The 71,565-nt window shown below is 44.0% G+C and overlaps 2 protein-coding genes across 2 annotated transcripts; one reads left to right on the top strand and one right to left on the bottom strand.

Moving 5' to 3' along the window:
• Positions 1-22,342: 22,342 nt before the first annotated feature.
• On the bottom strand, positions 22,343-32,580 carry Clrn2 (clarin 2). The gene is made up of 3 exons (XM_059275773.1): positions 32,328-32,580; positions 25,790-25,969; positions 22,343-22,716 (listed from the first exon to the last, which is right to left on the bottom strand). Exons 1-3 carry the CDS (start codon positions 32,578-32,580, stop codon positions 22,451-22,453), a joined length of 699 nt encoding a protein of 232 aa, XP_059131756.1. The 3' UTR covers positions 22,343-22,450.
• A 3,785-nt stretch (positions 32,581-36,365) lies between these two features.
• Positions 36,366-53,495, top strand: Qdpr (quinoid dihydropteridine reductase). Its single transcript, XM_059275844.1, has 7 exons — positions 36,366-36,558; positions 38,991-39,083; positions 42,732-42,828; positions 43,697-43,837; positions 48,016-48,124; positions 49,787-49,870; positions 53,048-53,495. The coding sequence occupies exons 1-7, from the start codon at positions 36,463-36,465 to the stop codon at positions 53,151-53,153; spliced, it is 726 nt and encodes a 241-aa protein (XP_059131827.1). The 5' UTR covers positions 36,366-36,462; the 3' UTR covers positions 53,154-53,495.
• The last annotated feature ends 18,070 nt before the right edge of the window (positions 53,496-71,565 follow it).

Raw genomic sequence — 71,565 nt, 5'->3', positions numbered from 1 at the left:
CTCTGAAGTCATTCTGAGTAAGCAGGAGGAACTCACTAAGGTTAATAATGCTTGCTTACTTAACTATCCTAAAAAAGAGATGACTATATTACAAAGAACTTAAGAACTTGGGAGACGGTTTCTTAAAAGAGATTGTTAAAAAACTTATAGGGACACATAAGGAAAAGATAAAGGACATGAAAGGTCAGATATCTCTCTGGTGCCAGGATATAAATGGTTAGATATTTTATCAATTAAAACTCCTAGTTCCCTTAGATGTAAAAGTACACATAGAAACTGCCAGGAAGAATAGAAACTCGGTCCAAGCAGTTAAAGACTTAGATAATCAACGCCATTTTGAGAACTTATAAAGAATATAATTACAACTGTTGTCCACATAAAAGTGATATATAGATTATTTAGAAATTGACTTACACCTGAAAATAATATCCTAAGCATACAGCTGATCATAAAAGTATCACATTGTTAAGGACTAATCATAAGGCTTGAATCTCTCTCTCTCTCTCTCTCTCTCTCTCTCTCTCTCTCTCTCTCTCTCTCTCTCTCTCGGCTAGGGCACAGTATGAATAAGATGTGCCTGGCTAGATATAATCATTTGTCTTGCAATATAAAGTTTAATGGTTGAGGTAAAGGTCAATGATGTCAAGGGAGTGGGGAAGAGGAAAAGAAACTAAAAGAGGTAAATGTTAACGAATCTTGAAAAACAATTAAAGAGAAATGTATTGCAACTGCTTATGCTTGAATGCGTTAGAACTTGTATAAATAAAAATGGCTTGAGATATTTGACGCCATCTGTTTGAAAGATAACCAGTGGTCAGACTCTTCATTTCTGCTGACTTCACACCTCCATCCTGCAGCTCAGAACCCGGCTGGAGCTGGACTCTGGCACAAAGGGAAGGCACAGATGCCCTTGTTCACACTGTTGTGGGCCCAAGTGAGAAGGAGTCAGTGCTTCTTACCAAAAACAGCTTGCAATTGTCTGTTTCAAGTTCAGATTTAGTTTCCCAGAAAAGTGATTTCTTGAATCTCCTACTGGGTAAGATCCTATTTGGTTATGATTTTTAACATCTTACTCTTTTTTTTTTTCTTTTACAGGGCTTATTGCCACAACAATCAAGTTGTTCGGGTGGCTGTCCTGATCCTCCGTGGGTTATGAGAACAGGCACTCTATATTCTCTATGGTTGTCTTCCCAGGGCCTCAATAGCTATTGATAGACTGTGTTCGGCAAATATTGTTGACTGCATCGGAAGGCAGAGTCACAACACAGTTACTTTACCTGTCTGACTGGGTTTTTATTTGTAACTCAAGGAGTTATCAGAACCATCCTTCTATAAAGTAGAACATGTATTTCTGTTACTCAATGTCCTGCCAGGAATAACAAGCCACAGGCATAGGGGTAAACCAGGCCAGGCATGGCGGGCACACCTTTAATCCCAGCACTTGGGAGGCAGAGGCAAGAGGGTCTCTGTGAATTTGAGGCCAGTTTGGTCTACATAGCAAGTTCCAGGACAGCCAGGACTATATAAAGAAACCTTTTCTCAAAAACAGAAAAGTATTTACCAGACGAGACTAAACATACATAGATATCATAGATATATGTATATATGTGTATGTAATATAACGCATAATAAGGAATATAAGAATATACGTTTCAGGACAGACAGAGACATGGTGGATAAATTCTGAGAGAGAGAGAGAGAGAGAGAGAGAGAGAGAGAGAGAGAGAGAGAGAGAGAGAGAATGTCTAGGAAGTAGATTTTTTTTGTTTTTGTTTATAGCAGTTAAAGGTAGTTACTTGGTTTTCTCCTCTCTGCCATTTGTGAGGAGTCTGTATCTACGTACACAAGTGAAAGTCTCACTATCTTTTAAAAAAAATTGTATTTCTATATATGGATTTGTGTGTGTGTGTGTGTGTGTGTGTGTGTGTGTGTGTGTGTGTGTGTGTGTGAATTATATGTGTCATGTGCATGCAGCTGCCTGAGGAGGCTGGAGGCTATTGGATCTCCCGGAAGGAGAGTTACAGGCAGTTGTGAACTGCCTGATTTGGGTGCCAGGAACTGTATCTGTATCCTCTGCAAGAGCAGTTAGCACCCTTAATCACTGAACTCCCTCGCAAACCCATCACCTCACTGTCTTATAAAGAAATAACTGTTACAACACCAGCTGTCCTTTCTTGAGATTGGCCACTGGGGTTAGGTGCCATGGTTCCTTAGGAATTAGGCTTTGCATATTTTTATAATATCACAAGTCACTGGGGGTGAGGCTCAAAGTCGTCAGGGTCTGGTCGCTAATAAGATGCAATTTGTTTTTTTTTTTTATGTGTCTGTACTCCTCTCCTCAACCCTGACTAGCTGCTTCGGAGCTGAGAAGGGGTGTTGGGAGCTCCAGTTGGATTGCTCATCTGTCATAGGATTTTAGAACAATACAGAATAAAAACCTGAGTTGTATTTCAGAGAGGAAAGGATGTGGTTATTGTCAGAGAATCCACTGGCTGAGCAGGGGCTTATGTGAACACAGAGAAGGGTCATCAAGGCTATCACCTGAGGCTGAATTTAGAGAAGATGGGCTACTATAAGCAAATCTAGTAAACCACATATGACAGGTCTTACATATGTCTTACAACTAAGGGTTCGCCGGGCAGTGGTGGCGCATGCCTTTAATCCCAGCACTCGGGAGGCAGAGCCAGGTGGATCTCTGTGAGTTTGAGGCCAGCCTGGGCTACAAAGTGAGTTCCAGGAAAGGCGCAAAGCTACACAGAGAAACCCTGTCTCAAAAAAAAAAAAACAAAACAAACAAACAAACAAACAAAAAAAAACAACTAAGGGTTCTATGACAAAGCCATGAAAGTACGGATATAAAGAATTTCAGAGTCTTTTCCTATATTATATATATATGCTAAGGAATGGTCTCCCAGCAGGGAGAAAAACCATCCCTTACCCTTATGGACTCCTGAGGGTTGGCTTCCTTTTTCTCTTGCCTTCAGGTCCCACCAAAGTGTGACCTTGACATGACTCCTTCAGCTGCAAAAGGGAAATAAAGCTTTGCACAAGGAGTCAAGGAACTCCTTACTGTGGTGGGTGATTGTGGCCTAAGCCACATCCAGGAGGCTTTCGGGTTTCACAGGAGGCTGATTCAGTTGACAATCAGCCAACCATTACACGTTATGAAGAGAGACAGGTCAAGGGAGGCAAGGAGAGTGTTTCTTGCCTGGGCCACCAAGATATTATGCAGGGAAGGACAAGTTAGAAGTGCAGGGATAGGCTATTGACTGGGCCAGAGCCAATCTAAAATAGACTTAATAAAGAGTATGTGCTGTGGGAGAGACAGGTACACAGTGGAAGAATTATCCAGGGAGGAGGGGCAAGAATGGGAATTACACCTATGGTGATTTGAATAAGAAGGGTCCCCATAGGCTCATATATTTGAATGCTTAGTCACCAGGGAGAGGAACTGTTTGATAGGATTAGAATGATTAAGAGGTGTGGCCTTGTTGGAGGAAGTGTGTCACTAGGGGTGGGCTTTGAGGTTTCAAAAGACCATGTCAGGCCCATTCTCTGTCTCTGTCTCTGTCTCTCTGTCTCTCTCTGTCTCCCTCCCTCCCTCCCTCCCTCTCCCTCTGCCCGTAGATCAGGATGTAGCTCTCAGCTACCACTCCAGCATCGTGCCTATTTGATTGTTGCCATGATGATAATGGACTAACCCTCTGAAACTGCAAACAAGCTCCAATTAAACTTTGCTTTTTCTCCTAAGAGTTGCCTTGGTCATGGTGTCTCTTCACAGCAATAGAACACTGACTAAGACAATGCTTGAGAGGGAATGGACATTCTTTCATGACAGTTACAGGAAGATGAGAAGTTACTTGGTCCTGTCTTATGTGTCATTGGGTGAGCCACATGTCTGGATAAGAAATAAATCTGTTATGTAGTAAAGTCTTACAATACCAATTTTCTGTTTGTTTGTCTGCTTGTTTTGTTTTTTGTTTTTGAGAGCGGCCATCTGGCTTAAGGCACCAGGAGTCATTAGGATTTAGTTTTTAACATTTTAATGTTTGTAAAAACATTGCAAAATCATGAGGATCAGGTTCCAGGTAGTCAACGTCTTGTTTGCTAAATTGCTGCCTTTATTTTTGGAATTTTTTTTTATCTCTACACTGAACACTTAGATTCATAAATTCATAGTCTTAGTTTCCCTGAGTTACAAAGAAATTCGGAACTGGGCCTGATGAAGAAATTTGGGTTTATTCACAATTTAGCAGAACCTGAAAGAGAGAAGGACTCTCAATTTCTGTCTGTCCTCCTTGTGGCAGTGTGACAATCTTGTGGATGAGGTGGGCAATCTGGACATGCTAACTTACACGGACGGTCAGCACTGTGTAAGGGCCCTTCCTGCTGAATAGTCCTCCTGCCTTGCCTTCGGTTCCAGGACCCTGAGGAAAGTTTTACTCCCTGGGGTCCACTTTTATAGGAGGCCCGCTTTAGTCTGAGATACTGAGCACAAGAGGTTGGTTTTGTAGATAGTAAAGGACTAAAGGCAGCACCAAAAACAGATGGTTGTTTCCAAGTTACTCAACTTGTACAAGTTAAAGCAGAAGGGATTTTCTTGTCACAGGACTCAAAATGGCCTGGGTAAGGATCCAGCTATCATTAGGGATTCGGCTATCATCCCTTCTTGCTTTAATTTCTTATAAGGTAAAGTAAACAACCTGGTTTCTGCCTCTAACTTGGGATTTTAGTGTAACTGATCCTATATTGTTGGACTGTAGGGTCCAGTGCAGGCGCTTAGTCCAAACCAGCGGCCTCTGAGAAGTCTGTTAATGAATGAAGAAGCAGAAGGAAAAAAGGAGGAAGGGAGAAAGGGAGGAAGGAAGGGAGGGAAGGAAGGAGGAAGGAAGGAAAGAGGGAGGGAAAGAGGGAGGGAGGGAGGGAGAGAGGGAGGGAGGAAGGGAGGGAAGGAGGGTGGGGAGGAGGAAGGGAGGGAAGGAGGGAGGAAGGAATCAAGGAAGGAAGGAAGGAGGGTGGGCAGAAGGGAGGGAGGGAAAATATTTAATGTGTGGTATTTGACCACCTGGAAAGAGTCAGAAACTCACATTCTAGTTCTTTCCATCATCCTGTATCTGGGATCTGGGTGAAGTGGATGGAGCTCCTAGTGCCATCTTGGACTGTGAAGTTGAACATACACCCTTGAGAGGGTGGAACAGAGTAGGCATGTATATGGCAGCTGCCTGGATATAACATACAAGTCCTGGATGTGACCTTCACATTTCCTGGTGTCAAAGTGTAAATCCTACAACATTTCAGCTGCTGTTAATCTGGCTGGTTGCATGCTGCATGGCTTGTCTGGTCCATGGCTGAAGCATAATCCCTAGAACAGGGACCTGGATCCTGGCCTGTTGAGCTCTAGAATCTGCACTGTTAACACTCAAGTTTTAGAACTTAAAAAACAAAACAAAACAAAACAAACAAAACAACCAAAAACAAAGCCACCTTGAGGCAAAAACTTATATTGACAGTTGAGAATACAATGAACTTTGAACTTGTCACCAGTAGTCAGGATTGCCTTTTATTGTAAGGCTCCGGAAGAAAAAGTATTGACCGTCTTATCTTTTTTATTTAAACTGTTGACCACTCTGAGGGTCTGAATAGGTCTGTGTTAGACATTAGAGTGACCTGACTGTCACCTAGCTCATGGTCATCCTGTGATTGGGATAGCCAGGTGAGTGTAGTGTCTCTTTCAACTCTGTGCAATCAGCGAAGGGCAGATTTCACTACAATCAACACAGGGCTCCCCTGCATCTGTGGGAAAGCATCATAAACAGATAAAGTCACCTAAGCTGTGTTTTTTCTCTAATAAATGCATTGTTTGCAGGTTTTTTTTCCCAAGCCAAACTGTACCCAGCTTTATTAAAAATACTTTCCATAAACAGTCATGGTTTTCCAGGCAGGACATGGGCAGACAATCATTAACAGTATACAAGCAGCAGCGCGCGGGTTTGGTCCATCCAGGGTCGTTCTCGCTGCTTCTTCAGTTTTAATTTAAAAACTTTGTTTGCAGTTTTAATCATGCATTACAATATTAGTTCTTTTCTCCTTGTCCCAACTCTACCCCAAAAGAAACCTGGGAAAACTTTTCAGTAAGATTATAGTGCCTGTGGCCACATCGGGCCTGTAGGCCACAGGTTGGACAAGTCTGTAAGCTAAGCTAGCTGGTGTTGGAACTTGGAACTCGTGTTTGGCTGTTAGGATGACTGATCTGCTCTCCAGCAGAATGGGGACAAGATGATACAAGGGTCACCAGAGGAAGCAGAAGGCACTTCAGTTCCTGGAGAACTAGATTGCCTGGAACACAAGTGCCTGATGTAATGTTCACAGTGACTCTACATTTTTTTCATGTTTACACATGAGGATTAAATGTTTAATCTTACCATCAGCAGAGTGAATCTGGAAATGCAAAAAAAGACTCAAGGGTTATATTAAATGTATTTTTTATGTCCTTTGTGGGGAGAATTACAGGTTTTTAAAAAAATGAGTTTAATTTCAACTATTAATAATAAAATTGAGATTTAAAAAATAATTGACTTTACTCTTCAATCTAATTAATATAGTAGGTCTTTTTAAAAGTTGCACATAAAGGTGAAAAGAAATTTCTAATGTTTTTAGAAACCAGATTCCTAACTATGACCTGAGGCCGGTCCACATTACAGTTATGAAAGCCAGCTTATTTGGATAGCTTTCGGAGGTTCATCAGAAGAGCTTGAAATGTCAGCATTTGTCATGTTTAAATTACTCCAATTGTACCATGGACTATAAATGCTGAGTAAGTTCCCTGCAGCACGTGGATCGGACTTTGACGGTCTAAAATAATGTGTGATAAGCTTTGTGATTCACATTTTGATAAAACCATCATGGAAGTTGTTTTCCGATTAGAAGAAATCTCATGTTCAAAGATTGCTGGCAGCGTGTCTTCTGAGTGAGACCCAAAGGCTTTAATATGTTACGAATCTAATCCGAGCAAGTTAAAACAAGACGTACATTTTACTATCGATTTCCTTTCTTACTTTCCATTTGACCCTCTGGCTTATGAAGAGGTCACTGATGCTATCAAACGTTTAATTTTCACGGGCTTTATTTTCTTGTTCACATGGTATTTGCTGTTATCTCTCTATAAACATTAGTTACACTTTCTCTAAAGATTTGTTCTAATTTCTGAATTGTCTATTTCTTCTCTGTTTTTGTTTCCAACTTTGCTGTTGGATATCCCCAAATGTGGAGTGATCTTTGGCTGTCTGGTCATATTTAAAATTGAGGTATCAAAGATTAAACCAGACATTTTTATTCTCAGGGGAAGAGCTTGACAATAATTGTCACCCTGGGATGATGAGACGGAACCTGGTCATTTCACTAGCACACACCAAAGCGTCAAAATTGACAGGCTTTTCTTTTGACCAGTCCTTTGCCTTAAATGGGCTAGTTTTGATTTGTCTGGGCTTCAGTGGCTTGACTTCAGTTTTTGGAGCAAGTCGGGAGCAAAGTGCTTGGTTTGTATAATCCAGCCTCTAGCTTTTTTCCTAATTCCCTACATTCATCTGGGTATTTCACTTTCCTCCGGCTGTTTCCAGGGCCCTCGGATCTGGGGACTCTCCAATCTACCAACTATAATAGGAGACCCGATCTTCTGAGAGATGGGGGAAATAGATTTGCCTGAGTGAAGGTGAACAAATGTATAAAACTTAATGGGTAGGAAGGTGGCTCAGTGGGTAAGAGCTCTTGCTTGCAAGCATGAAGACCTGAGTTCAAGTCTCCAGCACCTACATAAAAGTGGGGCATGTAACCTCAGCAATAGGGAGAAGAGACAAGCAGATATTAAGAGCTTACTGGTTAGCTTCCAGTTCCGTGAGAAACCCTGTCTCAAGGAAATAAAGGAAGACATCTGCCATCCTGCTCTGGCCTCTGAATGTGTGTACTGATGTACAACCCCCCTACACACATTCATGTGCATGTGCCTCACCAGAGACCTACTTCAATGATTTCTTGTTTCTGATGTTATTTGCTACATTCCTAAGTGATTTGGTGTTGTGATTGGAAGAACTTGTGGCCAGATAGATCATAGGCCCCAGGGCAGAACCTACTACAATTACTCTGCTAAATGGGCACAGTGCTAACCTGACACCAAATGGCATTAGACACACAAATTATGGCATCTCTCAGCTGTCTGGAAGAAGCTTCTTCTTGCAGTAGACTGTGGTTAACACAGAGGCCCACCACTGGTCAAGGTGCAGAGAATAAGAGGCTGGGCAACACTCAGCTGTAAACGGGATATCTATAGTAGACTTCCTCCTCCACCCAAGGCTCAGGGATCATTGCAGAAGAGGGCAATGCAATGTATAAGAGGCAGAGATGGTGGGTGACTATAAAAAACAATGGATACAATAAGGTAGCTGTGCTGGCCTTAAACTTGCTATCTATGGCTGGGCGGTCATGGTGCACACCTTTCATCCCAGCACTCAGGAGGCAGAGGCAGGTGGATCTCTGTGAGTTCGAGGCCAGCCTGGTGTTCAGAGCTAGTTCCAGGACAGCCAAGGCTGTTACACAGTGAAACGCTGTGTCAGAAAACAAACAAGCAAATAAACAACCTTGATATGTATGTAAGAGTGATCTTGAATTACTGATTCTCCTGCCTGTACCTTCTGAATGCTAGGATTGCAGGCAGGTGCCACCAGGGCTAGCTTTATGTGGTGCTGAAGACTGAACTCAAGGTTTTGTGTACACCAGGCAAGCACTCTACCCACTGAACTGTATCCCCAGGCCTACATGTCCTGCCTTCAGCTGAGACAAGGATTTTCTCAGGAAAGTTGGGGAGATAGCCCCATGTTTCCCAAGCTGAGTCTGAAGGACCTTAGGTCATCCAACAAGGAATATGCAATAGGCTTCTAGATGAGTGGGCGGCAGCTCGGGTGAGCCGTCCTGGTGTGATGCCAACATTTGAAGCATGAGCACATTGCTGGAAAGGAGGCAGGGAGATTGGCCAGGAAGAGCACTTATACTCATAGGCTGTGAACACCACCTGCATAACCATGAGGACAGGCGAGGAAAAGAGCCTGGGGAGTAGTCTAGACAGGTAGGCGGTAAAGACATGGATGAGAGATCAGGAGCGTGAGAAAAAGCCACCCAGCAAGAACACCAACTGAAGAATCCTACAGGTTTGCAACATGGAGGTTAATCTTTATCTAGGCAGGAGTGAGTGTCAGGGTTGATGCCATCTCCAGCAGGCCCTGTAGAAATGTAGGGGAGACTAATACCACTTTTCTGTTCAAAACTCAAGGCCTTCTTGCTTAGCAGATTTACAGTAGCTCACACATCCCTGGAGGTATCTGACCTCTCCACATTCAATCTACCATCTCTGGGCATCATCTTTGAATCTCTGCTCAGCCACACTGATGCCTTACAGTTGCTGGGGGAACCAGCGTTCCTGCCGCAGGGTCTTTGCACCTGCTGCTTGCTCAGTCAAGCACGATGCTCTTAGATTCTGCTAAACCCACATCTCTGCCTCCTACAGGTTTTTCTCAACTACTTCCTTTCAGTGTGGCCTCAGCTGACACTTTATTTAAACCACAAATTCCCTGAAAGTGCTATCCTTATTTCCACTTCACTTTTGTTTTTCATGGCACCGTTTGACCATTTTACCTTTTAAAATTTACTCTGAGTCTTCACCGCAGTATGAGAACAGGACGCCTACTTTACAAAGGTTGTAAGAATGAATCAGCACACCAAGAACCCTTTGTACAGAGATTTGTACATCAAAAGGACTCAACCAAACTGGCAAATAACTAGGTTTCCTCCTGCTCTTCAAAGACAGGTTAAAGGCTGGTACAGAGTTTACTGTTTGGTGTACTTTTATTATCTGTGAGAACTTGGTGGATGTAGTTGACACAATGTCTGTGTCTGTGAAGGTGTGAATACAGCACTGTTAACTCATCCTTTCTACAGCAACGGAGAATTATTTTTTAGAATTACCTTCCTCCGCCCAATAATTCGAACACCTTCACCATATCCTTAACTGCAACTATGGTATCTTTGGCAAACTTGTACTATCGAGACTTCTACCAGTATTAAAGTTGGACGGTTGTCTTATAGACAGATATGTACAGAATCACAGACTAGAGTTTGCTGGTGTTTCGTTAACGTTAGGGGTTTGCATCAGCGTAGACATTTCTCTGTCTTGAGCACATGCTCCCCTGACATGTAAGTCACTGTTCTCCACTGTGGGTGGCAGAGACTAAAGATCAAGCCTCCCCACTAGGGAAGCGTTTTCCTTGGCTGCAGTTCAGTAGGCAGCTCACACTGCATTATGCTTTATCCTGGCAGAGTTCCACGGGCATTGCTTATGCAATGGGGATGCTGACAAAGCCAGCGTGTCTCTGAGGTTGTTAATTAATCCGTCTCCACTCCTTGGGAGGTGATTCAGGTATACGTATGGAGTGATCTTTAACAGGCAGAACCACATTTCTCAGAGCGTGCTATAGCTGGAAACATAATTCACCCGAGCGTTTATTAAAGATGCTGACTTCCAGGTTTGACCCTGGGCCCGCTCTCTCAGAACCTCTAACACAGTCTGAAAATATGCTACTCTAAAATACTTTCTCAGGTCAACTGAATGCTCTGTCCTCCATTCCTTAGAATATGGTTCTAACTAGAAAAATCAGTTCCAGACAATTGAGTAGTATACAGCCATGGACAGAAACGGCCACTTGAATCTATGCACAGATTCAACCCAGGGAAAATGGAAGGTGTGGAGGATGTGTATCCTGTAGTGCACACGTGGCAAGGGGTGGGCCTGACTATGCTAGAACACAGAAGCATGTTCCCTGGCCTCTGAGAAGAGAATGGCTCAGAAAATCAGATTTCATTTTTATTAGTTTTCAAGTAAGAAGAATGCAACTCCACATTTCCCTCCTGAGCCCTTGAGATCTGTGTGCTTGGCTGATGTCCTCACTAGAGGGGTCTACTGATCAACATACAGATTCAGGTAATTGTGCCCTTACATTGGAACGTGCAGGTTGAGGGTCCTCCTGGGCTTAGGAATAAGTTCACCACGGCCAGCCGAGGTGTGACTCACGCAGCACTACCCTCCGCACTAGGGCAGTCTTTCCCGGGCATAGAGAGGGCTAGAATGCCTGACTGCAAGGATGTAGGATTGTCTACAGGTCCTGCGAAGATACGATCTCTGATGCCTGAGGACTGGGGTGGCTCAGAGACTCCATTGTATCAAGGTCTCTACTGCTGGTGGTGGTGGTGGTGGCTCACTACCTCAGGGCAGTGGCCTTGCTTTTTCTTTCTCCTTCCTTCTTGCATTCCTCCCTCCCTCCCTCCTTTCCTCTTCTCTCCCCTCCCTTTCCTCCCCCCATGTGTGTGCATGTGCAGTGTATTTTGAGTGCACCGATGTGTGCACATGGGGAGACCAGTGCCTTCCTCTCTCAATTTCTACCTCATTTTTTTTTTTTTGAGGCAGAGTCTCTCCATGATCCTGAATTAGTTTTTCAAAACTGTTAAGCTGGGCTGGGATGTAGCTTAATGGTGGTTCAGCATTTGTCTAACACGAGCAAGGCCTTGTGTTTGGTTCCTAGAAACAAAATCACTCCCAACAATTTTGAACTTTGACCAGATTAACTCTGAACTTTGCTACTGGAATAAGTCCTTGTACACACCTCCATCTTGCTTTTCTTACTCCCCCTAAATGATGTAAGGTATTGACTAGTCATGGGGATTTAAGGAAATAAATAAAAATATGAGCAGTGTTTTAATCTTTGTTTTCTTTCTCATAATTTTGCATTTTATAGGTTTTATATTATTAAAATGACAGTAACTCTCAAGAAAGGCAGACATTTATAGGCAAAATATCGAGTCCTGTCATTTGTCAGAGGTACCCAGCTTGGGTACCTTATGCTTGTTGGATTATCATTTTAGGTCCCCTGTTGCTGCAGAAGATCACTGTGACTTCACTGATAATGGGTGAGTTGTCAGATCTCTACAATCCCTTTTCAGTTCCCATGGTCCTGCAACACCCTGACTATGACCCCCTAATACACATAGAAATAGTGCATAAGATGTGAAAAGGGTATTTCTTACTCAGTTGAGACTGGAAAGTGGAATTTAGCATGTTAGAATTATGATTTAATGTCTATTGTTCAGCCACCTTGCAACCCAGGCGTTGAGGATAATGAATTGATAGTTGGTAGACTGCTTCCCCCTAGTGGTGAAGCTGGTTGTAGTACTTCAGTTTTCACACGTGCTTAACATCAGAATTACTTATGAATTATTCTGACTTAGGGTCATGGATTGATTTTGCTATGACAGTAACAACATTTATAATCGTGATACTATCACACAATGCTAAAACCATTACATAGCTATTTTAACAACTGAATCAATAATATCCAAGGCATTCAAAGTTCGTGTCTTGTCTAATTTCTTTCTGACTCATCATTTCAACTCATGAAACAGATTATTTCTGATTTGCTGTAAAGAAATCTGAAATAAATACATGGGATTATGTGATTTAATGTCCTAGTTAGCTGCGATTGTTAACTTGATGTGGAGTCAGTTATCTGAGAAGAGATTCTGCGTTGTGAAATTTCCTCCCCGAACCTTCTCCTTCCCCATTCAGGCTGGTAGCAGACATTTCTTAGGGGAGGTTCGTTATGCCCAGTACAGCCGACCAAGTTCAAAGAGGTGGCCTGTCACATGTTTGGCCAACTCCAACCTCACTGCAACAATTGTGTCCATCCCTTTCCTACTTTGAAAACAGAATCAGCTAAGCATTTCCACACCAGAAATTTCCCTAGAAACTCTCTCTTGCCCCGGCATGTGATTACTGCTAATGATTTTATTTATAAACCCACCACTGCTCGAGCAAGGCTGTGTCAGGATGGGGTTGGTCCTGTGCCCAACCTTTTGTTAGGATCCAATGAATTATTTGCTTCTGCCTCTAAACAATGTCATATTCATCTGTGTATCCCCAGGGCCCAGCAGTATGATAGGGATAGTGCAATGCTCTCAAGATTTCTACTGAGAGTAAAGCTGAAATAGTCTGGTCTAGGGGAGAACAGAGCAGGTGCAATGGAGCACATACCTGGCAGCATTTTATTAAGACCTTCTCGTTCAAGGAGAGGGGGAAATGGAGGACAGGGTTCAAGGTTTAGCTGAAGCAAGATTGGATCAAGCTGACAATCTTGAAACATGCTAATGAGCACACAGACTACGTTGTTGTAGTCTCTATGCTTTTAAGTACATTTGAAATGTTCCTCAGCAAGAAGTAAAAGCAAACCCACATCTGTTTGAAATACATAGGTTCAAGAAGGAAGTGGTGGAGAGAGAATGAACTGGGCTGTTACTTCTGTAGGGAAAAGCGTGTTTACTTTGCCTTTGTCACATCAACTGTTTGTGGGGAACAATGACTGTGACACCCACCTCTTTTAGGGGAGAAGCCCAGATGAGGGTGCTGACTGTCTTGGTCTGTCAGCCCTTGCAATGGGTCTTAGTTTCCCAGGGATAAAACCCCCATTCAACTACAAGAAGTAACAATTGGATCATAAAGCGGATATGGTTACGCGTCAGCTTTTGGCTCAGATTCTGTAAACTGATTCCTCTTTAACAATGGCCTGAACAAGAGATCACAAGACCTGATGGCATTGTCTGATGTGAGAAGCCTGGAAATTTCCACTACTGGGGATGATGTCATGGGACTTGATACCAATATAGCCATTTTAAAAAATTCAAGCATGAAAACGACATACAAAAAAGAAATAGGTTTGATTCTTTTTTTTTCATGTGAAGAATATAGACTAAAAATAAATACATGGTGGATCTATAGACGGAGAATGCTGTGGTGGCTCTTCTGCAAGGGACGGAAGGTGGAGGTACAGTGCTGCACCGCTGGACGAGCCTTGAAAACGTTAGACTAAATGGAAAATGGTGACCATACAGTCATACACTTATTGGTGTATTTCTTTGCAATGTCCAGAACAGTCAGATCTGTAGAAACACCTAGAAAATGAGTGAGTGGTTGCCAAGGTCTGTGCAACAGACACACACACACACACACACACACACACACACAGAGAGAGAGAGAGAGGAGAGAGAGAGAGAGAGAGAGAGAGAGAGAGAGAGAGAGAGAACTATTAGATCCAGGGTTTGTAGGGGGGTGGTAATGAGAATGTCCTGACACTATGGTGATGCTACATGATTCTGCAAATATACTGAAAACCACTGAGTCAACCACTTTATTTTTTTATGTAGTTTTTAATTATACGTGTGCATGTGATCTATTTGGGGTATGTGTATAGTTGTATAGTTGCCTTCAGAGTCCAGAAGATGGTGTTGGATTTCCTGCAGCTGGAATTACAGGTGGTTGGGAGCCACCCAACATGGGTACTGAACACTGAACTTGAATCCTGTGCATTCACATAATACTAATTATAATGAAAAAAGTAGTAACTACAGTGAAGAAACGTGGCTGTACCACTCAGTGAATGTCAGCACCAATAGGGTTCTGTGGGTCTTCTGCAGGATGGACACAAGTCATTTTGCTGACCTGTGCCAAGAATGTAATCCAAGTCTGAAGGTGAATAGCAGGAAGTCTAAATGGAGGGAAATTCTATTAAGGAAATCTGTGTTATCAAAAAACACCAAGGTCATCAACAACAATGGACCAAGACCTTCCTAGTTGAAAGGAATGAAAGAGCGGCACAGCCTAAATGTAACCTGGGCCCTGAAACTGTAGGGTGAGGGGACGGCTCAGTGGGTACAGTGCTTAACATGTAAGCCTGAGGATCCGAGTTAAGGTCTCCAGAAAACCTGGAGTAAGATCTGTAGATGAGAGAATAGGACTGTGGCAACATTAATTTCTTGAGTTTGATCATTGTACTGTATTTATTTAGCTTTTAAGAAATACAGATTGAAGCCGGGCGGTGGTGGCGCACGCCTTTAATCCCAGCACTCGGGAGGCAGAGCCAGGCGGATCTCTGTGAGTTCGAGGCCAGCCTGGTCTCCAAAGCGAGTTCCAAGAAAGACACAAAGCTACACAGAGAAACCCTGTCTCGAAAAACCAAAAAAAAAAAAAAAAAAATACAGATTGAAGTATTTGTGGGTAAGGGATGTCTGCACTTAATGTTCAAAATATTATATGTGTGTTGGTGCCCAAACATGTAACACAAGAAACATTTTTTTTAAAAAAATCAGTGCAGAACTTCAAATAGCTTGCTCAAGAAGCAGAAGTCAACACAGCTGGCAGACAGTAGGCACATAAGGAGGCACCTCCTAGATGGGTCAGTGTAGGTGGCACCTAAGAGGAACGTCCCCAGCACACACAGGCTTCAATGGGGACAGCACATTTCTCTCTCCAGCAACCCCAGCAAGCCTGCTGTTCCCATGAACATCTGTCTACAGCTCTCTGCCTCTGACCTGTTGAAGTCTCTTAAGGTTGAGAAAATTGTTATGTTATGAAAGGAGGAAAAAATGCTTGACAACCAATGTATATTTTTCCTCAAGAGTTCAAGAGTGAAAGAAAGATTGCTTCTGCTGGACGGTCATTTGTCATTTTGATTATTATTCCCCCTGCCAAAAAAAGCTCTGGGAAAAATAATTACATGCCATGTTTTTATATTAGTTTTATTAAGGTAAGAACTCAGCTATAAATATCATATACTATCTAATCAAAATATAATAGAATGGTGGTGGGTATCTTCTCACAATGTTGAATTTCCAGGGTGGCTGTGTGACATCATCCCTTGTCACATTGATGGTCAGGTTGTGAAACAGCCAACACGAAGTCCAGCCCAATACTATGACGTGGGAGGTAGTGTCCATTATAGCCTGTGTATTTTATGTAGCATCGAATCACCTTAAAGTTTTTAGAGTATGAAGGGAAAGAAGAGATCAACTTATGCAATTTCCTTGTTTTATAAGTGAGAAAACCATGCTTTTCATTATGTAACTCAAAATCTGGCAAGGAGGAACTATTTCTTGTTTTTTTTGTTTTTTTTTTGCCCCCCCCCCCCCCCTCCCCAGGACCTGACATGTGATGATCCTTGATTAGGATGAAGTTTTATCCCTGTCACATTGTGATTGTGCTTGCTGACATTGTGTGTTTAGGATGGTTTAAGATGGAGTCTGACTTAGCCCATGCAGGTCAACATCTAGGAACTCTATTTTGTCTACATTTTTATTTTATTAAACCGAGTAACATAATACAAGTTTATGTTTTAAGACCAAGATGTTTAATCTCCTCTCTTTCTACTCTGCTTAAGTTCCATGTAGGAATCTCTCTCATGGTGTCTCTGTGAGATGCTCTTCAGACTGAACCTGATTCTCTTTGGAATATTTGAAATTCTCAAGAGGTTATAGATGCTTCTGTGATTCTTTTTTTTTTTTTTTTTGAGATGGGGTTTCACTGTGTAGCTATGGCTGTCCTGAAACTCACTTTGTAGACCAGGCTGGCCTTAAACTCACAGACATCTGCCTGCCTCTGCCTCTAGAGTGCTGGGATTAAAGGCATTTGCCACTTCTGCTTTGCTTCCATGATTCTTTCAAAAGCTGTGGAGCATGTCACTAGAACCGTGCAGACTTATAGAAGCCTGCATTTCCCCACACCAGAGTACATCCACCCTGATGCAGGCCAATCACAGTTGTCTTTGAAGCAAAACTGAGTCCACCCTGCTCCCTTTTCCTAAGGTGGCCTGCACATGCCGGATGGCAGTGACTAGTCAAGCACCAGACCACGCGAACTTCCCTGGCGCTCTGTCACAGGCACTCTGCTCACCCCTAGCTGCCCAGAGAATGAGGTTTTTACAAGGCAGGGACTTGGGCCTGTTCGTTCGCTGCGGTATTCGGAATGTCTAGATCGTCTTCAAGCTGGTTGAATGAATAAATGTCCCAAGAGCCTCAAATACTCACCACACAAACTGTTTTCAGAGTGTTCTGTGTTCATGTTGATAAAAAACAGAACAAAACAAACAAACAAAAATTCCCTGGTCAACAGGTCTTTGCATTCAACATAACATTTCCCCTTGTTTTCAACTCAACGTGGCTCCCCATTGCTTTCTTTTGGATTCCTCTCCTGTCAGATTAACTGTCTCATCTAGCCATGTGCCACCTATTCCTCCATAGATGATTTTGAGGTCTGGTCTGGGATGAGGATGGAGGAGTAGAGAGGAGTCCTAAGCATTTAGAGCAGAGAAGGCACCATGAAGTCTTCCTGAGATCCCACTGCTAAAGACACCACATACTATGTTTTCAGGAGACAGAGAAATCAAGCTGAAATTGATTGGAAGTTTCCATCCTCGTAGCCCGCTGTGGTGGTTTGGTTAAGATTGTCCCCCATATGGGCTGGAGAGATGGCTCAGAGGTTAAGAGCACTGACTGCTCTTCCAGAGGTCCTGAGTTCAATTCCCAGCAACCACATGGTGGCTCACAACCATTTGTAATGAGATCTGGCGCCCTCTTCTGTATACATAATAAATAAATAAATCTTTAAAAAAAAAAAAAAAAAAAAGATTGTCCCCCATAGGCTCGGATGTTTGAATATTTAGTTCCCAGCTGGTAATGCTGTTTGGGAGTGTCTAGGAGATGCAGCATAGCTGGAGGAAGTACATCACTGGGGGTGGGCTTTGTGGTTTCCAAGCCTTGTGCTATTTCCAATTTGCTCTCTCTGCTTTGTTTTTATCACAGCAATAGAAAAGTGACTAATAGCCGGGCGGTGGTGGCGCATGTCTTTAATCCCAGCACTTGGCAGGCAGAGCCAGGCGGATCTCTGTGAGTTCGAGGCCAGTCTGGTCTATATAGTGAGATCCAGGACAGGCACCAAAACTACACTGAGAAAACCAGTCTCAAAAAACAAAAAAACAAAACAAAACAGCAACAACAAAACCCCCAAACAAACAAACAAACAAACAAAAAAGAAAAGAAAAGAAAGAAAAGTGACTAATTTTCTTCCGTAGTGCTGGAAGGTGCTTTAGGTTGCTGTGGGTGAGCTGTCATCAACAGTCTTACCCAGCTAAGGACCCCACAAGCAACACTACTGGGAGGCTAGTCAAAATGTGCCCACTGGTACAAAAGCGACAAGTCTGTGTTTACAGGGGTAACCAACCACTCAGTAACTTAATCTGAGGCCCTCTTTACAGGAGTGAATCCTCAGTTGCCCTACTCAAAAGACCATGGCTTGGGATGTTAAAAGCTCTAGTGGGAAAACTCCTAATACTACCTTACTAAATGGACACGCCATGCCCATCAAATGGCTTTCTTTTTTTTGGTTTTTCGAGACAGGGTTTTTCTGTTTAGCTTTGCACCTTTCCTGGAACTCACTTGGTAGCCCAGGCTGGCCTCGAACTCACAGAGATCCGCCTGGCTCTGCCTCCCGAGTGCTGGGATTAAAGGCGTGCGCCACCACCGCCCGGCTCAAATGGCTTTCTAAGTAACCATGTTTATACCCATAGGTTATTGATGCTGCCAACTTTGATCAGAGAAGCTTCTTTATGCAGTTAGCACCAGTAGCTCCAGCATCTCATAATTGGCCATTGAGATGAGAATAAACCCCAGTTCACATTCAGTCATCAACTGAACATCTTGTCACCTGTGCCCCACCTTCCAAGGCTCAGGGAACGTCATATCACAAGGGTGTCCTAGTTTGTTTTCTATTGCTGTGATAAACACCATGACCAAAAGCGACTGAGGGAGGAAAGGGTTTATTTCACCTTACAGTCCATCAGGAAGGGGAGTCAGGGAAGGAACTCAAGGCAGGAACCTGGAGGCAGGAACTGGAACAGAGATCATGGAAGAATGCTGTTTACTGGCTTTCTCATTATGGCTCACTCAGCTGGTTTTTTTTTTTTTTTTTTTTTTAATAGCACAGGATCACCTACCCAGGGATGGCATCATCTATAGTCATCTGGAAAATGTCCCACAGACTAGCCTACAAGCTGATCTGATGAAAGCATTTTCTCTATTGAGGTTGTCTTTTCCCAGATGACCCTGGCTGGTGTCAAGTTGATGAACAAATCAAAACCTAACCAGCACAAAGGGGAATAAAGAATGTAAGAGTAGGAGGAAGAGGGAAGAGTGGTGTGCAATGTAGATGGGTAGGAATGGACGATGCGATCGCTTCACAAGATCTGTATAAGACTGGACCTGCCAACATCCTGTCATGGAAGAGGGAGGGGCTCATGAAGCCCCACCACTCCCTGAGGATTTATATGCTGTTAATGGATGCTGAGGGAGGGGATGATGTATTCTTCAGTAGTATAGTCACTGGTAAGTTGCCCAACCTCTTGCAAATAACCCCTCACCCATTCTTTTATGAGCAACCCTAATGTAACTCACCATATCATCAAAAGAATGAAGAAAGCAGCCCAAAACATTAGGAATATTAGTTGGGAAGAGGAAGTGATCAATGGAAGTGGGAAGGGGTCTACGGGAATGTAACTGGGAGTGAATATAATCAAAATGCATCACATAAATGTGAAAATGTCATAAAGGGGTCCATTATTTATAACTAATATCTACTAATAAAAATAAAATTCATTTGGAAACAAGAACAACCAAATTTTAAACAATAAAACAAAAAAAACAACCACCTCCTTCCAGACTTCCTGAAGTCATCAGGTAAGGTGTGAAGTTTTTCAAGAAGTTAAGTAGTTTCAGAGATAGATAACCTTTGCCCAGCTCAAAGATAGGATACTACAAAGATGGTCATCTTAGCTAGCTGGAATCATTGAAAAAAAAAATGGATGAATATGGTTAATAGTAAAGTGTCTCCAGAAAAATAAAGCCAATAGGATGTGTGTGTGTGTGTGTGTGTGTGTGTGTGTGTGTGTGTGTGCATACACAGTCAACGTTCCATATGTGCAGTTCAGCAACAATGCATTTAACCAGTCATAGATCATGAATAGATTTGAGTCTGCCATGGTTGTGTCTGTACTGAACATGTGCACATATTTTCCCTTCGTCTTCATTCCCTAAGCAACACAGCATGACAAGTGTTTACAAGGTAGTCACATTTATTAGGTGATCTAAGGTTGCCCGGAGATAATCAAGTACATGCAAAGAAAAGTAGATCGTATGCAAACATCGTGCCATTTTATATAGGGGATTTGACTGTTCAAGAAAGGGACTTGAATATCTGAGAGAGGTCTTGATTGATTGATTCTTAGGAGTTGGTTCGTGTGACTGTGGAGAATGCCACGTCCAAGTTCCGCAGAGTTAGCTGGTGAAACTGGATAGGCATGAAGCTAAATGTGAGGGATTCAAGGAAACTGCAGCTGAGTCTTGGTAGCTTGTCCCCTGGGCAGGCAGGGAGGTAGACGTATGGGAACCAAGGAAACTGCACAGATCTTGGTAGCTGTCTCCTGATAGTAAGAACTCAGGTGGTTAAACATACCACTTTATGTTCTTCCTTCTATATCAAAAACTGAGTCACTTGAGCCCTTCCTCAGTTACTATATACGAGCAATAAAGAGGGAGTGTGCATCCTCAAAAAAAAAAAATCTGAACTCATTAGAATATCATTTGCATTTTGGTCTTCCTTGTCAGCCTTTAAGTACCGTGGGAAGAATTACCCTACATAGGGAGCTTTGGTCTCCCATGATTTGGGAGAAAAGGTCACCTTAACCCCATGAATAAGACACCCACTTCCTAAGTATTTATGAACCTTCTTAAAAAATCTCCAGTGCTTGGCCCACTTCTGGCCCCTCCTTTGGGACTGCATACTGCATTCTCTCTTTGGAGTATATGCTTTGCTTTGCTAAATGAATGCCTGATTAAACTGTCTGTATCTCTTTTTTAAATTCTTTCCTTGGAGAAGACAAGAACTGAGAAGAAACTTTCACCAGGTAACACCAGTGGCTGGGTGGAAACTCGGGCATCCAGTCCAAAGGCAGAGTTCTCTCTTTCTTAGGGGAGGTCAATTTTTTCCATTAAGACATTCGACTGGTTGGATAAGGCTCTCAAATTTATAAAAGGTCAGATGCAAACATTAACTTTGTCAAAATAGTGTCTTCAAAGAAGCATTTATTTGACTGACCAACAGCCTATGTAAGCTGACACAGTGGATTAACTTTCATGAACTGCTTAGGAAATGTCTCTCAAAACAGGTCGAAGAAGGCCACATTCTCATCTCTCTCAACATTCTCATGCGTGGCCTCCCTGGGACTTCATGCCTTGTGTGTTCCCTCAGTACTGACTCAACTTGGGATTCTTTATCAACCTTGCATCCCTCACTACTGGAAAAAACCTACTCATCTTTCACAGTTCAGATCAAATGTTAGCTCAGCGAAACTTTAATACCACACTTCATCCAGGAGACTTCATTCCTTCCTGTTCCCCTGTGCTGGGGCTACTTTTACATTCTTACATTGCGTCACTTGTATATCAAACTGCAGATCAGCAACGTGGCTTTAAAAGTATAGGGGAAATTTCCCGAATGTGGTATTTGTTGGAAGGAACTACCAATCCTAGGAGCAACAAAGGGAAGACATTAGAATTGGGAAAACTTAGAAGCTCAGAGGTGGAGTTCCATTAAGCTTAATGACCTCTAGAAAAGGGCACTGTTGGCCTGGTCCTGATTTACCTGAGCTTGCTGGATGGGCTGCATGGGCAAGAGACCCAGACTTACTAGGTTTCATCCCTCATCTTACCAAGTTGCACAACTTGTCTGTACCTTGATTTTTCCATCTGTCAAATGGAGCTAGAATGGCTCTGGCCACTTGGGAGGATCTAGACAGTTAATAGGTGGAAAAGTCTTGGAATGGTGCTCTGGGCTGGGGCTATTGCTCAGTTGCAGAGTGTCTGCCTCGTGTATGCAAAGCCTGGACTTGATTGGCACCACCAGGAGGAAAAAAAGAAATAAAGGAAAAGTCAAGCAACCAAGCAAATAAGCCAGTGTTCAGCATATAGCGGCCACTCAGTAACCCACAGTCATTCCCATTCCTAGTGTTATTGTTGTTAGTTGATTTCTGTGTCACGTGGATACGTTCTTACTTCTCGAGGATAGGGGCATGATCATAGTTTCTTTGCACACCTCCAATACTATAGAGAACAAGCTCTACTGAGTCTTACTGGAGTTTATGTGACCTTGTTTGCAGAGATCCCCAACAGCACCATTGGAACCTCACAACCAAGCCTGTGAAGTGGTTATTACCCCCTTTTGACAGATGAGGGAACTGAGAATTAGTCAATAAGTGAATTGTCCAGTGTCAGACATAGCTGATCGGTTCAGCTCCAAGGTCATTAAAAAGAAACACCCTGGTCATTGAGAGTTTTTCCTTTCTGGTCCAGCCAACTCTTTAATCCCCCACAGCCTTCCTTTCACTACCAAGAACACTTGGATTGAGAAGGCTGGAAAAAGCAGAAACCCCCATTGATGTCGCAGACTGATTAAGGGAAAGGTGTGGGCAGGAGCCGGATATCAGTATAAAATGTCCTCGGGGGTAACGGTGGCCTCTTCCATTTTAGTCTTGATTTCTGGGAGGGGAATTTGACTGATTGCCACCACAACCAAGTTTGCCGCGTGGGCCGATGCACTTGCCACACATATCCAGAATGACTCTTCATACTGTTCTTCCACCACGACAAACTGAAAGAGCCTCTCCTGGAAGTTGGCAATTCTTTCCGTCAGGTCGTGAAATTTCACTGCAGCCATGAAGCTGCCGATGGCTAGTGCCACGACTCCACCTGAAACCCAAAATAGCGCCTTTACTTACTGCTCCTCTTGGTAATCGTAAGGTCTCTACTGAGGTGGCACTTCTGTGCTATGTGAAACAAAATCTTTTGGGTGTGAAGAATGACTACAGCAACACAAATCTGAATTTGTGTTTAAAAGCTTTGGACAACCTACAGAGTATCAAAGGCAAGAGGGACAGTTGTCTAGAAAGAGAACAAATTAATAACAGATGGACTAGAATCTGGATGCCTCTAACTCCTTTTTCCAGTAGTATCCCCATTAGAGGACCACTTTCTAGACCCCTTATGCCTTCTGTATAGATAGTGAGCACTGTGTACAAAGAGGTAAGATCCTATTCTGTAGGGTGAGGTTTCACCTTCCGGCTGCACTGTTCTACAGAAGGTGGAAACGCTGGAATTCCAAACCTCACTTAACTCCCTAGCAATTGAGCAAAACTTAGAAGTTGTTTGGTGGGTCCCCTCCCCCATTTTAATTGAAATTGACAATCAAAAAGACACAATAAACTGAGTCTGGTAGTGTAAATATGTAATTCAAGGGCTTGAGAGGCTAAGGCAGGAGGATTGCAAGTTTGAAGACAATTGACCTACAAAAAGAGAATCAGGAGGAGTGGGGGTGGGGGAAGGGTGGGCAAGGTGATGCTCACTTTTAATGGCAGTACTTGGGAGGCAGAGGCAGGTGGATCTCTGTGAGACTGAGAGTAGCCTGGTCTACATAGAGGGTTCCAGGCTAGCCAGGACTGTGTGGTGAGACCCTGTCTTAAAAGAGAGAGAGAGAAAAAAAAGGGAAAAATAACAAAACAAAAACCCATTCTTAACTGTGTGTGGAGACTCATAATTGTATCACATGGGAGACTGAAACGGGAGGGTCACCATGAATTGGAGTTCAGGCTGGGATACAGATTAAGACCTTGTCTTTAAAAAACAATTTATAAAAGGGTATATTTTCTATGTTTTTAAAAGGTTGTTACAAAGTCACTAAAGAAATTTTGGAGTCCAGAGACAACTACAAGCACGGAAAATAAAATTTAGTTTCACCCTAAAGACCAGGCATACTTTGTACACATTAGTATGTTTCTTATATTTCATTCTTTTGAATACAATCAAAGGTACTCTTAATTTGAGTTAAATTTTTTTTTTCCTTTCACCCAAGGGTGTTCCTGGGTTGTTAACTATTCTGTAAGGGCATGACTTTAAAAACATGTATACTATTTTATTCTGGAGCCATGCCTACATTTTAAAGGATGGCCTTGCTTCTGGGACTCTAGATGTTAGGAACTGTGTTCTCTTCCATCTCCTCTCCATAAGCCCCATCTATGGAATTCTTCACAGCCAAAGGCTATTCACATTTTTATTCATTTTGACAATATGTTTCTTCTGATTGCCTATTTGTTAGGATCTCATCAGTAGAATTAGAACAGTGGTTCTCAACCTTCCTAATGCTGGTGACCCCCAACCACAAAATTATTTCACTACTACTTCATAACTAATTTTGTTACTGTTATGAAACATAATGTAAATATCTGCTCCATGATCCCCAAAGGGGTGAAGACCCACAGGTTGAGAACCACTTAATTAGAGAGTCCTAGGACTCTAGATATGTAGACTCTACTCTCTAGACATGTACAGAAATAAGTATTTATTCAATGAGTAGGACTGAATACTTTTTATGGTTAAGAGTCTGCCGAGATAAGACACGGTGCAGTCCTGGTGACTGTACAGGATAGCTAGCCTTTATATACAAAGGCAAATACATAGCAACTGATGGACTGTAATATATGTTGCAAAACCAGTACTTGTGTTTACACTTTATGATCCTCTTATACATGGCTAAGGAGGTAAGAGATTATTGCCACAGTGGAACCTTGACCGTCCCATATGGGTTTTCTGAGACAGTCTTTTTTTTTTTGTTCATAGGATTTTGTTGTTGTCACTATAGACGATGTATTAAGTACATAATTAAAGGTAACTCTTACTTTCCACGTGTCCACTTATTAGCTAATCTATGTGAATACAACACTGTTTCTTTCAGCAAAGAAAACATTCCTTTTTCCACCAAGGTTTTGGACCCAGTGAGGGGCATGTGAAAGAGCAGAGAGTTAAATATTTTAATTTCTTCATACTTTTCATCCGACTACTTACGCTACAGGACTTGATGGCTCTAGAGACCATTAAGGGTGGACCCTTTCCCTTATGGTCAGTTTTTCTCCCTCCTTCCTGTCTTTGGACCCTACCTTCTGTTTTTCTTGTAATATTGGAAAGGGAAGACTCTCTTTAGGATTCAAATGACCATATGGGTGGAGGTACCTGATTGAGACCCATTAAGGGAAAGCTACTTCTTCCTGGTCACAGGATATAATTAAAATTCTATCTCTGGCTCTGGGTGGAGACCTACCACTCCAAACTACCCTAAACATTGCTTTCTAGTGTCCCTTCTGTTTAAGAGTTACTGGAGCTCAGCCTGTCAATCACCCAACTAGGAGTCTACTCTTCTGTGGTGGACTTTAGGGCTTTGGGACTTTCCTTTCCCTTGAGAAACCTGACTTACATGTGGATGTGCTAAGGGGATGGGAGGAGCAATTATCCTCTTAATAAGATAATCTATTTACCTTTCTTCAAAGCCCCTTCTTTTGTGGAGCCACTTCAGCAGCCTGCCCACCCTTCTGAAAAATGGAACTTTCCCAAAGTTCTCTTTATCACTGTTTAGATCCTGGCCAGGGGCCTAAGCACGCTTTCTGGGACACCGTGGGGCTTCCTCATGCATTTGCTAAAGTTCTCCTCTCCTTCCACCACGCAGCTTACTGACTTCTGTCACTGAAGCTGACTGCTTTCTTGAAGCCACAGACTTTCTCTTCTCCACCTCCCTCCTCCTGGCAGCTGCCAAGATTTACAGCTTGTCTTCTCTCTTGTTTTTCTCCCAGACTCCAATAAAAATTCACCTTAGCTTCCTTCTGAGTCTGTTTTTAAATTCTTTCATTAACAAGACTAAGAGCCCCAAAAAGGTTAACACTTGGGAGCCCAGCCTGATCCTGTAGACACCAGTTTCCCTCCCCTGGGGGCTTCTTACCTGCCAGGACATTCCAAAGGCAGATGCCACCAGGGCCATTGACTGCCCTGTAGGGGACTTGAATGATGTTGAGAATAGCAAAGCCCATGCTGACCAGAGCCAGGGCCAAGGCCAGGAAGAGGAGCAGCAGAATCGTGACATGGAGGCTTGCATTGAGCTCCTTCACCAGATGTGGGAAGACTGTGGAGAGAGACGGTATTTCAAGGTCAGAGCGTGGTTCCTTTCACAATGTCAGGACTAGCTTATCTCAAGATAAGTAAGTAGAGGATAAGGGCAAGACACAAAAATGTTGGGTTTTCCAAAACCAAGAGACTTCCTGCGATGGGTCTGTGGACCCTAGAGCTACCACTTGTTAGCTGGCCAGGAATCTTCATCCTCGTGGAGTGAACACAAGTCCAAATGTACCCCACAGTGGACATTATACTGAGCCTGCAGTCCTGGGTGGGATCTGGTGTAAACTGCTGCACTTCACATAAGCCCCAGGCACAGGCAGGGCAGGGTAGATGCTATTGCTGCCGAGTATCAAGGATACTTAATACTCACATAGTATAATACTTCATGAAAATATCAATTTTCCATGTGAATGTGGCGGAAGAGGTTAGTGAAATATCTGTTTCTATTTGTTTCTCTATGTTTGCCACTGGTTTTAGTAGAGAAAATGAAATGATGCACTAGAGTATTTCAAATATTGTCCAGGACAATCTGCTCTCAGAGATGACATCTGTGGGTACTGATGTTGTTATTTGTACTCTCTAACCTGGGAAAGGCATGTGGCCTCAGTGGGAAGCTAGTGATGGTTGTGTGGGAGAGGGGAAATTGCCTTTTGCTGAGCAGAGTTATGGACTGAGCTCTTTGGAGCTGTCATCTCATTCAGTGGTCATGGTAAGGCATCTGGAGGTTGTCAACACCCTTCACCCACAAGCTTAGAGACATGGAGTTCATTGTCATTGTGTAAGGCAACCCTGAACTATATACAGAAGTTAGAGTACATACAGAACATACAGTCCTGTGTATTATGTGGTATAACAAGTTTAAGGTCAGTTTTTAACAATTTAAAATGACGAATACTAAAGAATCCTATCCTTTAGCAGACTCCAAGGTTGGCATCTCTCAAGCCTGAAAACTAGAGGGTATTTTTTTTTTTTTTTTATTGTTTTAGACAGGGTCTCATTATACAGTCCTGGCTGGGCTGGAATTGGCTGTGTAGACCAGGCTGGCAGACCTCCAACTCACAGAGATTCACCTGCTTCTGCTTCCTGAGTGTTGGGATTAAAGCATGCACTGCCATGCTGGGCAGGAGTGAGGGCTCTTGTTCTCCTCCCTGTGTGGCGTCATTTCCATTCACAGGTTTCCAGGCACCACCCACATTCACATCCTGGGTTTTTTTTTTTTTTTTAATCTTATTTATTTTTATTTTATGTGCATTGGTGTTTTGCCATGGGTGTCAGGTCCCATGGAACAGGAGTCACAGACCACTATGAGCTGCCATGTGGGTGCTGGGAATTGAACCCAGGTCCTCTGGAAGAGCAGTCAGTGCTCTCAACTGCTGAGCCATCTCTCCAGCTCCCACATCTTGGGTTCTTATTCAGCGTTTTTTCCAGTTCTGTGTTTCCATTGGTCATTATCTCTGCATGGTCATCTCAGTGGCTTTGGAAACTTTAGCTGGGGAGATGGGCTCCTTTCCAAGGGACTTTGTCTTCCTCAGGCATTGGTCTTCCCTTTCTTTCCATTCTAATGCCCTTCTTGAGACACAACATCCACTTTGAAACCCTGAGTCTCTTCTTATTCCAGACACAGTAGCTTCTACCCATTTGCCCATCTCTTTACTCCCTTTCTTGATCATGCAATCCTTAGGACACATGACTAGTATAGTATAGCAACCCTTTACTAAATCCTTAAAATGCAAAATAGTCACTCACATGATTGGCAAGATTAAAAACTTTTGTTGATGATAGTGTAGGAAAAAGGCACATCCTATAGGGATGCTCAGTCTTACATCCCCATTAAAAGGCAACGTGATCAAAGGCAGCATCTATCAAAGCAATTTCATTGCTAGTCATTGTTGTCCAGACAGACCAGTGCATTCAAAGTTGTGTACGTACATTGGCTGTTCATTACAATAGCAAACATTTGGAGATAGATTAATTCTTCCAGTCAACAAAGTAGTTGAATAAATTTAGTTATGACATCACAATGCAGATTTTAGAAAGAACCAGCCACAGGCACATGATGACATGACCTATATTTGGAGTTGACTAAATGAGAAATTGAGAACCATATTATGATGATGAAGAAGAGGGAACGTGGGCACAAAGACTGATGTGGGGAAGGAGGTAAAGAGTACTCAATCCACAGCCTCCAGTTGAAGTGTCTTAATTAATCATACGGACTATTGGCACAGGGTGAATCTCTGGCTAACATTCACATTCATGTGGGTTATTCTTGGCTCAGGATCTTCCTGGGAACCAAGGTTTTAATTACCTTTTATATGTTACTACTCAGAAATTCAAGTCTTTCTTTAGGAGTTTCATTTTAACAGTTTGTTCCACTAGGTTTTTCTCCCCCAATACCCTCGAACAGAGTTTCTCTGTGTAGCCCTGGCTATCCTGAAACTCACTATATAGACCAGGCTGGCCTTGAACTCAGAGATCTGCCTGCCTCTGCCTCCTGTGTGCTGGGTTTCCTTTAGTTTTTGAGAAGAACTCTATATTTAACTCTGTTGCACGGTACTGCCCCCAGAACACTGTGGCTCACTCCTTTTTCATGTTTGTACCATTTCCAAGAGTTTTAGGCATTTTTCACTTAATGAAATTGAGGTTTGCAGCTTGGAATCCACAGCCATGAACACAGTTGATCCATGGCCGCCATTGATAATCAGGTATAAGCTGTGTGCAGGCCCTTCATACACATTCTTCCTTTTGTCCCTCTCTCTCCTTCGTGTGTGTGTGTGTGTGTGTACATGTACCTGTGAGTGCTCATATATATGCTCATGCATGTGGAGGCCAGAGATCAGCCTCAGGGTGTTCCTCAGATGCTATCCACCTTGTTTTTTGAGAGTCTGTCACTGAGACCCAGGACTTTCCAATTAATCCAGGTTTGCTGGCTAACAAATCCTGGGGACCCTCTCATCTCTACCACCCCAGCATTAAGATTACAAAGGCATGCCTCTATACCTAGCTTTTTACATGGGTGGTGGGGATGGAGCTGAGGTCTCTATGCTCACATGAGGAGTGCTTTGCTGACTGAGTTTGCTCCCCAGGTCACCCTCTCTTATTCTTGCAGATGTGGAAACTGAAGTTTAGAGAAGTTAAATAGTTTAGCCAAGACCACGTAGCCCGGTAGTAACGCCTAACTATTCTGCAAAAGGGCTGAGAGGAGAAAAATCGGAAACCTTAGATAAACGAGTTTAAAATTGTGCGTGGTGGTGGCACATGCCTTTAATCCCAGCACTTGAGAAGCAGAGGCAGAGACAGGCAGATCTCTGTGAGTTTGAGGCCAGCCTTGTCTGTAGAGTGAGTTCCAGGATAGCCAGAGCTATTACACAGAGAAACCCTGTCTAAAAAAAAGTTTAAAATTTTAATCACAGTGTAGCTCAAATTCTAGAAGGCTCAATTTGAATTTAAGCTCTTTTTTTTAAAAAAAAATCTAAGAAGCAATACCTGAATATTATTCTATTGGCATTTAAACTTAGATGATTTGTTTGTTCCTTATTTTTTGCCCTGGTGAGATAAATAAATAATCACAGAATTGGAAGACAGATCCAGGCTTTAGCTCTTGGGGAGAGAATTCTTTGGTAAGATGTGGGAAGGGGACTAGAGAGCTAAACTTCAACATAATGTAAGTTAGGTATATTCACAGAAGTTATTTCATGTATTGATAGCTCTAATTCGCAATTTCTTCTTTAATAAAATGTCATCATAAAGTCAGGGTAGAGGAAATGAACCCCAGGCGTGTCGACAGAGATTCTCTAGTGACTAGCGTCTAGTCCGAATGTGCTCCATGTCTCCTATGTCACACAGCAGGCTTCTCAGGGCAGGCACTTGTCTGCTCTGTTCATCTCTCTTTTCCTGGTGGTACCTGGCTTGTATCTACTCAACAGTACCCCTGAATACACACATGCCATTCATTTAATGCTTGCTGTTTTCTTTCTGCAGCTACTCCAGCATTACTTTCATTTTAGAAGTTTCTAGATGGTTGGTGGTGGCAAATGTCTTGGTGTCCCCATGACCAATGAGGGAGTTGAGTCTCTCAGAAGAGTCTCTGTGATGGTGAGGAAAGAGGCTGTGTTATGAATGAGACGTGATAAAAATCCCCTAGTCTAAAGTTCACAAAGCACTTCCCCAAGCTCCTCTCTGCTGATTTGCCCTGTGGACAGGGATATTCTTCTGTAGACCTTCAGAAAGTGGGAAATCCTGTGAAGGGTGGGAAATGCTAATGTACTCCATAGCTACTTCCAGTTTACATTGTACTGGACTTGAGAGATGTGCCCTGAAGGAATTTAGATCGTCTCTAGAGAGGCAATAATACACACACAATGTCTCTACAGCACATGATCAAAGGAAGAAGCTACCTCAGGCTTCCTGAGAGCTTTCAAGCACGATCTTTCCAAGGTACTGTGAATGAACACTTCTAAGGTACTGTGAATGAACACTTCTAAGGTACTGTGAATGAACACTTTATACATCCTCTGGGACAACCTGAGAGCAACTGAAAACAAAACATTCTCAAACACTGCCTGACTCACAGATGAAAATGAAACACCTTCTATGCATCTCACACGTTTTTGATGCTTGAGACTACATCACACTAGAGGAAACGGATGGTTCTTGTGTTTATCTTTCTTAGAAGGAAGGAGCAGGAGAGAAACTTCCCATTAGAAGCAGTTTAAGTTTCTGGGAGCTGAGGATGGCTCAATTCCCACTAGAATTCAGGTACCACTAGCACATTAGAGGACCACAGGCACTTGGCTGCCCTGCCATGCTCCCACATACTAAAGTTTCATAAGTGTCCCACGGACATACCGGCAGCCAGAGCATTCCGATCAAGTACCATTATTATGGTCTCCTTTTAACATATCCTTTTCTTTGTTTAGTTGTATGATTATTTTTCAACTTCTACTTTTTTTGGTGTGTGTGTGTGTGTGTGTGTGTGTGTGTGTGTGTGTGTGTGTGTGTATATGTGTGTGTGTGTAGTTTGTACATCTGTGTGTGGGCTTTCAGAGAACAGAAGAGAACATTGGATGTCCTACTTATCAATCTCTGCCTTATTTCTTAGAGACAGGGTCTCTCACTGAACTCAGAGCTATGCTAGCAGCCAGCAATCCGTCTGTCTCTACTCTCGACAGCACTGGAGTTACATGCTTGCATGTGACCAAGCCTGAGCCACCTCTCCGGCCCCCTAGGTTGTAGTAGTAATGGAGTTATTTCTCCAATACTTAAGGTCCATTTTAATTGCTAGGTGAATATAAATATACTCAGAGATTTTTTTCTCAAACGTAATGAACATGTCTTTCCTTTCTATATAGAAATGAAGAGCATTTGTATAATGTTTGTCAAGGGATACAACCTTCTATTTTTCTGTATTTAGTGAAATGCATGTCCTGGCCAGGTTTTTAAACATTCCCACACAGTTCTGAGATACAGAAATCAAGTGATTGGTGAGATTTCTAATCCCCATGTGCTGACAAGCCATTGATTAACTATAGTTTTGTAGGACTATCACTATTTTTACTAGTGGTCTAATTGATTGTTTTGTTTTTTTCTTTCCCAGAAGATCTTTCCTAAGCCATTTTTGGACTCCAACCTTAGGTCTTCACGGGGCTACTTTGTTTACCTTCTGAGCTCTGAACTCAGGCCAGTGCGGCTGCCTGCTCATCTTTAAACCATCAAGTGCCTTCCTCAGTCTCCTTGCCAGGAAACGTGTCAGCTGCTCTTCAAACCCCAGAAGTATGCTCCCAGCAAAGTCCCGCTGCTGTTCCTCAGGCTATGAAGCTTTCACATACATGGATGTGGGAGCAGTCACCATGCTTCCTGGAGGCCCCCTTCTGCAGGCAGTCTGCCCCTGTATACTGATGTAGTGAAGACTACCAGAGTCACACACATGGCATGGCTCTGTTGTTACTTGGCAGAATGAGTGACCCCAGGTGAATAATGTAACTTCTCAAGCCTCAGTGTACTCTGATGAAAAATGGGAGCATTCATGATGCCTTAATTATAAGTGTGTTGTAAATCTTAAAAGAATCAGTCAATGCGCAGCTTCTAGTGGGATGCTTGACACACGAGTACTCGATATTTTACTAATCATTATTACTAGAAGTAAACTACAAAGTATACAAATTCCTATTTCTAGTATTTTTGTTTATCTCTTTTAGAAAAGAAAAAATTCTCTTTGCATTGCTACACAGGAGCTATTGGCTGCCTATAGATTTTGATGTTATGTCTTAGATAGGCAATAGTCAAATCTCACTTAGACATAAGCACGCCTGCAAAACAAAAATTCACACACCAGTTCACACGCCCCAGTATACTCACATACTCACTTGTAAATTGGGACTGGCGGCCCCCGAGCCCACATTGCCGTATTTTACAACCTCGGAAGAGCCCATAGTAAATGTCCCCAATGAATTTGACCAGTTCTGGGTCTGTGGCATTGACCAAATCCACTCCAGTCTGACACAGGATCTTCCCACTCAACCAATGGGGCACAGCCAAGGCAACGATGATCAGAAGGAAGGAAGAGAAGCTGAGTAGAGACGCCAGCCCGTACCACGCCTTTTTGAACCATCCAGGCATGCTAGTGAGTGCAGATCATCCCCCAGGGCTCTGGGCAGCAGAAGGGCAAGTGGACATCTTCAGACACTCGGTGATAGCCTGCTCCATACACACCAAGTCAAGACTTCCAGTCCATCTCCTCATCCTCCTTCAGTGCCTGCCTCCTCAGCTTGTGTTTACTACATGCCCATCCCAGCCTCTGCAGGTGATCTTCCCCTGACTCGACAGAGCAGAGTATGTTACCCAAGGAAGTAACCCTATATCTCCCACTGGACTAGGGTTTCAGCAGAGGCTTAATTGTTCCTCCGTTCGAGTATTTAAGTAATCGTGATGTGGATGCCATAAGGACCAGAGAGTTATTACCAAGCAAAGCCAGGGAGAACTGCTGACAAAGGATGCTAACTAGACTTAAAAAAAAATAAAAATTGCACGGCAGAAGCAAAGCAGAACGGACCCATTAGCGCTCACCTGTGTTAGCGACAATGTGCAGGATCAAATGTCGATCTCTTCCAGGCGTGCCCTGGCATTTCTTTCTCTAAAATGTCACTGCTGTCAGAGTCCCTGGAACTGTTACCAATACCATGAATCGACCCTGGTTCATAAGGCTTAAATTGAAATGTATGAATTGGAACTGTATGGATTTGTTGCTGGATGAACGGTAACATGAAATCTGTTTATTGTAATTACAGGGCCATCCTATCCCCTGCTCCCACTTTTCCATGGCATCTGACATGGGCCAGACACTTTTATTTCTTTTTCTTTTTGTACATTCTCCCTATGCATCTTAGACCTTGAATTTGCAGGAAGTCCTTCCTCAGCTTCCTGCTGCCTGGCTGAGAAGTTATCGAAAACTCAAGCTCTATCTATCTATCTATCTATCTATCTATCTATCTATCTATCTGTCATCTATCAATCACCTATCTATATCTATCATTTATCAATCATCTATCTATCATATATCTACCTATCTATCCATCCATCCACCCATCCACCCATCTATGTATGTATGTATGTATGTGTCTATTTATCTATCAATCATCTATCTATCTATCTATCTATCTATCTATCTATCTATCTATCTATCATTTATCAATCATCTATCATATATCTACCTATCTATCCATTCATCCATCCATGTATGTATGTAGCAAAATTGGGCAAAGGCAGCTCAATAAACTTTCCAATGTTTCCTATAGCTGGAGAGGCTTTTGAAGTTACATTTGGTGGTCAGTAGGAACCTAAGACTTTCTTGGAGATATTGTGGACATGTTATAGAAGCGACATGTTATAGAAGAGAAGTCCTGCTCATGAGGGGACTCACTAAAGTAGCCTCTCCATAATGGAAAGAAAGAGCAGTATTTCTGAAGCTTTTGGGGAGCCCTACCAGACAACAAAGGGCTTTAGTGTATGATTTTGCATCTCTGATGCTCCAGCAACCCCGTGGGCCAGGCCACTGTTTTTCTTATGGGCAACGTAATGGAGACACTGGGCTTGAATATAGGTCTTTGAAATATTTTGACTTATTTTTACCACAGTGGCCTGGAAATAGAAAATGTTTATCTGCCAACAAATGACACAGTGCATATAAGAGCCCTTGAAGACTATTTGGCATATTAATACATGACAAATATTAGCTGACATTCTTGGTTTAACATTAAGGATATATTTAGAAGATAGGATGTACTTATGCCTTGGAGTTACAGTTCTGAATTAAATGATGGGCTTATATCAACTTTTGATGTTTTGAGGGCTTTCAGAAAAAAACTCTGAGTTAATATGCCTGAGTTCTGGCAAGCTCATGCCGTGCTGACTCAAGTGCTGATTGAGAGGAACTCCAGCTATCAAAGACCAGATTCAAAAGTCACTCTCTTAGGCAGGTGTTTGAGACTCCCATGCCCGTGTATTTACAGCCAGCCATAGGACTGTTGTGTGCAGAAAAGTGAACTTGTACACATAGATTGCTTAAAACCGCCTGCCATGAGGAGGGCACTACATCAATGTGCCTTTCGCTCCCACCAGGTTTCTCAACAATTCTGCTTTGGATGATAATGCAGCTCCTGACAGTGGAATGTTCTGCCAGCCACATCCTGATGTTTGCTGACACAGGTCTTCAGGTCTCACCTGTTACAGGTAAAACTGTGTTGTCTACAAGCCACCCTGTGGGCTGGAGGTGCACAAAGAAGTTCAATATACTATCTGTTTCTGAAGGCTACGGCAGAGACAGCAGTTCTTAGCTAAAGGTGATATTACCCCTCAGGGGACCTTTGGCAATATTTAGAGTGTTTTTTCTCCCCTTTTCTCCCTCCCCCTGGCTCCAGGGATTGAGTTTAAGTCTTTGGGCATGTTAGGCAAATGTTTCATCATTGAATTACATCCTTAGCACTCTTTTTATTTTGAAACAGGATCTCATTAAGTTACCTAGTCTGGCCTTGAGTTCAGTCTGTGGTCCAGGGAGACCTTGAGCTCGTGGTCCTCTTGCCTCAGCCTCAGTATCTGGGATTCCAGGCCTGGCTAGAGATAGTTTTGATCTTTATGACTCAAGGGCAGGGGCTTGCTATTGGCTCCTAGGGTTAGAGTCCAGAGATGCTGTGAGTACTATGAACAGACAGGCCACTCTCAGTTCCAGTTATCTGGTGCTAAAGGTCAGCAGTGCAGTTGTTAAGAAACTCTGTGCTCATGAGCAGAAATCATTAACCTACCAGTGGTGGGTGACACAGGATCTGTTGGGGAAGGTTGGCATTATTTGGTGGGTCTCAAATGTAGATCCAGGATAACCCTTGCTGACAGGTAGCCAGAGAGGTGTAAGGACAGACCTAAAACTCACCATAGCTAAATTTGTGCCCCTACCAGACTAAAGCCTGTTGTGCTATCTACTAATACTATTTTAAATATAGTAACAACTCCCCACCATATTCTCTGTTTTAAAGGCATGAATTCCAGAAATGGAAACATTTAAACTATAGAGCACTACAAATTTTGTATCACTGTTTTGGCAGATTTTCACCTTTAAATGCATCCCCAGATAGACAATTGTCTTCCATTTGGAAAAATGTAACAGACTTCTAAGAGGCTCAGTAAATTTTAATAAGCAGTACTGATAAGACTAATACTGATAGCCGCATACTGCTCGATGTACCTTTTACACTCTTTTCTCCAACTCTTAGAGGCACAGACTATTATTCACATTTTGTTAGCGAGGATAAACTGAGGCACAGAATTGAAGGAATTACTTAGGCCACACAGCTATTAGGCAATGGGGTCAAGCAAAGTTCATACTTTTATTTGGGGGTTGAAATATTTTAGGTGGCCTGCTAAGTGTCTGCAATTATTTCCACCCACTTGAGCCCCGCAGCTTCAGCACTACTGAACTCTTGTCCCTGGCTGGGGTGTGGCGCTCCTAAAAGATCGCTCGCCTGAAGGCGGAACTTTGCTGCTGTCCATAAGGCTAGTAGTGTTCCGAGCTTAGGCGGAGAGAGTGCTGCGCGCTTATTGGCCGACAAGCGAGGGCGGGTCACAGGGCCGAATTTAGAGCAGGCGCCTAGGTAGCTACGCTCCTATTGGCTCACGGGCGGCGGAGGCGGGGCAGATGGGCGGGGTGCAGTAGAGAGCGCGTACCTAGGCGGCTGAGAGTCTCCGCCCTCACCGAGAGGAGGCGTGGTTTAGTGTATCTCAGCCTTAGGGCGGGGCACAGTCGAGATCACGCGCTCCAACGGGCGCCCTCCTATTGGCCGAAGTGGGAGGCGGGGCTCGGCAAATGGCTCCGTCTCCCGGGGCGGAGCGTCGGGGGCGGAGCGCAGGTAGGGGCGGGCAACCCGCTTGAGTTCCGCGTGGGGTAGCGGCTGCCGCAGCAGTGCGTTCGCGCTTGGTGTTTCGTAGGTACCGCGGGAGCCTGTCAGGAGAAGAATGGCGGCTTCGGGCGAGGCGCGCCGGGTCCTGGTGTACGGCGGCAGGGGCGCGCTGGGCTCGCGCTGCGTACAGGCCTTCCGAGCCCGCAACTGGGTAACGCTGCGGGACGGCCGTGGCGAGCGGCAGAGGGGGTGGGAGGGATTACCCTCCCTGTGCACCCTTGACTAGGCTACACTCGCACGCTCCGGTCTGTTCTAGGCCATAGGTGTCGAGCCTTTGCGCTGCAAGGAGCGTGTGGTGTAGGTGCTCCTTAGGCTTCCTCCAGGCCCAGAAGGTCCAGCATGACTCGGGAGGGGAGAGGCAGAAGGGAGACTCTGGAATTGGGCTGCCCGAAGTTGTTAGCCCAGTGACCTTGAATTGATTAACGCCCTCTAGCCTCAGTTCCCCAGTAAAATAAAGTGACGATAATGTTCTTGTTTACTTTTGGGTCGATCATGATGGTTCAATGAAATAACAGGTAAAAGCCTTTTAAGTGCTAGCTGTCACCAATACCGCAGCTAAATATTATTACCCGTGTTGCTTTAGCCCTGTTGGATCTGGCAGTCGAAGGCTCAGCCCTGCAGCTGCTGACATCTTTGCTTAGTTAAGGATATTTCAACTACTTTGCCTAGTCAGGTGTCCACTCCCAGAGGACAAGTGGGCACGGAGCTGATCTTGGCCCCAGCCTCTTAGCAGGCATCAGCATGGTTCAGCACAGGAGACTTGTCCTAGAGTCAGTCAGCCCTGGGGCTTGGAGCACCTTCCTGAGAGTTTAGTTAGCAGAAGCAGCAGCCTGCTACTGCAATGGATCCCCTGGAACCAAGAGAAGGGCCCAGGATTTTGTCCTGGCTTCAGTGTGGTACAAAAATAATATCACTATCTGTTTAGAACACTGGAAGACTGGGGTGTCTTCCACGATCTGCGAAGATGGAGGGTGGAGACAAAGGCAGCGTTGAAGGTGTGGGCTTTGTCTACCTCAGTTGGGCCCTGTACTCCTTCCTATCTGTCAGCTTTCTCTGACTCTAACTTCATGGATCTCCCCTCCCCCAATGGTTATCTTTTATTGTCACATTGACAACCTAGAGTCACCCTGGAAGAGGGAACCTCAGTGGATGAATTGCTCCCCTGATTTGCCTGTGGCCATGTCTGTGAGAGCTTGTCTTGATGGATAATTGATGTGAGAGGACTTAGCCCGTTATGGATGGCACTGTCTCTGGGCCTTGGCTGCATAAGAAGGCAGCTGAGCATGAGCCAGGGAGCCAGCTACTAACCAGTGGCCCTCCTTGGCCTTTGCATTGGGTCTGGTGTGCTGATTTACCCCGAATTCTGTTTCCCTTTCCTTCTTGGCACCCTAGGGAGGGCTGGGGTGGAGCCGACTTTGTCTCAGTATTATTCCCCATGGTTTGTGGTATACAGGTAATGAGTGTTGTTGAATGATGCTGTGCTTGCAGCTAAAGATAGATACTGACCTCTGGGGTCTTCAGCCTGAAGGATCCTGGAGGTTTCTGCAGTCAGACTCAGTGATGGTGGGAGTGAGTATCCTCCATCTCATTTTGGCTTTATTCTTACTAACCCTGTTAACCATTCACCTGCTTTCTTTGATGAAGAAGATTGCCACTTCATGGCTGAGCCAGCATTAGTACCTGAGTTAGCATCTACACTGAAGGCCCATCTGTCTGCTGCAGAGCTGGGGGTGTCTTCCATGGGACAACTGGACAGCTATCCATCTCTGTGCACCCAAGAGTTGTGAAGGGTTTTGCGCTTGAAATGGTTTTATAAAATGAAAAGAATAGCAACATGTGGCGTGTGTAGTTTATATTTCAGCATCTGGCATTTGCAAGGACGGCTCATCCAAGCCCCCACTCCTCCATATTGTTTGTAGCTGACTCCTACACTAGCAGGTTTAAGTATTTGTGCAGAGATCATAGGCCAGCAAAGCCTTTGGTTCTCACTACGGGTTCTTCACAGAGGTTCTGCTGACTGCAGGTGTTTCTAGGTACATGTAGAGTTTGGCCTTGAGAGTCCAGCAGGGAAGAGGAAGGAACACGATGGCTTGGGGTGAATGAAGTGTGGTAGAAGGTGGATCAACTGCAGTCAGTGGCCCCTGAAGGATGCCTGGGAGATCAGTTGTAATTTCCTTTCTCTAGTGGGTTTTTGTTTACATGGTGAGCATCCAAAAATCTGAGATACTTCTAAATCTGAAGCTTTTTAAGGACTATGGGATGCCCCAGCTGAGAAGTTTCATGACATGAAACGTATTGCATGTTCAAGATTATTAAAAGCACGGTGTAAAATTTCTTTCATACCAAGTATACAATGAAATGTGCATACGAAATGTGGATTTTGTGTTTAAACTCCAGTCCTATTCCCAAGATAAGTATATGCAAATATTTCAGAATCCCAAATTGCTAATTGGAACATTTTTCGGTCCCATGCATTTCCATTTGAGCCTCTTCACCTTCCCTGTTGTTCCCAATTCTGGGTGTGGCTCTTTCGAGAAGTAACAACTCACTGACTCTCACCCCAAACTGTTTTCCTTGCTCCAGTGGGTCGCCAGCATCGACGTGGTGGAGAATGAAGAGGCCAGTGCCAGTGTTATTGTTAAAATGACAGACTCATTTACGGAGCAGGCTGACCAGGTATTTCTAAAAGGCCCTTTACTGTGACAGGAGAGGCCCAGGGTGGATTTCTCTGGCTGTGTTCTTTGTCTGCCAATTCCCAAATCCTCCAAGGAAAACTTAGAAAAAGTGAAAAACAAAACTAAAAGCAAAAACAAAGATAAATTTTAGGATCCATTTCTGACTAGCTTGTTTTGGCATGTTTCCTTGTCTTTACTTTGCATGCTGTGTGTTAACTACTTTTGCATGTCATATGTTTTATATTGATGGTTAGATTTTTAAAACTTTACCCTTAGTTGAAATGCTTTGTCTCACTTAAAGGCTTTATTGATGTGTAATATTTTCTTTTGTTGATTGGCTATGGCTTACTTAGTTTCTCTTTATTGTATGCCTCAGTTTTTTTTTCTTATTTAAGTTCATTTTTTTGTTTGGTTTTACTACTTAACAAAAATATTGTGGTTAGACATCTTTGTCTATCTGATATATTTTGAAAAGTGAAGTTAACCTAGTTCAAAGCATAAATACTAATAATATATTATTTTCAATTATGAAATTATGTGCAAATTGTAAAACAGGAAAACAAACAGAACTCTAGAAAAATGGTAATCCTACCTTTTCCCAAGATAGTGAGTGCTACTCCTCAGAAGGACCACTATTGCCATCTGGATGGATTTTTTTTTTTTTTTTGGTGGCTGTTTTAGTATGAGTATCTTAGAGGCTCTTAAGCAGTCCTCCCTCTGGAGGATCCCTTCTGATCCTCTGCCTGGAGGACTCAGGCCGGTGTTCCCACCCTCATTCCCAAGGAAATCCCCGCCTCCTTCCCTGTGTGGTGTACTGTTTTCAGGACTCCTGGGTAGGCAGGCAGGTGGGCCACTTCACCGTGGGTTCAGTAGGTTTCAGCCAGTAAAGGACAGTCCGAGAAGCTAGTTAGTGCTAGAGTTAGGGCAGGAGTTCCCTGACACGAACTCAGTCTAAGTGGGTCTGCCTTGTTGTGCTCTCTCCGGTGGTCTCAACACTGGCTGATGATTCGTGTTCCTTGGCTGTTTTAAATCACAGATGTGGGAAAGACTTTCAGAGAGTGCCTGGTCTTTACCTAAGGTCACGCAGGTAGGAGAGTGGCACAGTTATGGTTTGTGCCCGGGTAGTGGATTTTATGTTGTGCTCTTACCTGTCTCAAAGCAATCACATGGATAAAGCAGTGAAAGCGGAAACTCGGGAGAAGAGCAATGCGTGGGTGTGGAGAGCCATAGTCCTTCCAAGTGTGGGTGGGTTCTGCCTTCAGTGTCTCCTCGGCTCTGAAGTATACGTTCTGACGGCAATGTGGGTTTATTTACTTATTATTATTATTATTGTTAGTATTGTTACTGGAGGGGGGGGAAAGGGAGGCGAATGAATGATTAAGAGTGTTAATGAGGGCGTACATGCTGTAATCCATGTACGGAGGTCAGAGGGCAACTTTTGGTAGTTAGTTCTTGCCTTCCACCCCTGGATCCAGGGGTTAAACTAACTAACAGGTCTATACAGGAAGCACTTTTATTTGCTAAACCATCCTGCTAGCCACCATATAGGTTTTTGAATGTTGAAGTTGTCCACACCTGAGACTTGGCTATGTAGAATGTGTCAGCAGGGCAAAATGTGTTATTTTAATCCTAGCTTTTTAAGATCTGTACTTCCTTTCATCCCATTGTGAGTCTCAGAGTCAACTACATGATACTTGGATTTTAATTGTGAGGCACCGGAAGAGAAAAGTTAGTCCTAGTACATGTGAAATTGGTCCCCTGGTCAAGACATTCAACCAGGGAGAAGAGATGCAGAAGTGAGAACTGATTCTAGAAGTTTAAGAGGCAGGAATTTGGAACTGCCTTACTTTATTACATGAATGAAGCGTAGGTTAAAGTCAGATGGTCCATAGCTGCTGCTTGGTCTGTGCTCCCTTGAAGAGGAGGCAGCGTGGCATGGCTCCTGTGCCCATCCAGATGTGGGGAGTTGATGCAACCTCTGGCAGTCAGGGTCTAGTCAGTGGTTCTCAACCTTCCTAATGCTGGGACCCTTTAATGCAGTTCTTCATGTTGTGGTGACCCCAGCGATAAAATTGTTTCGATGCTACTTCATAATTGTAATTTTGCTGCTGTTGTGAATTGTAATGTAAATATCTGTGCTTTCCTATGGTCTTAGATGACCCCTGTGAAAGGGTTATTTGATCCCCAAAGGGCTCATGATCCACAGGTTGAGAACTGCTGGTCTAGGTTCTGGCCTGAGAGACTTGGCTTCTGAAAGAAGGGGAGGGGGCTCCAGGATTGTTCAGGGTCATAGGAGGAAGGTCAAGAAATAATATAGCCAGAGTAGGTAAAAGACACAGGATTCTAGAATCTGTACAAAAGGAAAGCCTTAAGTGTGGTTCTCAGGAAAGGTTGATTTTCACTGGCCGGGCATTCCCTTTAAAGGGACAGTGTGAGACTTCAGAAAAGAAGTAATGGTTCAGTGGAGATGTTGCTGGAGAGACTCGGGGTCTTGGTACGAGATTTCAAAAGATGGAGCATACTGAACACTTCAGAGGCGTTACCTCGGACATTCCAGCCAATAAGAGCCACAATGGCTGGCCAGCACGGCCTGCATGTCAGACTGCCCTTTTAATAAATGATAATGAGAGTGTGTGGATATTTTCTCAGGGTTTTAGCATTTCAAACGTAGAGACCATTGGAATTAACCCCATGTACTCAGCATGTACTAGCATTTCCCAGTGACTGTCATTTTCTTGCTCTTGTGTTTCCTAGTGATATTTCTTTGTTAAAGATGTTTTTGTGCTGGGCGGTGGTGGCATACGCCTTAAATCCCAGCACTCAGGAGGCAGAGTCAGGGGGATCTCTGTGAGTTCGAGGCCAGTCTGGTCTACAGAGTGAGTTCCAGGATAGCCTGGGCTGTTACACAGAGAAAACCTGTCTCAAAATAACCAAAAAAGAAAAAAAAAAGATATTTTTGTTTAGAGTAGGGGTGGGGTAGTGGAATGGAACCTTCTCATATCAGGAGCCTGTGATTCCTGAAGAAGATTTGGAAAGGAACATACCAGAACCTCGCCTGTTTGTCGTGAGGCTCTAGTGATTTTCTTAAGCCCCCTTCCTCCCTTTCTTTATGTTTAGATTTCAGGAAGTGCTCATGCCTTTTAGAATTGTCACATAGAGGCTCTCCCTTAGGAAATTCATATTAAAAAGTTGTTGGCGTCACGGTCCAAAATGCATGGAACTTCTTCCATCTAATTTCCCCAGCCAATTGGGAGGTACTTTGTAAACTGGCTTAAAAAGAAGGGAAAGACCTTGTATCGATGTCACACAGTTAAGAACAAGAAGGCTAGCAAAACCCTGTGGATAATATGATGAACCTGTACCTAAGGTTCAACATCAAAGAGTCACTTTCAACTAAGCCAAGAAAATAATTGAAGTAATATTGACCACAAAAGCATATTTTGAGACCTAATATGCAAGTAGGATTATTTATTCCTTAAATGACACGGTAATATAATACATGAAAACTGTTAACAACAGTGCATGAAATATAAAGCTATATAAATGAATAAAGTTAAGTCCCTGTAAAAAAAAAAAAAAAAAAAAAAAAAAAAAAGGGAAAGAGAAAACAAGGCCTGCTTCAGCTCACCTTTTGCCTCTTTTGTTTAAGGTCACTGCTGAGGTTGGAAAGCTCCTGGGTGACCAGAAAGTAGACGCGATTCTCTGTGTGGCTGGAGGATGGGCCGGGGGCAATGCCAAATCCAAGTGTGAGTCTTTTTCCGAGTTAATTATTGCTTCTGCTCTGCTCTTTGTCTAGCTGACACGGCTCTGGTCTAGATGAGGCACCAGGCCAGCTGGTTTTCTGTTTGTCTCTTGGGATCCTTGCCCCAGCTCTGCCTCTTCATTTGATTTGTGATGATAGCAGTGGGTAATTTGTAGGGATTGACTACTCACAGTTCTGCGGGCTGGGAAGTCCAGGGCCGAAGTGTCTAGTGACAGTTTTCTTTCAGCATTATCCCACGGAGTAGGGTGGGCCGTGAAGAGAGCCTGAGAACCGGGGAGGTGGGGGCTGACAGTGTGACATGTGTCACCACCTGTTCCTTTCCAGTCTCTGGAATGGCTAGAGGGCTAACGCAGCTGTGAAATGGTTGCTGTTCCAGCTCTCTTTACAGACTCTTAAAGGCTCTCATTAACTTCATCTATGAAAATGTAACTCTGTAAAAACCCTCTTTATGGCCGTAGGGTGATCATTGCATGGATTTTTATCAGGGGTAGAAGCCAGAACAGGGATAGAAGTTCCTTTTATAAATCTAACGGCCTTCATAAAGTATAACCATTTTTGAAGCCATGTCAGTCTGGTGAGTCTGTTGACCCCAGGTTTATTTGCTAAAATTTATTGGCTGAAATTTTGGCAGTTAGCATATGAGGAAGCTGAGACCCAGGGGACAGCATGACCTGTGTTTAAACCTGTGCCTCTGACCATTGAGGCCTGTTCTGTTTTTGTTAGACCTCCTTGGTAGACCAGCAGGGCCTGGAGGGCTTCTTGTTGTGCAGGGCAGTGTGAGTTGAGTTGAGCTTGCCTTCTGGGTTCTTCTCTGGGAATGATGAGCCTGCATTTTTTTGCCCTTTCCCCAGCACTCTTTAAAAACTGTGACCTGATGTGGAAGCAGAGTATGTGGACATCCACCATCTCCAGCCACTTGGCCACAAAGCACCTGAAGGAAGGAGGCCTCTTGACCCTGGCTGGGGCCAAAGCTGCCTTGGATGGGACTCCTGGTAAGCCTTCATTTTGTGCAGTGTGAATTCTGCTGGGGCTACTGCATACATCTTGGGTTGAGGAGGTGTGGTTTCCTTCCTACCCTCAGGAGCTTTCCTATTGGGTAGATTTAATTTCTTTTATGCCAGAGTCGTCTCATGGGGAGCAGTCTTATCTTCTCATTGGCATTTGTCCCAGCTCATGGTACTGTAATTTGGCACCCGTCTGGTTTATGGTCTGTGATCAATAGAGGGATAAACAGTAAACTGGATGTAGATTAGTTACCACTCACATCTTACCATTACATTGTAATCATGGGCCCCAGCGAAATATTTTGGCAGGCCGATTCTCGACCCTGATTCTCTGGTCAAATGTCTGCCACAGTTTCTTTAGTTGTAAAACAATGACAATATTACTTAAGAGTAACCACAGAGTTGTTGACACATAGATAGTGCCTACCCCATGGTAGGTCTTACAGTATTCACATCATATTATTATATATACTTTCCACTTCACGTTTATTTTTGTTGAATCATGGTGTAGGCATCATTGTTACCTTTTCAATTCATTGGTTAGAAAAACAAAATTTGGAGAGTTAAATAAATTGTCCAGATTTATTTAATGAATCTGTAGTGAATATACTTTGAACCAAACCCCTGATCAGTTCTAAATTGTGAGCTGTTTCCATTCCACCATGAAGACTCTTTCTTTTGCATTTCTTATTCCCTGTATTCTTTTGCTGGGCCTGCCATGCCTTGGCTTACTCAATTAACAGACACATGTTTCCTAACGATTCTAGAGGCGAGATGTCTAAGATCAGGATGTTGGTGTGGTTGGTTTCGAGGCCTTACTCATTGGCTTGTAGATGGCTACCTTGTTGTATCCTAGATGATCATCTCTCTGTCTGGGTCCTAAGTTCTACCCCTGAGAAGCACATTGGTCCTTCTAGATTAGGGTTGCACCCTAATGATCTCATTTTAACTTAATTACCACTTTAAAGACCTTGTCTCTAAATACAGTAACTTTCTGAATTATTGGGAGATTATGACAACATATAAATTTGGGGAGCGGGGTGCATTTTATGTCATACATTCATTTAGGGCCAAGGCTAAAGGGACTTAAGTAAGGGCCACAGAGGGTGGGCGCTAAGTCCCATGCATACTACCTAGCTTTAAGAGGTACACTTCTTTGAATGTGAGTGGTAGAGATCTTGGGGCACCTTCTCAGTTTTAATGTAACTCACTGAACCATGAGGCTCTTGCTAATTAGTAATTTCTTGCTGCTCATCTCATTTCGTAGAGCATAAGATCTAACAGGTCTGTGGCTGTTGCAATAATTAAAGCTGTGTAAATGTTAGATGTCTGTCTGGTTCAGAGCTGGTTTTTATTAAAGGTGACATAGGGCAGAGGCACTAGAAAGTAAATAGAGAAATGAGTAATAGGTTGACATTTCAAAAACAAAACCCCAGCATTGAAAGACTCATTTTTTAAAGGCCAAAGCAGGCTCCCGTTTCCTTTGGTTTACAAGTACAGATGGTTCCACATGATGGTTCATCTTAATGATCCTTCTGCTCTGCAGCCATTCTGTGCTGTGGTTGGACGCCACTCTTGAGGGACTCTATGATCACGTTAGAAGTTGGAAGAAAGTGTCCAGCGTAGTTGTATGCGCTTTTTATATATTTTGCAAATGATCTCATATCTGTGCTGTTCTGTTGAATTAAGCCATGGGTTGCTGGTTGCTCATTTCTTTCCTCCCAAAGCTTTTCGGCCTTCACAGTGTTGGAATGGAAAGGTAGAGAGCGCCCTGTACTTTGCTGAGTTGTATTTTTAAACCACCATTGGCTTAGGTGAAGGATGGTGAAATACTCCTCTAAGTAGCTTCTTGAGACCTTGACCCTCTTTGGCAATCAGCGTTGTTGCTGAAGCTGGTCAGTGATTGGTCCCGGGACTGGGCTGTGAATCCCACCTCCCTGGACTTAGGTCGCCTCTTCAGCTGTTGAACTTGCGGGCCTTCCATGACAACAGCATCACTGACTTGAGTTAGCAGAGCCTCAGTGAGTTGTGGCGGTGGGGAGAGGCAGCCCGAGGCAGCCTATGCGCTGATGTCAAGATGTTCTCAAATGGGATGCCCTGAATATGTGCAGCTGTTAATGCCCAGTACACCTTGGTCAGTTACCGTCCAAGCAGATATCCTGGACAACTCAAGGGCAGAAAATGAGAGAGTAGAGAAGAGTCTGTCCTGGAAACAGTCTGTGGAGGAGCTGATGTGACCGAGGGCCCAGAGTCTGTTGAATAGAACTTAAGGGAGAAAACGGGATGGCAGTGTATTATTTTCATTCATGTACTTTTTATTAGCTTGTTTTAACCAGTGCGTGTAGGAAACATTCACACGGTGCTTTAGGGTACACATTTAATAGGGAGACTGTCACCTGCTCAAGTGCTCGATCCCTACGGCACTCTCTAGGTACAGTCGGTCACAGACCTCAGACAGCCTTTTGGAAGTATTCTGTGTGTGTTCTTGTGTGCATCCACACCATGCTACTGTTTCCATCCAGATATTTGTATATTAGAGAGGGCTTCATCCTGTGTAGCCTGGAATGAGTTTGAACTTACACTCCAATTGCTAGGATGGCAGGTGTGTGCCACCATGACCGTCACATTCATATGAATAAAAAATTTATTGAGGGTTGGGGAGATGGGCTTTGTGGGTAAAGGCACTTGCCACCAAGCCTGATGACCAGAATTTGATCCCTGGGACTCACGTGGTGGATGGAGAGAACTATCTTTTGATTTCCATACATGTGCTATGGTATGTGCACACATGCCCAATCACACATACATACATACAAAATAAATAAATAAACAAACAAATAAATAAATGTAACTTAAAAAATGTATTGAATACCTCTTTCTGAGGCTGGACATGGTAGCTCATGCCAGTAATCCATAGGCAGAGGTAGAGTTGCTGTAAGTTTGAGGCCAAGCCTAGTCTGTGTGGCTGGTTCTTGTTTAGCCAGGGCTATGTAAGAACCTGTCTCAAAAAACAGAGGCTGGAGAGATGGTTCAGTGGTTTAAGCACATGATGCTCTTGCAGAGGACCTGAGCTGGGTTCCCAGCACTCACATCAGGAAGCTCACAACCACCTCTAACTCCAGTTCCAGGGGAACTGATGCCTTGGGGCTCCAGGGCTACCTGCACTCGTGTAGGGATGGCTGTGGCTGGGAGGGCTGCTGATTCTCCTTGACTCACAGTGCTGAGGAATCATTGCGTGTCCTTAGCCATGACCTTCAACTTGGGTCCTGGGTTTCACCCTTGGAGTCAGGGAGCTGCCTTGCATATTCATATGCTTAGCACTGATTCCGGGGATTCATGCTCAGAGGAGGCTCAATGACAGATGAGGGTTAAGTGGGGGTTTGGTGCCTGGAAGCAAGGAGTCCTTTTTAAGCACTAGCTAGCCTTTCTAGGCAGCAGAATGATGGCGATGGGCATGAAGATCATAGAGAAATAATGTCAAGGTCAGAGTTGTAACAGACAGCCATGTCAGAACACACAGTCTGCTGCTCTGCATGTTGGATAAGGAAGGGAATGTCCCCGATGGACAGTAGATTTCTGCACCACAGTGTGAATAACTGCACTAGTGAGGAACAGGAGGGAGAGTGGGAAAACACCTTCCTTTATGCTCCTGGGCAGGCAGCTGAGTCAAGCCAGTCCTATGCCAAGCCGTGTCCTCATCAGCTCAGCAGTCCCTCACACCACCTGACCTCTGTGGCCTCCCTGGCTTTTCCTGGCTGATTTCTGGTCCTCAGTGCAGCCTCGTTGATGGGTTAGGTGTACATGTGAACAAGCAAGGCTAGAGAATCTGTGACCATTTCAGTCATCAGGAAAACAGGTGTGAGAGCCCCACTTTTGAAGTGCCCAGTCTAGGACCTTTTGTACTTCTCCATGCCACCTGATGAAGCGGAATGTCTGTTGGCAGAATGCCCTTTAAAAACCTGCATTCGTGGGAACTGGCCAGAGGCCACATCCATGCCCACCCGTCCCATCACCTTTCTTTGGTTGTTGTTATTTTGGTAGGGCTAGTGAGGGTGCCCGGCTTGGAGGATGCCAGGTATGGCTGTGACTAAAGTCTTAAGGGAGCAGAGAGCTGAGGAGATTGCACCTAATGTCTGTGTAACCAACTGTTTTCTTCACTTTCCCAGGGATGATCGGCTACGGCATGGCCAAGGGCGCCGTCCATCAGCTCTGCCAGAGCCTTGCGGGGAAGAACAGTGGCATGCCCCCCGGGGCTGCTGCCATTGCTGTGCTCCCGTAGGTGCTCAGGAGGTCCCATTGCTCACACCCTGCCCGCTGCTGAGTGTCAACATTTTGAGAGTCTCTTTCTGTCGTGCTTTGAGTGTGTGTCACCAAAGGCCCTCGAGCGCCTGCCTTACTGTATTCCTGTCACTGTACACAGTGCCCTAGACTAGGTATTTTATAAGCCACAGAATTGTACTGATCGCAGTTATATGGACTGGAAAGTCTAAGTTGAGGATGCCGGCAGGGTAGGTGCCTGCTGAGAGCTTGTCCCTGTAGAGCAGTGCTTCTCAACCTTCCTAGTGCTTTGACCCTTTAATATAGTTCCTCATCTATTAGTTCCTGACCCCCAACCATCAGTTTTTGTTGCTATTTCCTAACTCTAATTTTGCTACTGTTATGAGTCATAATGTAAATATCTGTATTTTCTGATCAGTTTTCACAGGGGCTTTAGACGACCCCTGAGAAAGAGTTGTTTGGTCCCCAAACGGGTTTCTACCCACAGCTTGAGAACTGCTGCTGTAGATGGTACCTTTCCTGCTAGCATATGGTAGAAGGGCAAACAGGCTTCCTCAGCCCCCTTCTACAAGTGTCCCGGTCCGTCTCTGGGGCCACACCCCCGACCTAATTACCTCCTACAGGCCCTACTCCTGTTACACTGCAGACTGGGTCTCAGCCTAGGACTCTGGGCTGGGAGGTCCAGTCAGCCCGTGACAGTATTTCAGGGTTTTGATGATCTGTCTTGAGGGATGTGCCTATCTTTTTTGCCTCTTTCGTGTTTTCTTTTCTTCTCTACTCCTACTTTTAAAGTGTCTACATACTTTATTTTACTTTATATAGTTTTTTCTGTTTTCACATTGTTATAAAGCCAGTGTGTGTGTTGTGTGCGTGTGCATGTGCGTGCGTGCGTGTGTGTGTGTGTGTGTGTTTGTGTAGCCAGGCATGGGCAGCAGTGTGGGGGAAATGAGGTAGGAGATCATGGGAGTCTATGGGGACATTTCTAACTGACCAGGAAGCGAATCCCTACTCAGCTGTCTCAGGCAGAAGTTGCTGCCTTGGACATGGCATGTTCTTTCTCAATGCCTCTTGCTTCGGGTCTGTGAAGGGCCCTGGGACAGCTCTGGGACTAGCTGGCTTTCCAGTCTTTCACTTACAAGGCTTCATGACTGAGCTGTCTCCCGGCTGTTCTGATATCTGAGGCCCAAATGTTTTGTACCATTTTGTATTCTCTTCTTGAAAATCCTAAGTTTCTTGGAAGGCAGCCATATACTTAAAAATAATACTTTACAATTTTGATATTTTGAGGAAAATTATTTCACATAAATCCTTAGGAATGAGCCTGCCGCATTTTAGAGTGTACCCACGGAGTTAATAAAGTACTTGCCTTTGATAAAGGCTGTATTTGACGTAAAGGTAAAATGTGACTCTCCCTGTTTTGTTTTGTCTGCCCTAGTGTGAGTCACAAAGAGCCTTATTGGATTTCCCTCAGATGTGATTTTTGTTAATGTGGACAGCTTGCCGGTCTCTGATTATCCTGTCTGATCTCTCCATGTAAATGTCGTGCTCAGTACCAGAGGCTCCCAGTGCTGATGCTGTGTTTGTCTCTTCCTGGTCGAGAACTGACTCCTGTTATTACAAAGCCGATGCCCAAATGACACACTGATCTCTACACTGCAGGGTTACCCTGGATACGCCAATGAACAGGAAATCAATGCCCGAGGCAGACTTCAGCTCCTGGACACCCTTAGAGTTCCTGGTTGAGTGAGTATCACAGGAGGGGCGGTGACTAAGCAGCCTCCAGTCTCTGTCCCCTGCCCTTTGGGGACTCTCAGTGATGCCGGGTAAGGTTCTGGGGCTCTGAGGTCCTGAGGCACCTGCATTTGGAGAAGAGCAATTGTGTGGAGGGATTACCAGCCCTGACATGAGTCCTGACTCCTTTTCTTCCCCCTGTCTGACGGAAGTGAGCATATTTGCAAACTGCCCTAGGACACAGATGGCTTGCCTGTGTGTAACCAGGTCCATGGTGACGGTGTAGAGAAAGAGACGTGGTAGTGTGTATTAAGCACTTGACAATGTGGCTGACTTGTAGCCCGTGTGCAGTAATCCCCATCTCCTGGTTATAAATCGGCAGTGTATCCAGGAGTAACTCGGAGGCAGGAAGACAGGGAGGAAGCCTCAGTCACATATCTCAGTCAGTGCTGACCTACAGATGTGTGGTCTTCATTTACAAAATCTTACTCAGCTGTCAGTGAACCTGGAGACAGTTTGAAAGCTCATTGGAGGGGGAGTTGGTTTTACTGTTTGGTGTTTCTTTCACTCAATTCCTAAAAGCCTCTATTGAGTAAGCCTGGGTTCAATGGATACCTAGCACAGCCAAGTGTTGTCTTGGCGTGGGATGGCTAGGTCACAAGTCCCTACAGGAGAAGACCTTGCCCATAGTGCCATTGTCATAGCTGCTTTGATGGCTGCGGTGCGTGGTTGTTTCTGACCTAATGTTAGAACTCATTTAAATTAAATGGAGAAAACTTGTGTTTATGTTTGAAACAAGTACACACATAGTGCTAGTTATATGCTAGGTACTATTTTAAATACTTCCTATTATCTGTGTGTGTGTGTGTGTGTGTGTGTGTGTGTGTGTGTACGCGCACGTGCCTGCATGCATTGGAAGTCAGAGGTGATTGACATCAAGTGTCTCCTTTAGCCATTTTCCATATTTTTTAAAAGATGTGTTTTATTTTTAATTATGTGTGTGTGTTTGTGTCTGATTGTGGGTATGTGCCCATGAGTGCAGGCGTTGGAAGAGACCAGAGGCTTGAGGTCCCTGGAGCTGGAGTTATAGAGGGTTGTGAGCTGCCTGATGTGCATGCTGGGAACTGAACTCGAGTCCTCTACAAAAACAGTCCTCTACAAAACAGTATGCATTCTTAACCACTGAGACATCTGTCTCTCTATCCCTTCCACCTCACGTTATGAGACAGTCTTCCACTGAACCGGAAACTCACTGTTTGTGCCATACTGGCTGGCACACCAACACCAGAGAGCTTCTCGCCTCTGCCTCCCCAGCGCTGGGATTCTAGGCATGGATAGCTGTGCCTGACTTTTTTTTTTTTTTTTAATGTGAGTTCTGGAGATCTAAATTAGAGCCCCAGGCTTTTGTGACAAGTACTCTACTGAGTGAGGCATCTCCTCCGCTCACACGTTCTGTTTCTTTAGTTAACCCTCCTAGAAAATTATTTTTATGTGACTGAGTATCCTGCCCAAAGACTAGCAAACCTAGGCTCTTATTTAGGCAGTATGGCTGCGGGCCTGTGGGCCTGCTAACCACACAGGGAGCTGGGAGTCATGTTTTAATGCTTGATTGAAAAAGGGAGTTGCAGAAGACACCATGATTTGATTTGTGATTGCTTTCACAGTTCTCCTTAAAGGCCAATGTTCCCACATGCTTGAGTGACATATTAACCTAGAATCTAGACTCTGGACCCAACATTGAGGCTCCTGGGCCTGAGTTGATGCCCATGCACAGGTCCCCCGACAAGGCTTGTCAGGCACCCTTTCCTCTAGCAGCCACTTTACCCACTTGAAACTCACTTGGCAAGTTAGAGTGAAGTTTGTTTGAAATGCTTGTGAGTACATGACTTCCTTTACCTGTGACGTTACGTAAGCATGTCTTCCCTGTCATCCACTCCACACTGCTGGAGAGGCCAAAGGCAGGACAGGCATGTGTGATGAATACGGAAACCCTTTGTCTCTCTCAAAGACACCCAGCTCAACTCTAGTCCAGAGATGGGACCATGACCAGTGACAGTATTTCAGGCTGTTTTAGCAATGCTTTGGGTTTGAAGACTGTACACTTTCTTGGCTTGTACAATATCCAGAGAAGGAGCCTGAGTGTCTGGCAACTGACTGTCAAGTCTAGTCCACAGGGTTGCACATTGGGACCACAGAGCATCCTAAGAGCTGAGTGCTTTCCAGGTAGAGGTCTGAAATCCTGGCAGTGGATCCTCAGGTGGAGGGTACTCAAGGGTACTCAAGGGTACTCAAATGTAAATGCGTCACTGTTAGACGCTATTACCTGCTTGTTGCTGTTTCTTGGAAATTTTGTGCCTTTTTTCTCCCTGGTTTTGAAGCTTCATAAACAGGGTCTTCCTTTTCTCCACAGAGGCTTCATTACCCTGTTCCACAAACAGCTAGTTGTTTTAAGTCCTGATATATTCTACTGTAACAGCCTGCTTTTTTGTATCTTGCCTTGGGTACCCCATACATGTTTGTTAAAATTAAAGAAGGAATTTGTGTTCTTTTAAACTTGAGAAGGAATAAAGCATAAGCTGGTTTTCTTTATCTGTGGGTTCTCATGCACCAATTCAACCAGCTTCACATCAAAACCACTGAAAGAAATGCTTCTGTACTAAGTAGGTGGAGACCCCCTTTGTCGTTTTCCTAAAGACAGTGCAGTTTAACAGTTGCTTATTATGTAAGATGTGTGGTGTGAATTACATCAGTAATCTGTGGGGAGTATATAAAAAATGTATGTGGGTTATATGCAGATAGCATGCCCCTTACTTAAAGGTTTTGAGTGATCTTGGATGTTGGGGTCCTTGGCAGTCTAGACCTCCATAGGTACTCAGGGATGTCTGTATGGTACATTTATCTGTCTCTTACAGTTAATCATCTAAAATCCGTTTTATTAGTTAAAAATCATACTACTGTGTTGTGAAGCATTTGACCACGTAGAAAAGGACAAAAGTGAAAGCTATGATTACCTTAATTCCTGGTCAGGCACTGAGCTCTTTGGGGACCTGTTTATATATCCCTGATGTCTAATGGCTTTCTCATAGCTCCCCCTACAAATGATCTTTCACACCCAAGGCCCCCAGTGTGAATGTTAGCATGTACCCAGAGTTTTGCTTTAAGAATATAAAATATCTCTTCTTATTCTAGAACCTTCCATGACTGGATCACTGGGAATAAACGGCCGAACTCAGGAAGCCTAATCCAGGTGGTAACCACAGAAGGGAAGACAGAGCTTACTCCAGCGTATTTTTAAGCCTTATCTCAGTGCCTGGGAGAGCCCTCCCGAAACATCACTAACCTGTGTGTGGCTGCATCTGGCCCCATGTTTTCTGTATTCCTGTTTGCGGTACGAGATAACCAGTCCTGTTTGTAACTTCCATAGTGTTCCTTTGCTGTCCTGGGACTGTGTGGTGTTTATGGGAAATGGGCAGAGAGGCCTGTAGGTGGCATTGTCAGTGCCGAGGGCCCAGGGAGGTGTGTGGGCAGCCTGCGTCACGGCATCCTGGATTGCTCTGCAGACCCTCAATAGCCCTCTCATTTGTTGGCATCTGGGGTACTTTGAAGTCCAGCCTGATTTTGAATTCCATGTTGGTGCCGTAGATGTGATTTTTGTGGCCTGAAGTTGAACTGCCTTGAAAATTCTTTTGTGATGTAAGTCAACCCAGCCGACTGTCATAATATCTTTTGTGTCCTAGCCTAAGCTAAGTGTGCAGGAGAACCACCTGTGAGTCTTTGGGGAGTTCTTCCTAATAAACACACTTCATGTCTTGTGTTGTCTTTTGTACTCAAGTCCTGACTTACATACAGTGGTCCTAGGAGAGTGGAACCATGAGGTACGGGGTCTCCTGGTGTCTTAAAGGAGGGTGGAGTTGATCTGAGACAAGCGTTTTCTGCATGGGAACGCAGGCTCCAGCCTGCCATGTGCATTTGACTAGAGGGTGGGGTGGCTCTGTGAGGTCAGAAGCAACTCTCCATGTGACTGATTCACACTGTTCTGGCTAAGGAGTTGTGATGTAATCCAGTCTGGTCAATTAGCCGGGGAAACTGAGGCCCAGAGAGATAATTAGCATTATCATTGCTGCTAGCACTTGCATAAGGCCAGAATCGCATCACCAGTTATAACTGGTCGCCAGTTATAAAGACCTTCAGTCTGCTTTCTCTTCCATCAAGTGACACACCACCAGCCATTTTAAGGCAAGGTCTTCAGCTTTTGGGACACAACTCTGGTGTACAGCCGTCACCTCTAGTTCCAAAGTATTTTCGTTGGCAAAGTCAAATCCAGGGCTCCTAAGCAGTTCTCAGTGCTCCCTCCCTCTGGCTCCTGCCTCCTCTCATCTGCATCTGTTTCAGTGGACTTTTCTCTTCTGAGTATTTCATAACACCTGACATCGTATGTCTGGCTCACACATGGCATGGTCTCCGCACCCTCCCTCTCTAGACTGAGTATGAGTACATGTCTCCTGGTGATGGAGGAGTAAGAGTCCCTTGTATCAGGAGACATTTTGTTCATCCAGTTGACATGTGGATACACTCTTGGGCTCTCTCCTTCGGGCTGTTGTAACGTATACTGTGAACATTCCTATTCAAGTGCTTGCGTGTCTGTCTTCAGTCTGCAGGCAAGCACGGGGGACTAGAGCAGCAGCGAGGAAATAAGCTGGTAACTGGTGCCAAAGTTATGCGGAGAAGATCAAGGGTCGAGTTTGCTAAAATATAGAGAGGGGCTGAAGAGATGGCTCAGCGGTTAAGAGCACTGGCTGCTCTTTTCAGAGGACCTGGGTTTGATTCCCAGCACCCACATGGTGCCTCACAACTACCAGGAACTCCACTCCCAGGGGGTCTGATGGCTTCTGTGGGCACCAGGTACACATGGTGCACAGATGTACATGCTGACAAAACACCCATACACATAAAAGTGAACTTTAAAAAAAAAAGAGTAATGTAAATGACATTAGTCCATCCATCTTGTGCTACTGCAATGGAAATCCTGGAGGCTGGTAACAAAAAAAAAAAAAGGTTCATGTTGCTCGCGTTTACTGGAGAGTGGGTAACTCTAAAGAAAATAGGTTTATATTGCTCACATTTCAGGAGGCTCAGGGGCCCACATGTGATGAGGGGTTAAGCTTTGGCACATCAACAGGGAACACAGATCCTATCCACACAATAGCAGACACTGATGGGAGCCAGGCAGGGAGGCGAGAGAAGAACTAAGGCTGCAATGTCCTGAGGCTAAAGAGCATGTGGCAAGGAGAGCTGGACGGTGATGTTAAATGCTGCTGAGAAGAAAAATGAAAGCTGAGAACCAGCTGCTGGTCACCGGCACTGTGATCTGGAAGAGAGGCTTCAGTAGAGTAGCCGGCGTGGGACGAGGAGTGAGCCTTAGTATGGGTGGAGAGGAATTGCTGTACAGACACCACTAACTCACACCTGGTGGAGTCTTGTGAATTTAGTCCTTGAGTATAATCTAGAAGGGTCTACCAGGTTTGGGCTCTGCTTTGTTCTCATAGGTAGGCTCTATTGCTAAAGTTGGTTGAGGAGCTGGTCTGTACATGGACTTTGAATTCTGGCTTCCTGGGTTTTCAGGTTCCCTCAGCTTGTCTGGACTGTGTGCCCCTAGGTGCTCGTTTTTTTAGCCAGATGGTTCTCAAAATGGGTTTTGCTGGCTGGGAGGTCAGCCTGCAGGTTTCTGGAAGCCGGGCTTGTTCACTGCTTCTGGGAATGATCAGAGCTTCATGGCATGGCTGGAGAGTGTTAGGAAGGCAGCCTGTTGTGGTCTGTTCCAGTAAGCAATTGAGACCTTTTCTTTGCAGTTTTGAGCTTGAGTTCAACTCACCCACAGCAATGGGCTAGAGAAACAGGGAATCTGAAGAGGTCAGCCTGCATGGGACTCAGTTCTTCCACTTATTTCTATACAACCCTGAACGTCTGCATTTATCTCTCATGTCTCAGTCATAGGATGAGGTCATAATGTTCTCCAAGGATGAAACAAACATATGCTAAGGGCCTGATATATTTAAGTGCTCAGAAAAAAGCCCATCCATGTGACAGTATGTATCAACAGCTCATTTTATGTGTGTGTGTGTGTGTGAGTACACATGTATGAGCAGGTGTATGAGCATGTGTACACACATATGGAAACCAGAGATCAATCTCAGATATTATTCTGCCATCTACTTTGTTTTCAGAGACAGGTCTTTCACTGGGACCCAGGGTTCACTCATAGGGCTAGGCTGGCTGGCAAGTGAGCCCCAGGATCTGCCTGTCTCCACCTCCCTAGCGCTGGGATCAAAAGTGTGCACCATGGTGTTCTGCTTTTCACATGGGTGCAGGGGATTGAACTCAGGTCTTCTTGATTCTGTGGCAAGCACTTTATTGACTGAGCTATTTCATAGTTTTAACATTTTTATTAACGTTTTTAGTTAGTATACAAAACAATGGATTTCATGACACATGCATGTCCTTGCACCTTGCTCATACTTCCCACCACTCTCACTGCTTCTTCTCAACTGGGACTTCCCCTTCAACAGTACCCTTCTATTTTCATGTCATATGCATGTGTATATGTTATATACACACATATATAATATACACAGACACTCACATATAAGTCAGTCTATATTCTGCAAAGGAGAGAAAGTGTGAATACATTCTACCTTAAGGTCTTCTCCTCCTCCCCCTCCTTCTAGATCACCTCCCTCCTTATAGTACCCCTTCTGCTTTGGTATTGTGAATATTAATTCATACTCATATCTAGTTCCCCATATGGAAGAAAACACTTGTTCTTTTCATCTCTATTTTATTGATTCCTTACCTAACCTCTGTTATTTCTTTGCACACACTACTTTGAGTTTGTCTTGTTCTTGTTTATAAGAAACCATGAGGTGCATCATTACATTATTTATTCTTTGTTATTTTTAATGTAACCACATCTCTAACTTTATAGAACTACCTTTGCTGTCAGTGATTCACTTTTATTTCCAAATAATATCTCATATGGATGTATCACCTCCACTTAGCAGCTAGTGGACATTTGAATTCCTTTAGCCTTTTGGCCATTATGAAGTGTGCTATGAGTATTCATGGGCGAACTTATTTGTATGTTTTCATTTTGTTGCATATGTGCCAATGAATATAATTTCTGAATATGAGATGGTTAAGTCTGTGTTTATTTTTGCAGTTGCCACACTGTTTTCCAAACCAGCTCCACCATTTGACTTTTCTGTTGGAAATGCAAAATGGTTCTAGTTGCACCACACTGTAGCTGGAGTTTTCTCCAGTCCTACCCAGCCCCACGGACCCCACAACCGCTTATAAAATAATCATTCAGAAGCTCATATTAATTAAACTGCTTGGCCATTAGCTCAGGCCTGCCACTGTCTAGCTCTTACACTTAAACTCAGCCCATTTCTGTTCATCTATACCTTACCATGTGGCTTGTGGCTTACTGGTAACTTACACCTTGCTAAAGGTAACTTACATCTTGTTACTCATCGCAGGGGCTGGGCAGCATCATCTGACTCAGCCTTCTTGCACCCAGAATTCTCCTCTCTCCTTGTCTCGCCTACACTATCCTTCCTGCCTGGCTACTGGCCAATCAGCATTTTATTTATCAATCAGTCATAGCAACATATATTCACAGCATACAGGACATCCCACAGCACCACACACTAGACTTAACGTTATTGTCTGTCATTTTGGTTATGGTTATTCTAGTGGATATCATATGTTTTCTCACTGTGCTTTTGATTTGTATTCCCCCTCACTGATGATACTATCTTTTCATGTGCTTGGTGGCCGTTTGTATGTATTCTTTGGTGAAATGTCTGTTTTGCTCCTTTGCCCATTTTCAATTATGTTACTTTTTATTGAATAACAATCAGGAGCTGGGGTGGGAGGCCTGGTGGAAGATGGAGGGAGATGGGTGGAGATGAAGTGTCCTGTTCCAGGTACATCTCAAGGGCAGTGAGTCCTGCTGTGGTGGTGTCTCTGTAGCCCCCACTCCTACTGACCAGCCCCTCCATCTGGATCAGCTCTCTGGTGTGTCTACTCTTCCTTCTGACTCTCAGCCATGAGACAGTGGGGGCTTCTCACCATGGCCAAATGTGGTAATGCAATCCCATTTGGATTCTAGATTTTTCCATTACTAATATGACTCACTCATATTAAATTCTGTTGGCATGTATTCAGGCTTGTCAACAAAATAAGAATGTTAATATCCCCTGTTTGGGGACTCTGGATTAATTTCTGGAAAGAGGATTATGGGCAGATGATTTTCTAGAATATTCTTAGCATTAAGAGATCATCTGTGGGGCCTAAGGACACTCCTGGGTTAAATGAGTCCCTTTCCTAAGTTTCTCAAGAAACCGGAGTCTATGCTTTAATTTCCTCAGGTTTCTGGATGTATTGTTTATTTCTGGGGGAATTGTATACTATATTTTTTCCAAATTATTTTTGTCCCTGGATAGGTAATATGGGTTGTGAATCAAGATGAAAGAAAAACTAGAATGTTCCATCTCATCAGTTTCCTCAGAACCATGCACTGGAACAGTGAGGTAGCAGCAGTGAGAACTGCCAGGTTCGGGTGGTTTGTACGTGTGCGAAGGCCATTTAACAGAACTTCTTCGGGAAGTAATCCAGTGGTCTCCATCAGTACTCTAAGAACTTCACATCATCTGAGGTAATAATTCCACTAAATGCTAGGTAAGAACCAGACACCAGGACAGAAACTGGTGGCAAATGTAATTCCTATGTTATACATTGCTGAAGTCTTGGAAATAACCCTGAAGACCCACCGTCGAACCGTGTTGAATAATCACCACATTAACATTTCTCTAACATTTACCTGTTGTGGCTATGATCTCCTTTGTGAGCCTTCTCTAGTCTTCACAACTCCACGGAGCAAACGTTCCTCTGCCTATTTTGCCGAGGAGAGTAAGGTGTAGAGAATGACTGCCTAACATCACACACTACGATGTAGCAAAAGCTAGCATTTGGATGGCCTTGCAGGGCCCTGCACTCTATCAGACTGCAAATAAGCAGTGCAATTAATTAGCACAACTATGCTAATAATAAACACAATGATGCTATTAAAAAAAATCTCAGTTTGAAGGAGAAATAGATGAGATCTACATGAGCAGACTGGGGGTGAGGGGGTAATGGAGGACAAGGAATGGGGGATGAGAACATACGGGAATGGGAGGTTCGAGCTGGAACAGGGACAGAGTGGGAGAGCAAGGAAAGAGATATCATGATAAATGAAGACATCATGGGAATAGGGAAAAACAGGGTGCTAGGGAAGTTCCCAGGAATCCACAAGGATGACCCCACCTTAGATTACTGGCGGTAGTTGAGAGGGTGCCTGAACTGGCCTACTCCAGTGATCAGATTAGTGAATACCCTGTCATCATAGAGCCTTCATCCAGTAACTGATGGAAGCAGATGCAGAGATGCATGGCCGGGTCCTAGGTGGAGCTCCAGGAGTCCAATCGATGAGAGAGAGGAGGGATTCTATGAGCAGGGGACATTGAGATCATGATGGGAAAACCTACAGAGAGGGCCAGCCAAACTAGTGGAAACGCATGAACTGTGGACCAATAGCTGTGGAGTCCCCATGGGAATGGACTAGGCCCTCTGGATAGGCGAGACAGTTGTTTAGCTTGAACTGTTTAGGGGGTCTCCAGGCAATGGGATTGGGATCCATCCCTGGTGCATGAGCGGGCTTTTTGGAGCCCAGTGCCTATGGTGGGACACCTTGCTCAGCCTTCCCTTTGGGAGACCTTGCATTGGAGGAGGTGAGAATGGGGGATGGTTTTGGGGGGGATACTAGGGGGCAGAAGGAGGGAGGAGAGGAGGATCTGTGGTTGGTATGTAAAAAGAATAGAAAATTTCTTCTTCTTCTTTTTTTTTGGTTTTTCGAGACAGGGTTTCTCTGTGTAGCTTTGCGCCTTTCCTGGAACTCACTTTGTAGACCAGGCTGGCCTCAAACTCACAGATCCACCTGCCTCTGCCTCCTGAGTGCTGGAATTAAAAGCATGCGCCACCACCACCCGGCTATAGAAAATTTCTTAATAATAATAAAAAATCTCAGTTTGAAATAATCCTTAGTGATATGAGAAAGTCTTCATAGCATAATGTTGTATGGTGCACATGTGGTAGGTGATGTCATCCCAATTACACTAAAACATGTTGTCATGAAGACACAGTTTTGAAGATTTCACCATCACTGAAACCATTGCTGTCCTGTTATGGCTAGTGTGTCAGGGTTTAACTGGCAGTGTTCTGCGAATTGGTGAGTCTATAACATAATTGTGAAATAATGTGTATGCATTGGTAGAAAAAGCTAGATGGAAATGTACCAATATCAACTAGAGCTAGGAGGTCTTTATAATCATTTTTTTTTTTTACATGCCAGTCTGTGAGTGCATATTAAGTGAGTGCAGTGCCTGCAGAGGCCAGAAGAGGGCACCGGATCACCCTGGAGCCGGAGTTACAGACAGAAGAGAGCAGGAATTGAACTTGAGGTTTTTTTTTTTTTTTTTTTGGTTTTTCGAGACAGGGTTTCTCTGTGTAGCTTTGCGCCTATCCTGGAGCTCACTCTGTAGACCAGGCTGGCCTCGAACTCACAGAGATCCGCCTGCCTCTGCCTCCCGAGTGCTGGGATTAAAGGCGTGCGCCACCACCGCCTGGCCCGAACTTGAGTTCTTTGGAATAGCCCCAGTGCTCTTACCTGCTGAGGCACCTCTCCTGCCCTGGTGGAGGTTCTTTAAGCTCATACAAGTGAGTTGATTCTCGGTACTGCCTTCTGTGGGAGAAATACGATTCATTTAGTTTCTCCCCATTTAGTTAATTATTTGTCTTCATTATATAGTGTCCATCTTTCTTGTTAGCTGATGAGCGAACAGCAGACCTTGTTTATTTTATGAAACTCTGCACCCTGCTGTTAAGTTTTGGATGATCTAGCCAAGCGGCTGGCAGGCCAGGTGCCATGAATGCTGATTGATTGGTCGACACTGTCTTTCCTTCACGTGTGGGTCTCAGGAACAGTGATGACACATGGCAACTCCTGTGTATCAGGTACCATTCTAACTCCTCACACCATGTACTCCCTTCTCACCATGGGCCTATTGTATAGGCAGTGTTAACTCCCCATTTTACAGATGGGAAGACAGGTACAACGAGGGGCAGCCACACACTTAGCATGCACCCATGACTGGCGAAACCCACTCCTACTAGGACAATTTCATATTCTCGCTATCAGTCTTTCTGGAGTTTTCCCTTTGAGCAGTCCTTTGGACTGGGGGACACTGAACTGCTTCAACTCCATGCAGAAGTTTAAAACACTGACAGGAAGCCCCATGACTGTCTGCTGATCCAGGTAACTGGGAGGTTGGGGCGGGAGATGATGACCTCATCGACTGCCTAGTACTGACGCAACTTGATAAAGTGAAGTGCGTTGGCTCCCCTGCCTCCCCCATTTTTCTCTTCTTGGGTTCCATGCCCCCAGCCCTTCTGCCTCAGACCATTTCCCCAATAAACCAGTGCCCGCAAACCTTATCTCTAGTGTTCCCTTTGAAGGATGGGTGCAGGGTAAACTATTTTAAAACTCTACCACTGTCTTTATTAAATTATACGTGTGCTAAGTTTTTTTTTAAATTTTTTTTATTCTTGTCTCTTCAGATTTCAGAGACCACCTCATCAGTTATGTGGTGGATCATAAATGATTAGTCCAGAAGCAGAAAGTTCATGAGTCTGTAAGTAGTCAACAGGGTGGGCACTGGGGGCCGTGACCTTCTTGAGGAGATTTCTGGTTACTCTCCCTTGATGCCACAACAACCCTAGGCAGCAGATATCATTAATGCCCTATTTCACACATGAGGAACAGAGCAAGAGAGATTAGTTCACTTACCTGGGGTCTCACTGCTTTGGGAATGAAGTGGATTCATTCTGAACTCTAGTGATTCCCAAGTTTACCTCATCTGTTTAATTACCCAGGCACCATGGAGGAGTCTTCTGGGAGAATACAGGCAGTGGAAAGGCAGCATGAGGGGGACCACTCAGGAGGCAGGTGACACATCATGAAATGTGTCTGGCTCGTGATTTTTTTTCACTTTATATTGATTCTTTGTGGATTTCACATTAAGCATCCCGATCCCACTCATCTCTTCATCCCCTGGCTGTGCCCTCTGCCCTTGCAACCTCCCCCACAAAGCAAATTTAAAAAGTAAAACCAACCAACCAACCAACCAAACAAAACCAAAGCAAAAACCGAACCAACCAAACAAAAAACAAATTAAAAAAAATCTCAGTGTAGAAGCTGTAGTGTGGCCCAGTGAGTCACAGAGTGTACCTTTTGGACTATCATCTTTACTTTTCATTGCAATGAGTCATTGGTCTGGTTCAAGGCCTCTGGCTTCTGCTACACCCCGATACTGGGCCCTCACTGGGACTCCTTCTGGATATGCCATTGTCCTGTGTCAAGGAGATCCTGTAGCTTTGGATCTGCAGGTCTGGCTCCTTCCACACTCTAGCAGTACGTAGATGAGGTGAGTGTTGGGATGGGCTCCCTTGTAATCCTGGTTCTGGGCCTGGGTGGTAGCTGGGTAGGTCAGCCTGCCAACTTTCCCTCATCATCACCACCTGGGTGAGCCCTCCAGCACCCTCATCTGCCCCCTCATCTGCCACCTGCTGCAGGTGAGAGACCTGGCCCCAGGGCCACAAGTGTGAGAGAGCTGCCCCCGCCCCCTCCCGCATATGCCATTGGGTGGCAAGGGTAAGGGAAATATGCCCTCCTCTCTTCCACCCCTTGCCATCTGTGACAGGTGGGAGAGCTGCCCAAGGGGACATGAGAATGAGAGAGCTGTTCCTGCCCCTCACCAAGTACAGCAATCTAGAGAGCGGGCCCTGAACCTCGCCTGGACAAAACAGTAGAGCTGGCCCTGGTGGTGTGAGTGCGGGTGAACCGGACCCGAGAGTGTGAGAGCAGGACAGCTGTCCCCACTGCTCGCTGTCTGCCACACTGGGTGAGCTAGCCAGGGCTAGGAATTTTTATCTTGTAAGTCACAAGGCGTGCTGGATCACTGAAACCAAGAGCGTTTTGAAGGCTACATGCAGTTTGAAACATTTCCACAAGGGGGCAGGCATTGGCTTCAGATGCACATTGGTGCTGGGGAGCCCAGTGAGAAACAAAGTTCCTATTCAAGCTCTATCTCTGCAGACCCAGGGTCGATAAGTCAGCTCGCATGCTGGAGATCATTCCTGTGCCTGCTGCGTTTTTCTTGCCCCTGTGACCTCCCATCATATTCCGTGTGTCTCCTTCCTTCACTGAAATGGAAACTGGTTGAAAGCGTAGTAAACGCTTCCACGTCTCAAAATAGGTGCTTCTAAACTAGCATATCAGATACCCTGCAGAACACACATTTACATTATGATTCATAGCACATTTACAGTTATGAAGTAGCAATGAAATGATTTTATGTGGGAGTCACCACAACTTGAGGAACTGTTTTAAAGGGTCCAGCATTAGGAAGGTTGAGAACCACTCTTCTAAACCTTCACCCTTGCAGGTCCTTAAAGTCCAGTCCCTGAAAAAGAAAACAACACAGCACAGATAACAGTCACAGCCTCCACATCAGTGCACTCCTCCAGAACACCTCTCAACCCCAGAAACAGATCTGGTCCCCTGCTGTTTGTATCAGGATCCCTCGTATAGGGTCTGTCACTCTGCATACTTAGAAAATGGTTATCGCTCCAAGTTTAGGCTGAGCTAGTCAGGTTTGGTGCTGGGAGATTTCACAGAAATTTCTCCTCTCCTCTCCCCTCTGTCAGAATTCTGCCCTCACTCCAGCTACATGACCTCATAGGCGTAGTTCAGGAGTTAAGCAAAGGGTCTTGCGTCTTACATCATCTGTGTGCACTGATGACTACGTGGGTGTGGCATGGTCACGCAATCAGCACATGCGTGGTATAGCTCCATAAGCTCGCTTCACTGGGAGCCCTTAAAAAGCCTGATGCAGACCCCACACTCTCTCTCTGCTCTACTCTCTCTCCCCCACCCCAAAATCTTTCCCTCTGCTCTCTGCACATGCTCCCCCACCCTTTCCTCCTAATAAAACTCTGAAACTAATACTGGGTTCTGTTGTGACCATGACCTTTCTGCCAGTAACCAGCACCACAACCAGTGCTGCTTATCATTCATTTCACCCTCTCCTTCCCTCTCCCTCCCCAGTTCCCTCTCTGTCTCTGTTCAGACTTGTTATGTGGCCAAAGATGACCTCCACTATAACCTTGCCTTCCATTTCTCAGTTGGTGAGATTACAAGTATGCCTGACCATATCCAGTTTTTGTGGTCCTGGGATGCAAACTGAGCTAATTCTCCACTCCCTGTTTTGTGATGTTGTAGAAAGCATCCAGGGCCTTGTGCATGCTAGGCAACTCTTTATACAGAACTATACCACCAGCTGAGCATATGCCATTTTTGACTAATAATTTGAATGCATTAGAATATTTCTCATTTAAAGACAAAGTCTTTGAGCTCTGGGAAGTTTAATCCTACCATTGGTAGTCCCTGGAGCCATCATTTAAGTCACATTTTTGGACTTTTCCTTGGTGGTGTCTGTTGACTTATCATTGTACCACATGAGTATAATTCAGTGGTCCATGAGGAGAAGAGTGACACACTAAGCAGCTGTTTTCAATGTCAGCTAAACCCAACACAAAGGAATGCAGAAAGAAATGTGAAAATGGGGAAACAGGATTGCTACTGCTGTTGCTGTCAGCCTCAGCTTCCTGGTCCACATACTTCTAGAGAATGAACGTGAGAGGGACATGCTTAGTGCCAGACACTGGCCTAGTGGTCTGTGATCTGCTCAGCCATGGCTGTCCTGGAGAGTCCTGGTGGCAGCAGGTCTGCCTGACCTACACAGAGAAGGAAACAAAGAACCAAGAGTATCAAAGTGAGTCTAAGTTCAAGGCCAGCCACAGTGAGTGGGAGAGCCTGTGTACAGGCCAGCCACGGTGAGTGGGAGAGCCTGTGTATAGGCCAGCCACGGTGTGTGGGAGAGCCTGTGTAGAACTCTGGTTCCCTATCCTGAGGACCCAGACACTTTGTTCAGAGCTTTCTAAAGCAGGATACACACTGCCATTTGTATGACATTAGAGGCCAATGATAATAGACTTAATAAAATGTTCGTTTGATGTGTATTATAAAAATACATAACAACTATGTCAAAGCCTTGGTTCCATGAGCATTGTTTGGATGAGTTTAAGTAGATAGTAAGTTAAAAATTGGATAAATTTAAGTATTATATAAAGAGTATGTTCCATGAAGGGTATCAGTTTCCTCTGGCTATAACAGATGGCCACAAACTTAGTGCCTTGAAACAATACAAGTTTATTACCTCACAGCTATGCAGGAGTGTCAGCAGGGCTGGGTTCCTTCTGCCTTCCTTGGCTTGAGGCCTCTCCCTTATCTTATTCTGACCTCGACTTCTGTTGTTATTCTTCCTTTATTCTGGTTTAGACCATGTCTTTTGAGTGTGTGCATGCGTGTGTGTGTGTGTGTGTGTGTGTGTGTGTGTGTGTGTGTATGTGTGGAAGACAGAGATCAACCTCGGCTATCATTTCTTAAGTGCTGTCAATCCTACAGGATCTTTCATTGCCAGTTAGTCTGGGCTGTATATTCAGATATATATATATATATATATATATATATATATATATATATGCATATGCATATATGTATATATATATGCAAGTAAGCTCTAAAGGTCTGCCAGCCTACACAGTCCCAGAGCTGGGCCTACAAACACACACCACCACACCTTTACAATTTTTATTAAAATGTTTATTATTTTAGTTTATGTGCATTAGTGTTTTGAATGTCCGTGTATCATGTGTATCCTAAAACTGGAGCTGTGGATGCTTGGGGGCTGGGAATCAAATCTGGATCCTCTGTAAGAACTACAAGTGCTCTTACCCACTGACCAACACATCCATGATGTTTTTAATGTCGGTTATGGGCTCAAACCCAGGCCCTCATGCTTGTATGGCAAGGGCTCCACCTACTGAGCCATCTCCCCAGCCTCTTGTCTTCTTTTTTATTTAGAGTTGTATAAGTGCAACTGGCTGATTTGGGGTAATTTCACCATTTTAATCCTATTTTATTATATATGTAAGATCTTATTTTGTGAAATAAGATCAGATACTCAGATTCTAGAACTTAGGCTCCCATTATCTATTGGGGGCATTATTGTATCCTACAGTAGAGATGGATGAATATATGGGGATAATGCCAAGTGCAGGTTGGGAAATACCTCCTTATGTCACACCTGCCTCCTTAAAGACCGTTTTTTGGGATTCACCACCACTTTTCTTGGGATCCTTGTGGATCCTTAGGCAGAGGAAGACTTCAGTATCTGAGAGTGTAATCACTTACTAGTGGTCATAGGTCACGCCATGAGATTCCCTTTGGAGAACTGGTGACCTGGAGTTTAACCTGGAAGTTAAGAGTGTAAAGAGCTGGCCTGTCCACACAAAGGTTTGGGAAGAATTATAGTAAAGACAGCACTCAGCTTTGCTGAGGTGGAGCAAGACTGAATAATACTTAGGATGGTCATGATTTGTCTGGAGTGTTTTCATTTTTGCCAGGCAATGTTTCCTTTGCTTGGAAAGATATTTAGTGTGTGTGTGTGTGTGTGTGTGTGTGTGTGTGTGTGTGTGTGTGTGTGTGTGTGTGTCTATGCATACACATCATTATGTGCTTCAAAGAAATGACTGACTCCTGCTGGCTAGAGTTTTTCCTCTCTGATCCCTTCCTCTCTCCAGTTAAGGGAAGGCTGATTTCTTTCTTTCTTCCTTTCTTCCTTCCCTCCTTCCTTCCTTCCTTCCTTCCTTCCTTCCTTCCTTCCTTCCTTCCTTCCTTCCTTCCTTTCTTTCTTTCTTTCTTTCTTTCTTTCTTTCTTTCTTTTCTTTCTTCCTCTTCCTCTTCTTCTTTTTCTTCTTCTTCTCCTCCTCCTCCTTCTTCTTCTTCTTGGTTTTTTTGGTTTTTCGAGACAGGGTCTCTCTGTGTAGTTTTGGTGCCTATCCTGGATCTCGCTCTGTAGACCAGGCTGGCCTCCATCTCACAGAGTTCCGCCTGGCTCAGCCTCCCAAGTGCTGGGATTAAAGGCATGCACCACCACTGCCCAGCAGGAAGGCTGATTTCTATATCTGCATCTTGAGTGACAGAGAGCAAACATCCCATGCTGAGAAGTGACACAGACACAGGCAAGCAAGAGAGCAAACATCAGGGGAAATCCTGGCCTTCCTCACACGTAGGAATTCTTACCATGACCCCTTGGATGCACAGAGATTACACAGTGACCTTGAAAGGACCAGCTAGGATTTTAGTCAACTCTGTGTGACTCCAAGGGAGTTCTGGAATTTGTAACAAGGGTACTGGTGACTGCTCTTTGGGGACAGGCTAATCTCAAATCTTGCCAGAGCCTCAGCATTGTATCAAGTTGATCCTTCGGGGTCAAAGTGGGTAGGTAGGTGTTGCCTGATGGTGGTAGGTGTTGCCTGACAGTGGTTTGGTGTGGAAATGGCTTTTGATGGGCTCTCAAAGATCCACAAAAGCAGACACTGGGGTGGTAAAGACAACAGTGTGCTAGCATAACAGGTGGAAGAACCGAACTTCGTGCAGAGTCAGCTGGACGTCTTAAAGGGCAGATGGAGGAGGAGGCAGGAGGCAGGGGGAGATCAGGAGAGTCAGGAAAGGGACGATTCACAAGTGGTGGGATAGAGGACTTGGTCTCTGTGAAACCTATCTGGGTTTGCTAAGTGACACTTAATGAAGTCAGTCTCCTCCCTCCCACAGGGCTTGGGAGATGAGTCCTATCTGCAGAGACTCTCCAAATAGGCAACACATTCTTTTGGAAGCTTCCAGTTTCCTCCGGCAGGCACTTTAAGATGGTCAAGGGTCAGTCATCCTGAAGATGTAGCCTTGAACTGTTATAGACTATGTAAGTGATTTTTTTTCAAGTCTTTATGGGCCAAGCTTAATACAAAGTCAGGAAAGAGTTCAGAGCTTGGCTAGAGTGTAGTTAGGGATAGAATCTTGGTCAGGACTATCTTCAGTGTGATCCTGTACCAGGACCAAGAGTGTTCCTTAGTACACCATTGTGTCATAGTGGGAACAGGAGGCTATGACAACAAAGGTATCACCTACCAAGGGAAATGCCAAAATTATATCTGTCTGTCTATCTAATCTCTATCATCTATCAATTGATCTATATCTATAAATTGTCTGAGCTTCAAATCTGCATCATCTGTTATCTTTTTATTTGTAATTATTATCATGTATGTATGTATGTATCTATCTATAATCTATCCATCTGTCTATCATCTATCTAATCTTTATCATCTATTATCTAGGAATTGATCTATATCTATAAATTGTCTGAACTTCAAATGTGCATTGTCTGTTATCTTTTTATTTGTAATTATTATCATGTATGCATCTGTCTATCTAATCTCTATCATCTATCATCTATGAATTGATCTATATTTATATATTATCTGAGCTTCAAATATGCATCATCTGTTATCTTTTTATTTGTAATTATTATCATGTATGTATGTATATGTAATTATGAATGCATGTGTGTATGATTATATGAATGTATGTATCAATCTTTCCCTTGAAGAACTTCTCAGAGCCTCTAATATTGTACATTGTAAATCTCCAAGAGGAAGTTTTTTGGCAGTCACTGTCTAGAGAAGCCACACCCAGCACTGGGTGAGTATTCTGTTATGTGTGTGGCCTGAGTGAATGGGTAGATGTAATAGATGACTGACTTTAGAAGTGAAAAGTGAGAAAGATGATTTTCTCCACAGTGCAGTGCAGCCTGGGCTATGGCAATGATTGCATTTTTAACTATAACATTTGGGGCTAGAGAGATGGCTCAGCAGTTAAGAGCACAGGCTGCTCTTTCAAAGGGCCGAAGTTTGGTTCCCAGCACTCATGTTGGGCAGCTCACAGCTGCCTGAAACTCCAGCTCCAGGGGGACCTGACATCTCTGGCTTCTCTGAGCTCTTGTACTCACGTCGTTGCCCTCCACCCCACCACACAGATATAACATAATTAAAAACATTTTAAAAAGTGTAAACATTTATTATGTTTATGGCTACAGCCAGAAAAGAACCTACTATGTGCCAGGGATGATGCTAGGCTTGCTTCTATTATGTTTTTAGTTGAAATGGGATCAAGAAACATAATTAGCCAGTTCAGTGATTGAGGAACTACTTTTTTGGGGGCCTCACTCAGTCGAAGTAATTATTACAAAGCAGTTGTGATAGCCTGGCAAAGATGTCATCTAACTTGGTATCATATAGGAAGGACCAAAATCCTGCTGTCCCCCCCGCAAGCTCCTTGAATGGTATGTAATTAATGACAGTGAGAGGCATAATTAGTCACTAGGAGTGTTCAGCTCTTTGACATGTGGCATTTACTGTGGATGTAGATCTTTCGTGTTTCAGGGAACCGTGGTGTCTTGTACGTCATTAGGGGAAAGAAGGCTGCCAGGTTAAACTCTAATTAAATGTTACCATTGTTATTTGAAAAATAACAGCTTGGTGTTGGTGGCAGACTGTATCAGTGGCCGGTATTAGAACATTTAGACATTATAGGCTGTCCAATGCATGCCACACACTGCCCAGGAAGCCTTCCTTGACTTTGCAATGAAGAGGAGACAAAGAAAATTAATATGGTGAGGATGTAAATGAGGATGTCAGTTAGCATAGGAAGGGATTATGTTGTTTCTGTTTTTCTTTGAACCTCTCTATCAAGGCTTGGGGAGCAGGCTGGGCATGTTCCCGAGCCATGGGTTCCAAGTGGAAGTCACGTTCCTGGAGGACAGTGTGATGCTCAATCCATCTTGTCTTCCTATGTGCAACATCCATGGGCGAGTTGTCTGTGTAGGAAGGGAAACAGCCTTTCCTAAGTGGGAGAAAAAAATTTGAGTCTGGAGAGGACATCTGCTGAGGATGCTCTTGTTATATAGGAAAGTGAGCATAATGCAGAGTCTTTCATAAATGTGACTGTTGGGGAGGCAGCATGATGGGCATTGAGAACCATAGAGGTTTACTAATTGAATATGGACAGATTAACCATGTGATTGGCATTGTGACTGTGGGTGATTACTGCCTTAGAAGCTTTTAGATTTCACAACAGGACCCATAATTGCACTATGAGATAGATGACAGAGTCCACATCTCAAGTCCTTAGGTTTCTGTGTGACTTTTGGCAGGTTACTTTACCTCTCTGTTTCTCATATGTTTATCTGTACTTATCTGTAACATGGACCATTAGCCACTCCCTCCCAGGCTTGTCAAAACCTAAAGAAGATGTCACATTAAAGTTTCAGCAGAGTGCTCTGTTTATATATGCAGCCCTGAGCAACTTGCTGGCTTCATCTCTTCCACTTCCTTTCGTTTCAGAGTAAATACTAACTTAGGGCCAGACTAACTTACATCTGAGATCGGTCATGCTTGTCCTAGACAAAACAGATGCAGCAGGATGAAGGAGTCTTGTTCCTTCTCACCAACCTTAACTTTAAGCGCATCAATTAGACACCATTCTGTGTTTGGGAATGTCTCAGGATGTTGGTATTGTCCTGTCTATCAAATTTAAGCCACAAATGAATGTTTCATCATTTGTTCTTTTTTTGCACAGGTTGCATAGACCTGTGGACTATGCAGGTAGCTGGTCCTGATGGGTGTAGTGATGACCAGTCTCTGGAGTATAGCATGAATCTTAAAGGTTCTTATTAATAAAATCAAGCCTGGTGCCAGGTATTGGGATGAATGCTGGAAGATCAGAGAACCAGAACAAGCCACAGCTACCTCATCTTGCCAATTCCTCAGCGGATCCTGTTTCCTCAGACTGGATGCCTCTGAGTCCTCATCCAGAATGAATCTCAGCTGAACTGCTGCTCAAAGCCTAAAAGCTTAACCAGACAGATGCTTCTAGTTGCTGGTCTCTACACCTTATATATCTGTTTTTGCCATCACTCCCTGGGATTAAAGGCTCACTTCTTTGGATTAAAGGTGTGTGTCACCATGCCTGGCAGTTTCCAATGTGGCCTTGAACTCAGAGATCCAGAAGGATTTCTACCTCTGGAATGCTAGGATTAAAGATGTGAGTGCCACCATTTTCTAGCCTTTGTATTTAGTGGCTGTTCTGTCTTTGACCCCAGATAAGTTTATTAGGATGCACAATATTTTGGGGAACACAATACCACTGCACTGGAGTCACATTATTTACTGGCCACATGCTTAGGAAAGGTTTATAGATGTTCTTAGCCTCAGTTTTCACATACGTTATGTTTGAAGACTCCTTCTTCATAGGAGTGTTGTGATAATTAAATGAGATAATATCTTAAAATAGAATTGATCTTATATAACACACCCACAAATATATATCAATTTATATATATCTGTACATTAACCTATTAGTGATGTCATAACAAAACACTCTAGGTTGGATAGTTTATAAACAACAGAGATGTATTTTTTACAGTTCTGGAAGCTTATAAATCTACAGTGGTCATGGCGCCAGAATTTCAGGTTCTCATAAGGGCTGCTCTTTGCTCCAAGTCTGAGCATCTCCGTGTGGAAGACAGAGGGGCAGG

The sequence above is a fragment of the Peromyscus eremicus genome, chromosome 10 (assembly GCF_949786415.1).
Source record: "Peromyscus eremicus chromosome 10, PerEre_H2_v1, whole genome shotgun sequence".
NCBI lineage: Eukaryota > Metazoa > Chordata > Mammalia > Rodentia > Cricetidae > Peromyscus > Peromyscus eremicus.
The sequence above is the reverse complement of the archived record's forward strand: the minus strand, read 5'-3'. Positions and strand labels throughout refer to the sequence as shown.

Excerpts from the sequence above, each read along its gene's own strand:
- Clrn2 (XM_059275773.1), bottom strand. The coding sequence starts at position 32,580 with ATGCCTGGATGGTTCAAAAAGGCGTGGTACGGGCTGGCGTCTCTACTC. Across the intron at positions 25,970-32,327 it reads CCGCCAGTCCCAATTTACAA|TCTTCCCACATCTGGTGAAG; the intron begins GTGAGTATGTGA and ends CTCTCTCCACAG. Across the intron at positions 22,717-25,789 it reads CCTTTGGAATGTCCTGGCAG|GTGGAGTCGTGGCACTAGCC; the intron begins GTAAGAAGCCCC and ends TTTGGGTTTCAG.
- Qdpr (XM_059275844.1), top strand. The coding sequence starts at position 36,463 with ATGGCGGCTTCGGGCGAGGCGCGCCGGGTCCTGGTGTACGGCGGCAGG. Across the intron at positions 39,084-42,731 it reads TTACGGAGCAGGCTGACCAG|GTCACTGCTGAGGTTGGAAA; the intron begins GTATTTCTAAAA and ends CTTTTGTTTAAG. Across the intron at positions 48,125-49,786 it reads GCTGCCATTGCTGTGCTCCC|GGTTACCCTGGATACGCCAA; the intron begins GTAGGTGCTCAG and ends TCTACACTGCAG.